The sequence below is a fragment of the Manihot esculenta genome, chromosome 7, assembly GCF_001659605.2.
Source record: "Manihot esculenta cultivar AM560-2 chromosome 7, M.esculenta_v8, whole genome shotgun sequence".
In the NCBI taxonomy this organism is placed as follows: Eukaryota; Viridiplantae; Streptophyta; class Magnoliopsida; order Malpighiales; family Euphorbiaceae; genus Manihot; species Manihot esculenta.
Window position 1 is genome coordinate 5,002,243 of NC_035167.2, and position 70,986 is coordinate 5,073,228.

The 70,986-nt window shown below is 32.4% G+C and overlaps 6 protein-coding genes and 1 non-coding gene across 14 annotated transcripts in view; 4 read left to right on the forward strand and 3 right to left on the reverse strand.

The window, feature by feature from the left end:
- Positions 1–16,209: 16,209 nt before the first annotated feature.
- On the forward strand, positions 16,210–19,260 carry LOC110618552 (coiled-coil-helix-coiled-coil-helix domain-containing protein 10, mitochondrial). The gene is made up of 5 exons (XM_021761694.2): positions 16,210–16,365; positions 17,999–18,073; positions 18,228–18,311; positions 18,443–18,618; positions 18,942–19,260. Exons 1-5 carry the CDS (start codon positions 16,350–16,352, stop codon positions 19,038–19,040), a joined length of 450 nt encoding a protein of 149 aa, XP_021617386.1. The 5' UTR covers positions 16,210–16,349; the 3' UTR covers positions 19,041–19,260.
- Positions 19,261–19,960: 700 nt separating this feature from the next.
- Positions 19,961–23,587, reverse strand: LOC110618732 (gamma-glutamyl peptidase 5). Its single transcript, XM_021761967.2, has 4 exons — positions 23,145–23,587; positions 21,056–21,208; positions 20,440–20,607; positions 19,961–20,364 (listed from the first exon to the last, which is right to left on the reverse strand). Exons 1-4 carry the CDS (start codon positions 23,454–23,456, stop codon positions 20,257–20,259), a joined length of 741 nt encoding a protein of 246 aa, XP_021617659.1. The 5' UTR covers positions 23,457–23,587; the 3' UTR covers positions 19,961–20,256.
- Positions 23,588–34,135: 10,548 nt separating this feature from the next.
- LOC122724279 lies at positions 34,136–34,242 on the forward strand. Its single transcript, XR_006351543.1, has one exon. It is a non-coding gene; the product is annotated as a small nucleolar RNA R71 (small nucleolar RNA).
- A 10,555-nt stretch (positions 34,243–44,797) lies between these two features.
- On the forward strand, positions 44,798–55,476 carry LOC110619219 (zinc finger protein 346). Of its 6 annotated transcripts, none has more exons than XM_021762515.2 (9): positions 44,798–44,870; positions 44,974–45,104; positions 45,364–45,390; positions 45,541–45,663; positions 46,213–46,453; positions 46,606–46,692; positions 53,694–53,780; positions 53,860–53,946; positions 54,059–55,476. In XM_021762515.2, exons 2-9 carry the CDS (start codon positions 45,046–45,048, stop codon positions 55,205–55,207), a joined length of 1,860 nt encoding a protein of 619 aa, XP_021618207.1. In that variant the 5' UTR covers positions 44,798–44,870; positions 44,974–45,045; the 3' UTR covers positions 55,208–55,476. The 6 variants fall into 6 exon arrangements, with proteins under 6 accessions (XP_021618207.1, XP_043814363.1, XP_043814366.1 ...); XM_043958428.1 differs by having other exon boundaries at positions 44,823–44,897; XM_043958431.1 differs by lacking the exons at positions 44,798–44,870; positions 53,694–53,780; positions 53,860–53,946 and adding exons at positions 46,772–46,858; positions 46,971–47,130 and having other exon boundaries at positions 44,904–45,104; positions 54,606–55,476.
- Positions 55,477–56,436: 960 nt separating this feature from the next.
- Positions 56,437–64,212, reverse strand: LOC110619537 (methylmalonate-semialdehyde dehydrogenase [acylating], mitochondrial). Of its 3 annotated transcripts, XM_021763049.2 has the most exons (20): positions 64,049–64,210; positions 63,862–63,959; positions 63,045–63,116; positions 62,808–62,969; positions 62,629–62,707; positions 62,370–62,524; positions 61,990–62,053; positions 61,198–61,277; positions 60,835–60,900; positions 59,556–59,606; positions 59,301–59,452; positions 58,907–58,997; positions 58,716–58,796; positions 58,290–58,367; positions 58,141–58,176; positions 57,992–58,035; positions 57,823–57,901; positions 56,889–56,979; positions 56,643–56,761; positions 56,437–56,558 (listed from the first exon to the last, which is right to left on the reverse strand). In XM_021763049.2, the coding sequence occupies exons 1-19, from the start codon at positions 64,071–64,073 to the stop codon at positions 56,649–56,651; spliced, it is 1,617 nt and encodes a 538-aa protein (XP_021618741.1). In that variant the 5' UTR covers positions 64,074–64,210; the 3' UTR covers positions 56,437–56,558; positions 56,643–56,648. The 3 variants fall into 3 exon arrangements, with proteins under 3 accessions (XP_021618741.1, XP_043814425.1, XP_021618740.1); XM_043958490.1 differs by lacking the exon at positions 56,437–56,558 and having other exon boundaries at positions 56,576–56,761; positions 59,301–59,459; positions 59,563–59,606; positions 64,049–64,212; XM_021763048.2 differs by lacking the exon at positions 56,437–56,558 and having other exon boundaries at positions 56,576–56,761.
- Positions 64,213–64,766: 554 nt separating this feature from the next.
- On the reverse strand, positions 64,767–67,475 carry LOC110618899 (protein FLOURY 1-like). The gene is made up of 2 exons (XM_021762174.2): positions 66,201–67,475; positions 64,767–65,739 (listed from the first exon to the last, which is right to left on the reverse strand). The coding sequence occupies exons 1-2, from the start codon at positions 67,061–67,063 to the stop codon at positions 65,643–65,645; spliced, it is 960 nt and encodes a 319-aa protein (XP_021617866.2). The 5' UTR covers positions 67,064–67,475; the 3' UTR covers positions 64,767–65,642.
- A 2,558-nt stretch (positions 67,476–70,033) lies between these two features.
- Positions 70,034–70,986, forward strand: part of LOC110619652 (NDR1/HIN1-like protein 13) — a 966-nt gene continuing 13 nt past the window's right edge. The window contains exon 1 of the mRNA XM_021763178.2: positions 70,034–70,986. This exon is cut by the window's right edge and continues 13 nt beyond it. Coding sequence (XP_021618870.1) covers positions 70,126–70,743 — 618 coding nt within the window. The 5' untranslated portion in view covers positions 70,034–70,125 and the 3' untranslated portion in view covers positions 70,744–70,986.

The window sequence follows — 70,986 nt, forward strand, 5'->3', positions numbered from 1 at the left end:
TCAGTGATGAAGATTTCACAGTGTTCTGTGATGCGTCCCGAGTAGGATTAGGTTATGTGTTGATGCAGAATGACAGAGTGATAGCTTATGCTTCTAGACAGCTGAAGAAGCACGAGCGGAATTACCCGACACACGATCTTGAGATGGCAGCTGTTATCTTTGCACTTAAGATGTGGAGGCATTACCTCTATGGGGTAAAATGTGAGATCTATACGGATCATAAGAGCCTGCAGCACATCTTAAGTCAGAGAGAGTTAAACTTGAGGCAGAGACGGTGGGTAGAATTGCTCAGTGATTACGATTGTAAGATCCAGTATCATCCGGGCAAGGCTAATGTTGTAGCTGATGCCTTAAGCCGAAAGTCACTTGGCAGTTTATCCCACATTGCAGTAGAGAGAACACCGGTGGTGAAGGATTTCTACAAGCTCGTGGAAGAAGGGTTACAGTTGCAGTTATCTGGTACAAGTGCTTTGCTCGCACAAATGAGAGTGACACCAGTGTTTCTAGAGCAAGTGGCTCTGAAACAGCACGAAGACCCCGAGTTAGTGAAGATTGCCAGGACTGTTCAGTCGGGCAACAGTGCAGAGTTCAGATTTGATAATGAGGGGATTCTTCGACATGGTAAGAGGTTATGTGTACCAGATGATAGCAGTTTGAAGGCAGACATTATGAGAGAAGCTCATAATACGCGGTATAGCATTCACCCGGGAGCCACCAAGATGTATCAAGATCTGAGAAGGGTGTATTGGTGGCCAGCAATGAAGAGAGAAGTGGCACAGTTCGTGTCAGCCTGTGAGACATGTCAAAGGGTGAAGCTAGAGCACCAGAAGCCGGCTGGAATGCTTAACCCACTGCCGATCCCAGAATGGAAATGGGAGAACATAGCGATAGATTTTGTAGTGGGGTTACCTGCGACGTCTAACAGACTAGACTCCATATGGGTGATTGTGGATAGACTCACTAAATCTGCTCACTTCATTCCAGTCAGGAGTAACTACTCTGTGGACAAGTTGGCGCAGGTGTATGTAGATGAGATAGTAAGGTTGCATGGAGTTCCAGTGTCGATCGTATCAGATCGAGGACCTCAGTTCACCTCCAGGTTTTGGCGGAGTCTGCAAGTGGAAATGGGCACAAGGTTGGATTTCAGCACTGGTTTCCATCCACAGACAGACGGTCAGTCAGAGAGAACCATCCAGACCATTGAAGATATGCTGAGAATGTGTGTGTTAGACTTTGGCGGTTCTTGGAGGCAGCATCTACCTCTGGTGGAGTTTGCCTACAACAACAGCCATCATGCTAACATAGGGATGGCCCCTTATGAAGCTCTGTATGGGAGGAAGTGCCGAACACCGGTTTGCTGGGAAGAGGTAGGAGAGAAAACTCTTGCAGGGCCAGAGTTAGTTGAGATAACCAGCAAGTTAGTGCCTATCATCAGAGAGAGGATCAGAACAGCTGTAAGCAGACAGAAAAGCTATGCAGACATCCGTAGGAAGCAGATAGAGTTCCAGGAGGGGGATATGGTATTGCTCAAGGTGTCTCCGATGAAGGGAGTAGTTCGGTTTGGAAAGAAAGGTAAACTGGCCCCACGGTACATTGGTCCCTTTGAGATCTTGCAGAAGATCGGGCCTGTGTCGTATAAGCTAGATTTACCAGCTTCTATGGAACGAATTCACCCGGTATTCCATGTTTCTATGTTGCGAAGGTTTGTGTCAGATCCAGAGAAGGTTCTTAGTGAACCTGAGGTGGAAATCTTAAGTGATCTCACCTATGTAGAGCAACCAGTGCGGATCCTTGACACCCAGATCAGAAAGCTGAGAAACAAGGAGATACCAATGGTGAAAGTTCTATGGAACCACCACAACCTAGAAGAATGCACTTGGGAGACTCGGGAGTCCATGCTCCAACAGTACCCATATCTGTTTTAAGGTTAGTTTTTCCCCTTTTCTATGTGTTTATGTTGTGTTGGGGACATTCGGGGACGAATGTTCTTAAGGGGGGGAGAATGTAATACCCGGCTCGAGTCCGGCATCGGAATTCCTGTAGTCCGGTGGAATCTCGGGTGTCGGAACCCTCGAGAAGGGTAATACATATGTTTTCCAAGGTAGTTTCACTTGTTTTCATGTTTTGAAGTGTTAAAAGACTTGAGTTTTGAAAGAAAAGCAACAAGGGAGAAATGCAAAGGTTCGGCCGCCGAAGGTCACTTTCGGCCGCCGAACATTGCATGGTTGCGGCTTCACGTTCGGCTGCCGAAGGTGGTCTGGCCAGCCACCTATAAAAGGGCCAAGGGTCGGTGGAAGGAGGTTATTTCTCCTCCACTTGCAGCCAGAGGTGAGTTTCAGCCTCTCCTACGTTGACTTTCATGTTTTCCATGATTTTCATCAAATCTTTCAAGAGTTTTAAGAGTTTTGGTGACTTATGAAGGTTTTGAGCAAAAGAACCAAGGTTTGAAGCTTGGAGCTTTGGAAGAGCTTTTCTTCATATCTCCACGTTAGGATCCTTCATCCTCAAGTTGTGTAAGAGGTAAGTGAAGATCCTGAGCTTCTTTGATGATTTTGAAAGGTTTTATGCAGTTTGTATGGGTAGTATGCATGTTTAGGTTTAGGTGAGGTTTTTGATGATTTGTGGTGGTCCAACATGTTTAAGTGTTATGTGCTATGTTTGTTTGGGGTTTTAGGGTAGTTTTAGACCCCTTGTGCATATATATGTGTCTATGCTAGTTGGGAGTAGTTGATATGCATGTTTGTAGGTTTTTGGGCAAAGTTTGCATGAAACAGAGCAGGGTTCTGTCCTTCGGGCAAAACCAGGTTCGGCCGCCGAAGGAAGGTTCGGCCGCCGAACCCCTTGTGGAGGCAGTTCGGCTGCCAAAGGTTGCCCCCGAAAGCTAGGCTTTCGGTTTAGAAAGGGACTTTCGGCCGCCGAAAGAGGGCGTTCGGCAGCCGAAAGTGTGTGAGTTTCGTCTCTGGACGAGACCTTCGGCCGCCGAAGGTGCCGCCGAACATGCATGAGTTTCGTCTCTGGAGTGGGGTTTCGGCCGCCGAACCTGCCGCCGAAAGTGCCCTGTCCAGCTTTCTTTTGCATGTTTTATGTGATGGTTTGAGGATTGTTTAGAGGGGTTTTGGGGAGTTTCTTAGAGATGTTCTTGAGTGAGTTGAGTCCCTCATTTGAGTCCACCTGTGTAGGTACGGACCAGAGGAATCAGGGAGGTCAGCAGTGAGTCCAGTGTCAGAACCTGCAGAGTCCGTTCAGAAATAACTAAAGGTGAGTGGAATTTAACTTAATGTTTTAATATGACAACTGAATATTTTATCATGCTTCATGCATCATCACTATGCAATAGGGTGAGTGCATTAGAGTACACGAATATGACGCATTGCATTTATCCTTGTACTTGGCACTGCTCCTTGTACATTGCTTATGTGAGACGGCACGGACTTCGTGAGGATTCATTAGCCCTCAGAGGAAAGACCTGGAACAGCCTTACGAGGACCAGGCACAAAGACCTGGAACAGCCCTACGGGGACCAGGCACATGGTACTCCGGTACCCCAGATGAGATGGAGGGAGTTTTGATCCGTCCGGCCGAGGTGATGTGATTATGTGTTGCATTCCATGAGAGCATGTTTTATCACCTGTTATTTGACTATTCTACTCACTGGGCTATCGTAGCTCATCCCTCTCCCCTAACTCCAGTTGTGCAGGTTCAGAGGTCAGAGAGAACTCAGCAGAGTACAGGAAGAGTACAGAGTGGTGTAATAGCTAGTGTGGACATGTAAATGTAAAGAGAAAAGGTTTATGTAGAGTGTATAGAATGGTGCTTGACTATAAGAGTTGTAATCCCTTGTTCTTTTCACATGATCAGTTTATGTATGTTTACATATATTGTTGTATGTTTATGAGCAAAACCAGGCTTAACATTATGAGTGTGATCCGCCTAGAGCCATGAGGAGCTCTAGTAGGGATGAGTAGAGAACAGAGAGAGTGCATGCACAGGTTAAGCCTTGGAATGAAGAAAACTTTTATGTTTTTACAGCAAATGTATGATCATGTATGGGATTTCACAGGTATACAGACAGGATAGCAGGCTTACTACGGGTCCCGGCGACCTTAAGTCGATCTGGATCCTAGTGCCGGTGGCAGTTCGGTTTCCGGGCTGTTACAGGGGCCCCGCCGGCTGTTTGTGCTCCAGGAGATCTTACGGGATCCTGGCCATTTTTGTATTTCCGGGATGACCTCGGGGCCTCGCCGGCTGTTTTTGCTTTATTTTCCCGGGAGTTCTTAGGGGATCCCGGTCTTGTTTGGTTACCCGGGAGTTCTTAGGGGATCCCGGAGTCTTCTTTGTAATTCAGGCTCTATGGCCTTACTGTCGCTTCGTCATCTCAGCTGATTTTGTGCCTAACTGAGGTCTTGTTCATTTTTCTGAATTTTTCTGCAAAATAAGAGCTTGCACAGAGCGTATATAACGAGAATGCTTGTTGTTAATTCAATAATATTCATCAATTAATAATATGTCGCACATGTCACTTGGTTTCATTTTTCAGATGTATGCAGGTATTAACTCATGCAATTTTAGAGATGCAGCGAACAATACTTTTGCATGTGTAAATTTTCTCCAGGATTTTTCAATCTATAGAACATAGGCAGTTATCAAGATATCTGAACTCATAGAGGTATATTTTGAACTTAGTCTTACTATTTACATGCGAAGCATGCCGTTTAATCAATTTATAAAATAATTACCAATAACCAAAGGCAATCTTGAAATTTAAATTCTATCTTACCTATTTCGAATACTAATGGTAAAAAGAATCGGTTAATTTATAAAAAAGAGTTTTTTTTTTTGACATGCATGTCGATATGTTATATTATCATGCACATGACATGGCATGAGATGAATGCATATGTAGACACATGCCTACATAGAACTACGAGAAGAGGAGATAGGAACCTGAATGGGAAAAGCATCCATGTCAGCTCTGATGGCAACAAACGAAGGCCCACCAGTGCCGAACTAAGCCCGAATACCCATTTTCTTCTGCTTTTTCTTTTCTCTTTTCATCCTTGCTGTCCTTTAATTCATTTGCAAAACTCTCTGGACCTTTCTTCTGGTTCTCCTCATTCAGATCTTTCTCATAAGCTACACCAGAATGATTATCTTTTTTAAATAAATTGTTCTTCAATCCATTTCTGCACTTTTCGTCATTGGCACAGGATGATCCCGTCCCCTTGGTTTTCTTTGAATGGGTCATGAAGTCTTCATCGTCACTCAAATTTTCCTTATAAGAGACCTGTTGCTTACGCCGATCAGATCTCCTTGGGCGCTTTCCATAGCTACTCGAATTCACTTCTGCCTTAAACTCACCATCTTCATCAACTAGCATATCTTTTTCAGCAGGTGCGATTCTTCTTGCATTGATATAAATGTATATGTATTATTGGCATACAAAAAAGCCAATAGAGAGGACACTTGTCCTGCTGTTATAGGCTCTAGCCCATTCACGCGTTCACCTTCCTCATCTCCTTTTCCTTTCTCTGTTTAGTTCCCGAGAGCATTAAACTACCTCCTAAATACTTGCTGGTGTTGTTTCTTGCAGTGGTGTTACTCACTACTCACTCTCTTACCCAATACAAGCCACCAATTAACAAGCCTCCTCCTGCAGAGAGATACGCCCCATTTGACCCAACAGACAAACACCACGGACTCCCAAAGAAGTGGCCACCCAGTTCGATTGATGGATCGATAGGAGCTGGTGATCATCAAGAGAAGGCATTCCCTGATAAAGACAAGCCATAAAAACGCAAGGGAGTGACGTCACCATACAAGCCTGGAAATCTGAGGTGAAACAGAGCCACACAGATTCGATTCTGTCAATTCCAATGAAACAATACGCCCTTGGGAGCAACAGACTCCAACCCATGAACAAATTGATCTTGGATTTGAGGAATTCCACGTTGTCGACTTGGCCGACCTGCTCAGTCAGGCCATCGTACTCCGCTAAATTCAAGTTTGAAAATTGCATGTCTTCAAGCTGGCCAACATCAACAACATCATTCCCTCCGATCTGAATCGCGAATCCGAGCTCAAGCATGCTCCGACCTCGAACACAAATCTAACTCCGAGCTCGGGTCCGACCTCGACTTATAATAATACTGTAATTGCTGGATTTCTTGAGTTCCTTTCAGTCCTGCTCTTGAGCTTGGACTCAAAGATAACTCCGATCTCGAGTCCGACCTCCACTTATCTTGAGGACAGTCTGGCCATCCGACTCAAAATGCGAGACCGACTTCTTCTTCCGACCTGTTGAGTTTGATCTGCTGGAGCCTTCCCACTCAAAAGTTGATCATCTGGTGGTGGTGTCTGCTTTAATTCTTGAAGGTTGTGGTTTCTTCCTTTGCATACGTGGTGTCAACTCCATCATGCCTTCATATCTGGTCCAGTTCGGTGTCGCGACGACCTCACTTGTTGGAGCTTGACCAGACCAGCAACTTCCTCCTCAGGTCGGTGCGTCTTTGGCAGCTCGAACTCTTTCCACTCCTGCTAATTCTACATATATATATATATTATTTTTATTTATTTATTTATTTATTATTATTATTTTTTTTTTTGATAACTTGGAATCTTACAGCCAACCTGCCCATCTAACCCTTACAATATATATACGGCCGACCTCACAATCTCAACAAATATGTATATTATGCATTCTTTCTTCTTTTTACAGAAAAAATTAAAATTTATACTTACAGGCAAGCACTTCGATCTGAAGTTTCACCTCGTCAGATCTCAAAGAAAAAGTTAGTAGTAATAATATTTAATAAATGTTAAAATAAACAACGAGGGTAGGAAAATGAAGATTAAGAGACTGTCAAGATATTCTTACACCAGCTGGGTCTTTCTTTTCAGCTGGGTTACTGTAAATCTCCAGCTTTCTTTTTCGTGTAAGCTTTCTTTTTTGTATTGTCTCCCTGTCGCCCCGATGCTTTCCATCTGTCCTGAAATGCGACTCCAACCTCGACCACGAATCTAGTTTCGAACATGGATCCGACCTCAACGAGCAATCTATCGCTGTGGTCGTCGGATTTGCTAAGTTCCTTTCTGTCTTGCTAAACACGGCTTCGACCTCCTTTTTTCTCACGGACTCCTCTTCTCTTTCTCTCACCTTCTTCTTCTCTTTTTTATTTATTTATTTATTTATTTTTTATATATACAGCGGACCTCAGAATTTCAACAATACATATATTCCTCACCCTTTTTTTTTTTCTTTTACAGAAAATATTCACCAGACTTCAAAGAAAAAATCAGCCGTAATAAAATCTTATGTGGATCTCAATGGGTGGATCTGAAAACTTTTGAGATAGTAAAATCTCTTTCGTGGAGGGCACATTCCCGGCGAAGCTCGGCGAGGGGTTAAAAGGAATGGGTGGTTGGTTGTTTGGAGTTGTAGGACTGGAAAATAAGAACCGCTGCCCCTCTTGGAGCTCAGATTATTTGGAATGACGTTAAGGTTATTTTCTTGGTGGTTTGCCATTGTGGATCTCAGTGGGTTTTGAAAGTGAAAACTCCGGTGATGAAAAGATCACCTTCGTTCCCCACAGACGGCGCCATTTGATAAATATTTTCCTCTTCCTGGTCCATGATAGATCTGGTTTTCTTCTGGGTCCCTTCTTGCTGGGCTCCCTGATGGATCTCTCCATGTTCTTCCTGGTGAAGGGACCTGTAAAATAAGAAAGAATGGTCAGGGGCCTACCGGGTGTGCCCCGGCAGAGGCCCTCTGACGCTCAAGTCAGATTTTATGGCTCAGAGTAGTATATTTAGGCAAGGGTTACAGTAAGAATAAAAATGGTGTCCAGGAAGGAGAAGGAAGAAGAAGAGAGTCCCCTCTGCGTGGCCTCTATCGTGATATATATATCTGTCTCTCTGCCACAATGCTAGCTGTCTTCTGTCGCCTAGCTCCGTATGTACGGATGTGTCAGGCGCCTGCTCCATGCGTAACGGCCATTAATTCTCCTCTGATACGTATGATTCTCCTCTGATACGCATGCGGAAGGACCTACCAGCGGGGCATCTTGGTCATTTTCCCCTTTTCGGGCTGGGTTGAATGGTAGGGCTGAAGTTGAGCCTGGTGGGGGCCTGATTACTGGGCCGAGAGGTTTGGGCCGGTTTGATTGAGGAGTCTAGGCGGAGTCCGGCCCTGTGACTGAGCGGGCTGGACCTGGCTCTCGAGGGGAATATTGAAGCCTTCGGATCATGGGCTGTTTTCATGGGCCTGGCCTTTATACCGGGGTGAAGAAATCCAGCGATCATCAATCTTCAATTTGAAACGTCTTTGTTTTTAAAGCATCAAAGGTATATCATTTTAATTTTTTGTTTTATTTGAAAATTTGGTATTTCAGTTCTTATAAGTTTTAACATGTTTCATTATAATAATTTGTTAAAATTTTTGTTATTTCATATCATAAAATTTTTGATAAAATTATTAAGAAGGCCACCGTGTGATTAAGGGTGAGCAGTATTCGGTTCAAATCGAAAAAATCGACCGAACCGAATCGATTTGAAAATTTAGTTCAGTTTTTTATACATTTCAGTTCGGTTCGATTTTTAATTTCAGAAATTTCGGTTATTTCGGTTCGATTCAGTTTTGATTAGAAAAAAACCAAAAAAATCGAACCGAACCAATTAGTGATAATAATATGTTTTTTCAATAATATAGAGAAATTAAATCATATTAAAATTAAAATATTTTAATTAAATTTTAAAATATTAAAAATAAAGTATAAAAATAAAAAAATTATTAAAAATCGAAACCGATCTAACCGAACTAAATCGAACTGAATCAGACCTATTCGGTTCGATTCGGTTTCTGATCAAAATCGGTTTGATTCGATTTTTATAAACACTAAAATTTCGGTTTTCGATTTATTCGATTCGGTTTTGAACCGAACCGACCGAATGCTCATCCCTACTTGTGATACAAGAGGATATTTGGATGGTTATTAGTACTAATATATAATATATTTGTATTATAACTAGTTATACTGGAAATCAAAATGCAAATTGTTTTTTTTTATTTTATTAAAATAAATATTCTTAATAACTGATATAAATATTATAAAATTATAAAACTAAATAAACCTGAAGTGCAGCAAAATATTATCTTCAAGTGAAAGAATTATAATTGAAATTCATGTAAATAACTAATAAAATATCAACATAAGCAGTTAAATAAATTTGTAAGGACTAATTTAAAATTTTTGCTGCAAAAAATAAATTAAAAAAAAAAGAGCATTCCCTTTATGAGAGAAGGTAGAATAACCAAGATAGAATAACCAAGATAGAATATCCAACTAATATTTATAGCTAAGAGTCTAGCTGCAAAAAATGAATATTAAAAAAAAAAATTACAATTTAGTCACTGGATATTGTCATTATTAATAAGTCAGTCTCTGTATTTTTAGAAATATATTGAAACGTCTTTATATTTCTTTTTGTCAACGAAATAGTCCTTTTTTTGTCAACGAAATAGTCCTTCAGTCTATTTTTGCCGTTAAAAATATAGTAAAAGACTAAATTACTCCCCTTATTTCTCTTCTCCTCCTTCTTCTTCTCCTTCCTTTTCTTCTTCATCAATTCTTTCTTCTTCTTCTGCTTCTGCTTCTTTTTCTTCTGCTTCTGCTTCTTCTGCTTTCTTCTTCTTCTTCTTCTTTTTTCTTCTTCTTTTTTCTTCTCCTTCGTCATCATCATCTTCTTATTTTTTTGAGGAGGAGGAGGAGTAGGAGTAGGAGGAGTATGAGGAGGAGGGACTGTTTCGTTGACGGAAATAAATGATAATAACATTTTAATAGATATGAGAAAAGATATAGATTATTTCGTTGATAAAAAGAAACGATAAGAACGTTTTAATATATTTCTACAAATATAGAGAGACGATTTCATTGACGAAAAGAAATGATGAGGAGTGACTATTTTGTTGACGGAAAGAAACGATAAGAACGTATGAGAAAAGATAGAAACTATTTCATTAATGAAAATAAATTATAAAAATATTTTAATAAATATGAAAAAAAAATAAAAACGTTTTAATAGATTTTTAAAAATGTAGGACTGACTTGTTAATAATAGCAATATCTAATAACTAGATAAGGAGTTTTATTTGAGGGTAAAAATGTATTTTAAAAATTGTCCTCCCTCTTAAGGTTGAGCAGTATTCGGTTCAAATCGAAAAAACCGACCGAATCGAATTAATTTTAAAATTTGGTTCGGTTTTTTATTCAATTCAGTTCGGTTCGGTTTTTAATTTTAAAAATTTCGATTATTTCAGTTCAATTTGGTATTAATCAGAAAAAAAAAATCAAAAAACTGAATCGAACCGATTAGTGATAATAATATATTATTTTCAATAATATAGAGAAATTAAATTATATTAAGATTAAAATATTTTAATTAAATTTTAAAATATTAAAAATAAAGTGTAAAAAATAAAAAATTATTAAAAATCAAAACTGATCAAATCGAACTGAATCGAACCGAATCAGACCGGTTCGATTTGATTCGGTTTCTGACCAAAATCAATTCGGTTCGATTTTCAGTTTATTCAGTTTGATTTGATTTTAAACCGAACTGATCGAATGTTCATCCCTACTTCCCCTCCTTCTTTATCTAATTTTAACAGAAAAAATAAAGGAAGAATTATTTCGTTAATAAAAATAAAATATAATAACGTTTTAATCAATTTTTAAAAATATAAAAATTAATTTATTAATAATGATAATATTTAAAAATTAAATTGTAAATATTATGAAAAAAAAAAGCATGTCAGAGAGAAAAAGTAAAATAAATAAGATAGAATATCCGTTTGCAACTAATAGTTATAGCTCGAAATCTAGCTGAAAACGCCATTTGTGCTGGCGTTTTAAAAATCTCATACTTATTGCATTTTCAGAAACAGTAGGTTCCATCAATCAATGAGGTAACATGTACTGGTAAAAATGCCAAATGGTGTTTAAGACATGTGATTATAAATATAATATTTTAATTGAGTTATCAGAAACTATTTAGTATATTTTTAAAAATATAAAATTAAATATTAAATTATAATTCCCCTTTTTCAAAACTATACAAATGCTATCTTTTAGAGGATGGTGACAAAGAGTTAAATTAATTTAGTTATTTTATTTGTGGTAGTCCTTTATTTGTGGGAGACTGATGAACAATAATTCAATTTCCTTCGTCCTTCATTTGAATATAAAAATTTCACAAAATTCAATCTTTAAATTTAAATTTTCTTTAGTTCCAACTAAAAGTTAAAAATAATTCAATTTCCTTAGTCCTTCATTTAGAACAAAAATTTCACAAAATTCAATTTTTAAACTTAATTTAAAAAAAATAATTTATAAAAAAATTAAAAATATTACTCTAGGGTTGAAACCCATGCACATTGATATACAGAAGATCTTAAGTCTTCCTCTTGACCTCTCGGACAAACCAACAATCAATATTTATAAATAGGTTTAATTTAAAAAAACGTAAATAAAATTATCATTTCATTAAGATTATATATTTGTGCTTATAATATTAATAATTTAGATAAATTTAATATTTTAATTTTTACTTTTATTTATATTCATTTAATTATATGTTAATTTTAATATATGGTTTACTACTGAAATTTTTTTTTATTTTAAATATTCTAATTTTATGTACCATTTTTATTATTAAGTGATAATTTTTTTATTTATCTCACTTAATTATTAATCTAATTATATGATTGAAATTATATGAAAATAATTTTTTAATGGGTTAGAATATTTTTTTTAACTAAGTAAGACAAATAAAAAAAACTATCACTTAATAATAAAAATTATATATATAAATAAATTATATAATGAGTGAATAACCTAAAAAAAATTTAAATAAAAACTTAAACTCGAAATCTTAAAAATGAAAAATTAATTTTTTGGATTAAAAAATAATATAGAAAATGAGAGATTAAATAATAAAATTTTCTTTAATAAATGAATTAAAGAATTTAAAATTATAAAATATAATAATGATTTAATCAAATAATTTTAAAATAAGGATGAGTCAGTAAATTTTTTAAATATATAGAGATCTAATGATAATTTTTTATATTTTAAACAAAATTACCTATAAACCCTTAAAAAAATTCAAAAATTTAAGGAGTCGTGGCCATAGCCCATGAATAGCTCCGTCCCTGAATTTATCGTTCATTTTCAATTTGTATATCTTTGTTCTAAAGTATTAAAGGGACGTAATGTTATTTATTTCATTTATCAAATTTTCATTTCAATTCTTAAAATTTTTTAATATATTTATTTGATATATGTATATAAATTTTTTTTTTTTTTTTTGAAATGGGGGATGGGGAATTCGAACCTGAGATCTATCAGGTTTAACCGGATGCACTTACCATCAGGCTAAGCCTGGGAGTGCAATGTATATAAAATTTGAAACTACAATTTGTCATTAATCTTTAATTTGAAACGTCTTTGTTTTTAAAGCATCGAAGATATATTATTTTAATTTTTTGTTTTATTTAAAAAATTAATATTTCAGTAATTTTATCATGTTTCATGATAATAATTTGTTAAAATTTTTGTTATTTCATATCATACAATGATTTGGTAATAATTTAAAAAAAGTATTAAATTATTAAGAAAAATTATGAAAATTTTTTTAGTAAAATTACTAAGAAGGCCTCCACCTTGTGATACAAGAGGACATTTGGATGGTTATTAGTACTAATATGTAATCTATTTGTATTATAACCAGCTCTATTGGAAATCGAAATGCAAATTATTATTTTTTATTTTCTTAAAATAAATATTTTTAATAATGCTATAAATATTATAAAATTATAGAACTAAATAAACCTGAAATGTAGCAAGATATTATTTTCAAGTAAAAGAATGCATACTTTACTCTCTGTGTTCATCAACTTTTATATTATAAGAAAGTGGAGTTGGTCATCAAATCTTTTGGAAATCCGATTAACACTAATTAATAGATAAGAGATCCCACGATTATAGGTGTAATGGGATCTATTGGATTGTATTATCCAACAATAACTTCTTGTAGAGTCTCGTTCTATAGTTGAAAGCAAGTCTTTGATGAAGAGCTGAGACTTGTTGCATCTGGATTTTATTTTTCCTCGGTAAGACCAAATATCATCTTATTAAACCCTTACTACATAACCTTATCTTCAAGTGTCAGCTCATGACTTATTGTGGGTGATTATTGTGTTATACCAGAGATTTCTCTGTTGGTTTTTAATTATTTATATTCGAAGGTGATAGTTGTTTTCACGATTTCAGACACGTAGCATATCTAGATTGACCTCCTATTTACATTGCGCTCCTGAACATAAAGAATAAATGCTTAGTTGTTCGAGTTGTATTAAAAGTTATTTTTTTTAACCGGTGATAAGTGGGACCAATTAAAGAAGTGAAGTGCAGATGAACACTAAGGACAATTTGGATTCATTTTTAAAAAAAAAAAATCGAAGAAATTGTTTTCCATGAAGTAATTTATGTTTTATTATTTGATTGTAATATTAAAATATTAATAAATTTATATTTAGATAATATAGTGACATTAATAAGATTTTTAAAATTTAAAAATAACATTATTTTTTAAAAGATGAAATGATTTTAAAAAATTTTAAGAAAAATATTTTCAAAAAAATATTTTTTTTCTTTTAACCATAAAATAATTTCAATTAACTAGAATATGTTTATTTCACACAAAATAATTTTAAGGATAATATTTTTTTATTTCTTTTAGTATTTGTGAACATTAAAAAAATATAATTTCTCTCATCAATTTCATAATAGTTCTACAACACTGCATAAGATGAAAGTGATTTTCCACATTAATGGAGGAATATTTACTCGAACTCAAAATCTTTCCCTGAAGCCGTACCAATAAGAGAATTCAGATCTTAAAAACGAGTATATTGAATATAGTTTCTGATGATATGAGATCCAGAGAAATAGGGTTTTACAGAGATTTTTGGAATAATAAAAAAATTTAGAGCCTAGGGGAAAATCATTCTCCCTTTATTTCTTTTTCTTCTACGTTAGTGACGTGTAACGGCCTGGTTATTATTGGACCACCTGTCTCTGCCATATTGATACGATTGTACGAGGATATCCAGTACCTGTCTCATGCGTAATGGTCCCTGATTCCTTTCGTACGTGTGTAAGTGGGTCCACAAGACTGAAGGTGGAGCCTTCTTCCCGATTTTGGGCTGGACCGGGAGATAGGAATAATACTGAGCCCAAAGAGGATCAGCCTGAGAAGTAGTGAGGGCTGGGCCGGCCTGAGAGGCAATGGGAACTGGGTCGGCCTGGTTGAGAAATCCATATAGGTCCTGTATCAAGGTTCGAACGGGCTGGACCTATTTATATTGGGATTGTGTGGGCCTCCGAACAATGGGCCGTGATCGAGGGATTTACCCCTGACCGGGGTGGAAAAATCCAGCGATAATCAGTTTCTATATAATTAATAAAACATGTAATACTGTTTTTTCATATAATTAATTTTAAACTTAGACTCGAAATTTCTCAATCTTAAAAACGATTTCAATCTCTGAAATTGTTATAAGCTGAACTTTTCAGGGACACCTCTAAATTCTCTCGCTGCCACGAAAATGGAAGAAACCCAACAATTTGACTTTGTGGTTTGATTGCAAATTAATCGGGAGATAGAATTGAAAAAGCTAAAATAATTTAATTATGGATAATGTTAATAAAAATTTCAAATTTTTTAATTTTTTTCAACAAAAATATTATATAATAATAATATTTTCACACTTGTATTTTTCCTTCATAATTTTATTAAAAATTAATAAAAAAAATTTTAAATTAATAAAAAAATTAATTAAAGTAATATTTAAATTTAAAAAATAAACAGAGAAAAAAAATTCATGATTAAACCTCCTAAAATTTACAGTCTATCTTATAATATTCTATATAATTTATATTTTTTTTAAATTAAAAATTAAAAATTAGAGATGGAAAAAGTAAAATTTAAAATCTCTTAAATTTATTCCGATACACTTTTACCATGTTAAACCTGTGAGTATATATAATTTATATAATTATATACAATATACTAAAATTTTATATTAGTAATTATATAAAATCAAAATAATTTTTTACGTTTATTTTTATTTATATAATTTTAATTAAAACTTAAATTTAAAATCTCATATTTTTTGAGATATTGTCTAATCAATACAACTGACTACTTAAATCTCATTTATTAAAATAAATAAATAAAGTCAGTAGTAGAATATAAAATTTATTTTTCTTTTTTAAGGTGAATAAGTAAAATTAACTTAAATTACAGTTAAAAATTGTACCGTATAATCAGAAACTCAGCACATCATTAGCAATAATTTAAAAACAAAATTCGAATTTCAAAATTTAAAATTATAAAGAAAAAAAAATAAATTGTAGCTTTTTATCTGAACTCTATATTTTGTTATTTTTTAATTTTCTACGCTACCTTTATAAATATAAAAAAATTACAATTTAATTTTGTATTATAAAAAATTATATTAAAATATCTTTAAAATTAAAAATAAAAATTATGATTAATCCTTTATTAATTTTAATTTTTAAAATTTTTAATTATTTTATCATTTAATATATATAATATAAATTAATAGTTAATTTCTTTATTTTTACAAAGATATTACTAATTAACTTTTTTATATTAAAAATATTTCATATTTTTATATAATATTTAATAATTAAAATTAATAAAAATTTTAAAATTTTAAAAATATTTTAATATATATATTTTAAAAAATAAAAAATTAATTAATAAATTTTTATATATTATATAGACTAAATAGTAATTTACCTGTACATCTAACTTGAATCCGTCTTTTCAGCCCAAGACGTAGGGATAAGCCCAATATTGCTACAACTAATACGATTCTTCGAGAATATCCATTTTTATTATCCTTATTTCTATTTTATTTATAAAAAAATAAAGAAAATGCATGAAAAGGTCTAATATTAAAAAATACTACTATTTTTTTAATATCTAGGGAGAAATGATCTTCTGCCAAAAAGTCTAGCAGTTTATAATGTCTCATAAGCTTTGAATCCCAGCCAGCCATACATTTATCTTAAACTTGCCAAATCTCCACCAATAAACCATTGCCACGTCTTTTGTTACACTATTCTTGACCTTACCAAATAACAAGGCTAATTTCTTTATATCTGCGTTTCAGGGTTTCCTGGAGTCCTCCAGAACGCGCAAATTCATTCTCTACAAAGTGTTTCTCTCTCTCTCTCGTTAGCCGCCTTCACGAATCGCCGACCATGCCTCGTTCCGGAGGTATGATTTGCCCTAATATCTGCAATTATATTTGGCGTGTTGTTTAACAGGTCTGTAGATTTAGGGTTTTGCTTTTCCATTTCCTTCTTTCGATTTATGTTAAGAAAGCTCAGGAAATGAACCCAAGATATTTAGGGGTTTGGATATTAGAGGAAGCAAGGAGTTGTGCAGAGCTATTTTTTGTACCTTTATACATGATTTCAACGTTTTTTTAAATGAAATTTCTTTTATGTTAAAAAGAATTGAATTTCTGATTTGTTCTGCTTTTTGTTTATGTGGTTTTGATATTCGTGTTCGCTTGACATGATTGGTTGATTGTTTCAACACATTTTCCTGGTTTTTTCATCTGGTTGATTTGTGGGTTCTGTTTAGTACTTAAATATTTTGCTTTACTTTTACAGATTGAGCCCATAAAGAAAATGGGCAGTGAAAGGGAAGAGGTTTTTTTTTTTTTTTTTTTTTTTTTTTTTTTAAATAATAATATTTAGATATGTTGCTTTTGTATTTATCGTCATATTTGGATTTTCATTTTGGATACTGGATAAGATGTTGGCTTTTCTGTAAACCTGTATTCTTCTAATACAGGGCATGTCTTATGGGATTAGCTTGGGCTTGGTTGCTTGTCAGATTCATTTTAGATTTAATGTTTAACAAACTGAATATTCTTTTCGATATGTTCTTAGTTATGTTATGATGGAGGTTTTGAATTGTTTGAGTTGATACAAATTCTAATGAGTTGCTCTTGTAAGTGAATCAGAGCTTGGCACTATGGTATGCAGGTTTCTCTGAAATTAATGTTTTTGGATATCTGAGACAACCTATCTTAGGATAGGAATAAATTGAAAGAATCAATAGTGAACCAAGTAAATTAATATGAACCACGGAGTCTTCACCCTATTCATTTAATTCTTTATAAATGGTTTATCATGTATTTAAAGTTTAAGATCTTATTCTTTTTTGCCATGAAAGGTGTACATAAAACTTTTTCTAAACTATTTCTTCCACTCTCCTTTCTTTTTTTTTTTTCCCTCCCTCTTCTTTTCTTCTGTTCCCCTTTTTAGTTAATTTACTTGACTAATTATAATTGTAAAGTTATGACAATTTATATTAATATTAATATAACCTGTCATCTTTGTTTATTATTTAATTATTTGACCAAATTTAAATGAGAATTTCAGTGTGTATAATGCTAACTATTGTCTAAAATTCTAGAGTTAGTAATTTATAGCACAAAACTATATAACATAGAAAATAATTGTTAGTCTGTTATAAAAAATATTTCTAATTATATGAATGATAATTATATTTTGTCAAACCATGTCCTTATAAAATATCTTTATTTATTTTTAGAACATATATTATTTTTAATTAGTTCTAGACTTTTTATTGAATCTTATGATTCGATTCTGGATTCCATTCTTGATTTGACAACTATGGTATTTACTTTGTGTATTAGAAGCTTAACAATTCAGCTTACCTTGCTTTGAATTGTTGTTTCATAATGTAGCATTGATGGGTTTAATGTATGTTTCAACCAACTTCCTGCTCTATGTACTTTTTTTCTGTTCTATGTTTGTTTGATGAATTTTCTCTTAGCAAGTTGTTGATAGTTATGCCTCTTCTCCTGTTGCAGGAAGACCTGCTCCTCGTCGTGCTGCTCGCCCTGCTGCTCGCCCTGCACCAGCACGCAGTCCACCACCTCAGCCAGGTACTATTTCTTTAAATTATCTCTCAGGTTTCAGCAAGTCTTTTTAAGGATTTTGGAACATGTACCATTTTTATTGTATTTTCATCTGATTTTCCTTGAACTCGGGATAATTTTTTTAGCAGCACCTGTTTGATGCTGTTTTCATGTAATGCAGTTAACCATGCTCCTCCTCCAGCTCCTGCCCAAAGTGGCGGTGGTGGATCATTGCTTGGAGGCATTGGTTCAACCATAGCTCAAGGTATGTCATGAATAGAGAGTGCATGTCCGGGATGTAAATTCCTAAATGTTTGTTGCCTTGCGGTATTGGTTTATTTTATTTGGGTAAAGGAAGAACTCTGAATCTTTTATCTGTTTTCTGTATTTCCACAGGTATGGCTTTTGGAACTGGAAGTGCTGTGGCACACAGAGCTGTTGATGCTGTGATGGGTCCTCGTACAATTCAACATGAAACTGTTGTCACTGAGGCGGCTGCTGCTGTCCCAGCACCCACAGCTAGCAGTATGGGGGGTGATGCATGCAGTATCCACTCTAAAGCATTCCAAGATGTATGTGAACTTCTCTCATCCGATTTCTTAAAATTGCAGTACATGGATAATTGTTTTCTAGGTACCTAGAGCTTTTATTGTGGGCATTTAGTGTTTTGATTTCGTCGATGAACTAGTATTTGGAGGTCGAGTGAATTCATTGTGAAAAAGTTACACCCTTTAATGTTTCTAGGTTCACAATGGTCATTTGAATTGGGTCCTAAAGAAGCATTTGCGTTAAACTTGAAGTGGTTCTTGAATTTTTCTGGCGGTCTGTTTTGATCTTAACTATTGATATGCTGATTCTTCAAATGACAATTTATTTTGACAATGTTTTCTTGCAGTGTGTGAACAACTTTGGAAGCGACATTAGCAAGTGTCAGTTCTACATGGATATGCTGGCCGAGTGCAGGAAGAACTCAGGCTCTGCATTGAGTGTCTAAATTCTATATTGGTGCTCTGGTCATTGAGTTTTATTTTGAAGCAATTGATATTGTTGATGATGATGGGGACTGTTAACCATCTATTGTCATGGATTTTAAGTCAATAATTTGTTGTGGGAAACTAGATAGACCTTGAAGGTGTTAAGCACCAATTATCCGAACTTAATTATCTGCATCTTCAAGTCAGGTTAGAAAACAGAAGTATTTTTCTTTTCTTTAACAAGCTTTTTTTTTTTTTTTTAAAAATAAAACTGATCATAACATTAAATCGAATCATGACATAATACATCCAATAGGGCAAGAACAAGTTAATGCTTATTATTTAGTTGCTAAGATTTAGAAAATTATCCATTTCATTCTTTTATTTTTTTTAAAACCGTTTATTTTCTTTTCTTTTTAAACTGGAAGGAAAATAATATAAAGTGGCGAGATGTTACTTTAAGATTTGTAAAATTATAAAATCTTTTATTTTAATATTTTTTATGCGTCTCTATTGAGTAAAGAAGTGATTATAATTCATAAACCAAGTATTTTTGATAATTTTAATTATTTTCTTTTCATATTACTTTGAAGATATTATTTTTTCAGGAGAGAGCACTCTTTGATGAGATAATTAAGGAATTAAGAGTTTTTTTTTTTTTTTTTCAAATTTAGTTTTATTTTAATTGAAGTGAGATTTGGCCGATCAACATAGTTTTTGAGAATTGATTGTAAAGGGATTATATAATATTTTTAAAATACACATTCCTTTTGTTTTTATAAATAAAAAAAAATATTATTCTATATTCAAAAGGCTCCACATATTTGCTATCATTAGCAATATTTCATAATTAAACGGATACAACCTACCAGGTTGAGTTGTTTTTCAAATTTGTGCACAATATATAATATCAACCATCAAATTTAAATTAAAAAAAATATAAATCAACCATCAAATTTAAATTTAATGACTGAGAATTTCTTCACATAAAAATATAACTTGGTAATTTTTTTTTTAGAAGAAGTTAATCCTCAATTAATCCCCACTTGCCAAAATGCCAAATCACCATTTTTCACATTAACTAAAAAGAAAACGCCAACAGTTAATTTAATCCCAACTTAATAACTAAATCCCCCTTAATCCAAACTGTGATTTGGCCTAAACATGCTCACCATTTCTCATTATTTACATTCCAGTCCCCCAACTTTCTCTTTATTCTTTTTCTTGGAAATTTTCTTATAATGGTAATCTTCCCTTGAGGAAATTGGTGCACAGCTTCCTCCATGCCTCCCTGTCTGGCTCTTGTACATCTAAATTTGCCTTGATCTCATCAGCAAATGATTCCTACATGGGTAAATTACAATTTCAGTTCACGGGTCAAGATTAATTGAAGTGAAAATGATAGGGTGTGCTGCATACCACAATAAGATTACGTTGAAGGAGTCGATCAACCAAATGAGAGAGGATGTCTTTGTTGTACTCGGGATGACCCTGGATTCCCATGATGTGATCTTCATACATGAACATCTCAATCCCAGTCTTATCAGACCATGCAATCACCTCTGCTTCTGGTGGGAGTTCTCGGACCTACCATATCACAATGAGTTGCGACACACTGGAACCTCAAGAGGTTCAAACTTAAAAATAAAAGAAATTTACTATTCAGTTCAATGAGAAATTCTCTATTTTGAAAATATTACTCATATTTTAAAAATATTAATTAATTTTTTCATTAATTTTAGCTGTTAATATAAAAAAATTTAAAATGCTTCAAATATAGAAAAGCTAATTAATATAATTTTTACGAATATGAAAGATCAACTAATTTTTAAAATTATAGAAATTAAACAGTAAAATATTTAACGATTAAAATTAATTAAAAGACTAATAAATAAATTTTTTAAAATATTAATAATATTTTAATATATTTTTTAAAATCGAGAGTAATCGCGTTTCTCAAGATTTAAACAGTAATTTTTTCTAAAAATAAAGATGTAATCAAGTGTTGCCAAGTTCATAATTGTATCACACAAACCTCGTCCCTGTGGCATTCGATCACAGATAGCGAGGCAGGCACTTTCACTGATGAGAAGAGTTTTGTTGATGATGGGAAATGAATGGCTGTGACTCCTATATCCCATCCAGAGATGGCACGGCCAGTTCTCCCTCCCAGTGAACGCGCCAGTATCTGATCAAAACCATAGATTTATGTTAATAGCAACTTTGTAAAGAAGCTTTTTATCCAAAATTTTGCCCTTGGATCATATGAAAAAGTTGGACAATAGTTTTGAATGCACAATAACTTTTGTATTTATAAAAAAAAATTAAAAATAAAAAACTTACTATACAAAAATTCATTAATTAATTTCTCTATATTTAAAAATATATTAAAATTTTAAATGTCTAATAATTCTATCCATTAATTTTAACTATTAGCTAAAAAAAAAATATCTTTAATATAAATTTATGAATTATTAGACTTTTTACGATCATAAAACATTAATTAGTAAATTTTTTTAAATTATACAAACTAAATAATAAAATATTAAAAAAAATAATTAATATATTTTTTAAAACATAAAAAATATTTATATATTTATTAAAAGCAATAAAGCAACTAATAATTTTTTTATAATAAATTAAATAATAATTTTAAAAATAACATGAAATTTTGAATTATTTTTTTACGATATATAGGTAACTTATAAAAAAAAAATGTCTTAAAGCAAATCAAGAAAATACTATCAAATTATCATACCATTAGAGTTACATTTAAGGTTATAAAATTTTAAATTTTGATTTTAATTAAAATAGAAAGAAACTAAGAAAAAACAAGTAAATTATAAGGTGAATGGCAATATCTTAGAGAGAATAGAATTTTATATCTCTCAAATTTATTCAGATATATTTATCACCACACTAAATGTATGAGTATTATATTTATAATATTTTAAAACGAAATATAAATATTTTGATATGATTATAATCATGCCTTAATTACTTAGTGCAGATCATAAAAAATTAGAATCATAATTATTTTAAAATCAGATCAAAACAGTTAATTGTTTTAAATTAGATTGATTTTAATTCAATTTAAAAATTAAATTGAATCGAATCTGACACCGTTTAGGATCATGTATAATACATGCATGTATGAGAAGTTGAAATGTATATCATAGATGCCACCTGTTAAGGGGGGCAATAAAGAAGAGTATGATTTGGACTTTGCTCTAGAAAACAAAATACCCAAAGCATAGTAAAAACAAAAATGCACAATGCCCATAACATTCATATATATATATATATTTTCCTCATGATAATAAAAAATATTATCAAATAAAGAGTACCCACGTGTCCGAACAAGTAAGTATCCAATTTACACTTTGACAAATCTTATCTTGCCACTCAAGCACAATGTTGCATCTATGTGGCTACAAACACAAGGCTTATTTGTCCATATTTAGGTTTAGGAATCTAACAACATCGGTTCTAAACATTGTTGTAATAACACTATGGTTTTTTTTTTATTTTATTGATCAAAAGAGAAATATAGGATAATAAATTAATAAATAAATAAATTTAAAAGATTAAAAAAAATACTAATAAAAATATTTAAAGAAAATTACATAAAGAGCTGTTATTGTTTAAAGTGTTGAAAGGTTGCCTTTAGTAAATGAGAAAAACTATTATCTTCAAAGGACACTTGGTTAAGTTTAGTGGTTTTTAAATTGTTTTATATAAAAATTTAATTAAAGTCAAACAAATTAAAAAAGAAAGTAAATTTAGAAAAGACCATTATGCCCTTTTGTCAAATGGAAATTGATTGGATGTCATTTCCAACTCAGCAGCACTTTTTTTCCCTTCAAGTTAAAAGAATAAGAATCTAATCTATGCAGAGTAATCTCACAGGTTTTAACAGATGGTGTCTAAAATATTGAAGAGGGAACATTTTCCATCCAAGCCAAACAACACTTTAGCAAACAAGATTTGACCAAACAGAGGCACATTCATATAATCAAATTTAAAAAAAAAAAAAACACCCATCAAACTGTGAACTATAAAAATCCCAAATTGACACTAAAATAAACAATAATTTTTTTTTTAAAAAAAAAGAGAGAAAATACCTGGTGTCCAAAGCAAATTCCCAGGATTTTCTTCTTCATGGAAACCAACTTATTCAACAGATTCAATAACTTTCTGATCCAAACATCATTTCCATGAGCATCACTGCAGCTTCCAGTGATGACAAATCCATCAAATGATTTAATCTCATCATCATCATCAGGAAACTCTCCACAAGCTACTTTGTAAACATCCCATGTTTCTCCTTCCTCCCCCAGCATTCTCACAAACACCCCAAAATACCCTCCATACTTCTTCTTCACATACTCAGAATCTTCTGCACAGTGAAGGACAGCAAATTTCTTTCCACCCATCTCCACAGTTTCCTTTCTTGAAACCCAAACGACTTCTCCTAGCTAAAATGCCTCTTTCCCTCTCTAAAATGCTTTCACTTTTAAAGAGAATAATAGAGGAAGGAAAGGGAGTTTCCTCCTGGCTCTATTTGTTTTTGCTGTGTTTCTTGCAGAGAGATGCGTAGGCCTATATAATGAGGTTGTGCTCCAAAGTTGGCCATGGTTGGAACGGAAATTTACAATTATGTCCTACTTTTTGTTTGCATTCCAAACATACCCTTTTAGAGCAACTGTGCTTAGTTGTTTTTTTAGCTGGCTGGAAATCAGGCTGGATTTGAGGCAGCATTGAAGAGCAAATTAATTCCGTAAAAATACTCCCCCACAGTAGATATAGGTTTGTATTTGATTGGTTCGGTTTAAAATTAAATCAAACTGAATAAATTAAAAATTAAAATTTTAACATTTATAAAAATTAAATTAAATCAATTTTAATTAAAAATCAAATTAAATTAAATCAATCTAATTCAGTTTAATTAGATTTAATTTGATCGATTTAAATTTTTAATATTTTTTTATTTTTTATATTTTATTTTTAGTATTTAAAAATTTAATTAGAATATTTTAATCATCTAATCTCTCTATATTATTGACAATAATATACTATTATCATTAATCAGTTCGATTTTTTTTAATCAAAATCAAACCAAATTAAAATAATTAAAATTTTTGAAATTAAAAATCAAACCGACTTGAAATGAATAAGAACTGAATTGAATTTTTAAATTAAATTGGTTCGGTCAATTTTTTCGATTTGAATTAAATACTGCTTCCCTAACAACGAATAAAAAATATTAAATTTTTGTTTTTTAATTTAAATTTATTCATGAATTATTGTCTAATAAACTACGTAAAAGTGTAATACACATTTTAAAACTATAACAAATAATAATTTTATTTATCTTTTTAATAATAATTTATGAGTAAATTTTTACTGAAAATTAAAATTTTATAAGTAAATTTTACCCTTCAACCAAATTAATTATGTATCTTGTTAAAATCATAGTTAAAGAAAATTTCTATTTGTATTATTAATTAAAATTTTTGAAGTTATTATTAATTATATATATTAATTATTAATTGAGTATATAAATAGAATTTTCATTAATTAAATCATGCCTTTATTAGTTTCTATGTTTTGATTTGATTGGAGTAATTTATTTAGTTCCTAGATAGATTTAGATTACATTTCTTAGGCTGTTTCAAAAAAATATTTTATAGAAAAACATTTTTTATATTTTTAAGTATTTAAAACATTTAAAAAATTTAATCAATAAAAATATTTTTTTAATAAAAAATAAATTATTTTAAAAAATAATTTCTTTATTTAAAAAAATAGTTAACTAAAAATGTTAAATATGATAATTAAGTTTTAAATTTAATTAGCAGTTACAAATTAACATATTTTAACATTTTCAAATTAAAAATAAATATAAACTAATAATAATAACAACAACATGCAAGACACAATGAATAAACTAGTTTATTTAAAAGGCGAACGACGAGAAAAGAAACGTGATGAAATAAACCTTATAAAGACCGGTCATTTTCACCAGAGGTCCACAGAATAAGATTTCTTTCCATTTCAATACCAGTAATCCATCTCACAAAAAATTTCACCACATATCCTTTCATATACCCAATTAATTTGATTTGATCGGTTATTTTAATTTAAATCGAATACTGTCCACCCCTACTCAAAACTATTCAACCAGCAAAGTTTCCGCCATTTTATTATATATTTTAAAAAATATATTTAACTATAAATAGCTGAATTTTACAGAAAAAATTTCAAGACACCCTCAACTTCTAAAACATCCTATTGCACACCTATACTCTTAAGAAATGAAATTAACTAACCCTCAAATGCACGGTCAGCATCTAAATGTTAGTAATATACCCTACCACCAATCTCTTGGTTGTTATTGGATACTATTCCTCATGTATATTAAGTATTTAAATACAATTTTATAAAAATAGTTATTTATTTTTAATGTTAATTTAATTGAATTTCGAGTAAAAATAAAGTCTATAAGATTATATTACTGTACAAAAGAGATTATAATGCGATTAAATTGTGAGATTTCTATTGCATTTAAGTAATATCTTCAAATATTTTTGATCGATTTTCTTATTTTATAAATAAATGTACTAAATTGACATGCCCGATAAATCCATATGAAAGATAATATGTGTTTATGGATTATTAAACTGATAGTCGTGTAAATGATTATTTGACTTAAAATCAATAAATAATCTTATATAGCGACTTTTATGTTTTGATTTATCTTACACGTTACTTTGTTCATGAGTAACAAATGGGGATGAATTGGATATATTAAAAACTGTATAAAATTTTTTATGTGATTGAGATAGAATTTATCATCTTAGATTAAATTGGAAAATGTCACATTTATTCTCTGCTAGTATTGATCATGAAATCCTTGCGCAAGATGGAATGTAATTAGTAAATGAAATTTGAAATTTCATTCAATAGACGAATAGCTAATAAATGAGAATCAATATGATTTAACATTACATATACGTTTCATGCATCAAATGTTAAATCGAAACAATACTTTGGACATTCCGAATATTTGAGTAGTCTTGATATATTATTAGATAATGTTATTAACCTTCAAATTAATTAATTAGTTAATTATATTTATTGTCAATATATTTGTAATCTCATGGGTCACATACATAAAAAATTGCAAGAGAAAATAAAATAAAAAATTAAATCAAGTAGGAGTTGATTGCATATAAATTGACATTGAGATAAAATTATAATTTGAAAAAATTACGATTTTGATCTAATTAATTAAATAGGGACTTAATTAAAATTGTTTAAGATTTATATCGCTTGTTTATTAATGTTATGGACTATAGTTGTAATTTATTTATTTAATTAGTTAAATAAATAAATAAATATTATTATAATGAAATTCTAGAGTTTTAGTATAAAAGAGCATCTTATAAGAGGCTGTGTGATAATCGACAAAAACCTTTTAAAAGTCTTCATAATTTGTAGGAAAAGACAGATAGCACTCAAAACCTCTCCCATTCTCAATCGCTTAGAATGATTCTAAAGTTTTTCGATTGTATATCATTAGAAATGGAAAACTTGGACGGTTTATGATTTACAACAATCCAACCAATGCGAATCATCTCGTGTTTTGTTGTAAGAAAAGTAAAATATATTTATTTTCTCTTTAAATACGGTTGTTTTTTTCATTTAAACATGATTTGGTGAAAAATTTTATTTTACTATTTTTTTACTGCGTTTAATTCAATTGAAATTCAATAGTAGTATCAGAGTGCCGTTTAAATGATTAAAATGTAATAGGGAATTATATTTATTATTGAATTAATTTAATTAAATTGTGTGTCCTTTGAAAATTTTGGGATTTAAAATCAAAATTGTTTTGATTTGTTGTTTTATGTTTTAATTGTTAAAATAATTTAAAAAAAGTATTTTAGGAAGATTATACTTTCATAAGTTTAACTATTTACTAACTTTGAACTAATATCTATAATAGATGAAAAAATTGTAATTTTGGATGAATTAAATATATAGAAATTTAAGAATTCAATTTTAAAAATATAAGGACTAATATATTAATTATATTAAAAAATTTTTTTTGAAGTCAAGAAAATAAATATTATTATTTTGAACTATAATGCTCAAACAGATATTCAGGCATATCAACCCAGAGTTTAAAACGATCAAAACGAATAGACTGTCTTGCTAACAGATGAGCAGCCTTATTCGCACTACGTCTAATCCAGCATAACGAAATAATTGGACAAAGAAGCAGAATATCTTTACAATCCGAAACAATAACGCCAAACTCAGAAAAGTCCTCCGAATTAGAGCGAATGGCGAAAAATAAAACCTGACTATCAATGAAAATACTTCCAGCCTGTAGGAAAGCATCACGAGCATACATTAAATATTGACGCAAGGCCAATGCCTCAGCAATAGCAGGAGAACCACGACCCTTAGTATAACCGGAAATTGCAATTGAAAAAACTCCTTCAGCATCTTCGAACACAGCACCAAATCCAAACAAATCCGAAGTTGAGAAAGTGGCACAATCCACATAAGCTAGCCAATCCGATGCACTAGAAGCCGAACCTGCATTATTAGAGAGAAGACTCGGACCTGGTGCACGTTGCTTATCAAGACCACAATCAAGATAATCTGTATAAAAAGTATTGGCAGCACTATGGATAGCCTGAGGTGTCAATACCTTATTTTTCCACACTAACTCATTCCTTGCATGCCAAACTTTCCATGCATGAACTGCCAATCTTGAAGCACGTTCCCTGCCAAAACTCACATGGATATGAAGGAATAAGTCTTGAAATGACAACCAAGAATTGGATAAGGCAACACCCACTAGTCTCCAGACCTCTTCGACCATGGGACAAGAAAAGAAAAGGTGGTCAATAGACTCATTCGCATCACAAAACAAGCACCCCAATGGAACGTCGACACCTTTCCTAGCCAAATTGTCGCAAGTAGGCAAAACACCACGAAACAATCTCCATATAAAGTCCCGAACCTTTGGAGGGACATCAAGAGCCCACACCTTCTTCCACAAGTCCGATGTACCCACCCTTCTATGCTGACCAAGCATAGAAAGCGCACAATAATATGCTGTTTTGACCGTATAAAAGCCCCTCTTCTCGAAATGCCAAATAAGCTTATCCGGTCTAGGATTAAGTGGCAAAGGAATAGCTAGAATAGATCGCACATCATCCATGGAAAAAATATTCAACACCTTCTCCAAATCCCACCGCAACTCTCCAGGCACAAACAGATCACTAACATGCATGGCATCATCAATGAACATAGGATCATTCGGCACAAAATTTGAATCACTTGGCAACCAAGGATTATTCTTAACAAAAATGCTTCTACCATCTCCCACTCTCCAACGAGTACCCCGCACCAACAGTTGTTGAGATGAGTGAATACTTTTCCAAACATAGCTATAGTTAGAACCTAACGAAGTTGACATTAAATCCCCCGATGGGAAATATTTTGCTCTGAGCACATTATATAGAAGAGAGTTTGTGTCGGATAAAATCCTCCACCCCTGCTTACCCAACAACGCAGCATTGAAGCACCGCAGATCACGGAAACCCATACCACCGTCCCCTTTCTGAACACACATACGGTCCCACGCCAGCCAATTAATACCTCTCCGATCATCCATACCACCCCTCCATCAGAATTTGTTCAACATCACCTGCAATTGATTACACGTAGCAAATGGGAGTAAAAACACATTCATACAGTATGCAGGGATAGCCTGAAGAACTGCTTTAAGAAGGACCTCACGTCCAGCCCGTGAGAGAAATCTGTTGTTCCAGCTATTAATACGTTTCCATATCCGATCTTTCAGAAAACTGAAGATTTGCTTTTTACTCCTTCCAACCAGCGAAGGCAATCCCAAATAAGTATTAGTATCCAGAGGTTGATGAACACTGAGAACCGTAGAAACTGCAATGCAAATATCATCACGAATGCAAGGACTGAACATGATAGCAGACTTGTCAAAATTAATAGACTGCCCAGATGCCTTTTCATAAACTGCTAAAAGAGATTTCACCTGTGAGGCCTCTATGACTGTGCCCTTAAAAAAGAGCAGAGAATCATTAGCAAAAAAACAAGTGAGAAATTTTGGGACAACCCTGTTTTGCTGGACAACCCTGAATAAGCCCCTGACTCTCTCTGTTCGGAATAAGCAAAGACAAGCCCTCAACAACAATAAAAAAAAGGTAAGGTGAAATCGGGTCACCTTGACGCAACCCCCTCGTTGGAATAACTGGTCCAATCTCAGAACCATTAAGAGCAATTTTGTAAATAATATCTGAAAAATACATGCGCATCCAACCTATCCAGGTAGTAGAGAACCCCAAAGCAGACAATATTGCACTTAAATAGGCCCAATCAACCCTATCATATGCCTTAGCAATATCAATTTTCAAAGCGCAAAAACCAACAGATCCCCTAGTTTGTTACTTTAAACCATGTATTGTTTCAAAAGCAACAATAAAATTATCAGTTATCAGACGATGATAAGCGGTTGTCGAAGCCGTAAAAAATAAACCTATTAAACAATCAACAATTAACTTGTAGATAGTGGCAATAGGGTCGAACCACAGGGATTTGACACTACGAATTTTTCTATTAATGACTTGGACAAATAAATAACAAGTAATTAAAAGAGGGGGGTTTGATTTGATGAATTAATATTAAATAGCAAGAGAAAGCAATAATTTAAAGATGAGTAAATCAATAAGAGAAAAGTTTTTAGTTGAAGTATGGATCTATTTCAGATTGTTTAGAATTGATCATTGATTCTTTAATACTCCTATTTATCTCAATAAATTAGTTTAGGATGTGGAAGACGCTTCTCACAATCCAAATTCCTCCTTAGTTCTAGTTTGATTAGGAAACGTTCGCTAATCAAACACTAGTTAACAAGTTGCCAAGGAACGTCCTTGGGGCCTTTGGCATCGAACAACTGTTAACTGCATTAAGACTTAGAGAAACCTAATTCTAACCTTGCCAACCGCGTGGTCAAGTTTAGATTATGCAACTTGATTAAATGTGTGTTTAAATAATCTAAGCAATTACGGACCTAAACTATTCAAACAATTGTTACTCAAGCAATTAAAAGCAATAGGCCTAAATTGATTCAAAAAGCAAAGCAACAATTATAGAAAGATCAAATTGCATAAATATTAAAAATAAATAGAAGTTTAACAATGGAGATTTAAATCTCCCAATTCATCACAAATCTGAATTTTCCAACTTCAACTAGAAAAGAAAGTGTTTAGCCACTCATGGTGGACAAAAATACACAAAAGAAAAGAAGAAGAAAAGAAGGAGACAAGCTGCTGTGTTTTCTGCAGAATTGCTGAAGATGAGATGATGATTTGCTGGTTTGGATGCTGCCCTTATATAGCTGGAGAATCCCAATTCCAATTTGATTAGGGTTTTGAAATCTCAATTTGATTTGGTCTTCTTTGTAGTCTTTGATTCCTCTTTGGATTTTGTATTTGATTGAGAATGGAACTCTCTAAGTGAAGGGCGTGGCTCTTGGGATTGATCTTGTGGTGTTTGAAGTGGACTTGGACTTCTTTTCTTTGAATTTGGATTTTCTGCTCTTTTCCCGCCTCTGCTGTCAACTTCTGCTGTCAAGGTGATTTGGGCAGTTTCTGCGAGTGATTTGGGCAAATCACTTGCCCAATTTGCCCCAATCGCTTTATGGGATTCAGTCCAGTTTCTGTCTCTGTCTCTGCGAGTGATTTGGCCAGTTTCTGCGAGTGATTTGGCCAAATCACTCAGACCCAATCACTTTTCCAGCTTTTTCTTCACTTTTTCTCCAACTTTCCAATTTCTTCCTTTTCTGCAAAAACATGACAAAAACACAAATTAAGCTAGAAAAATGTGTAAATAAACAGTAATAAATATAATAAAAATGTGGCTAAATTATGCTTGATCAAATACCCCCACACCTAGCTTTTTGCTTATCCTCAAGCAACAAATAACTTAGTCAATCAAGCTCCTTTTTCTTTTGAGCCTAAGTACCACTTAATCAGCCCCCCTAGACTCCTAAGCTGAAGTATCACAGTATAGAATACATGCACCAAGGTCATCCTCTCCTTTCCTTGTTTCCTTTCACCTACCATGGTCAAGAGAAAGGTTTTTGACTCAATCATGCTTATTCTTTTATGTTAGGTTTAATGCAACCCCTAGGAGTGACTTGCCACCTTTTCTTCTCTCTTTCTCCCTTTTTTTATTTTATTTTATTTTATTTTTATTTTTATTTTCAGTAGCACCTATTCTTATCCTTGCCTGAAAAAGTCACTAACCTTTTTACGCGATTGTGTACATGGGTGATACACCCCCGGTTACTCAGTTAGTCACTTGTTCAAGTGGCTACTAGCTCTGTTCATAGTCTAGACTATCGAAACTTATTTTTGCTTGAAAAAGTCACTAGCCTTTTTACGCGATTGTGTACATGGGTGATACACCCCCGGTTACTCAGTCAGTCACTTCTCCAAGTGGCTATTAGGCTCAGTTCATAGTCTTAGACCATTGGAACAGGTTTATGATTTGTGCTTTGTGCTGGTTTTTCATGATAGTTTGGGCAAATCAGCTCATAGGGAGTTACACTAACTTTGTGTTTGCATGTATTTGTATTTTTATTTCCCTTGACCTTGGCAATTTTAAGGATTCAATTCAAGAAAAGAACTTCCAAAGTGAAGGTAGCACACTATAATTGATTCAATTTAGGCTTAAAGGGGTGGAAAATCAATGGGGTCATGAGATAGGAAGCTCTTTTAATCTTGTTATCTGTGCTGAATAGAGCAAAAGCTAAGTCAAAATTCTATGTGTGTGTGTGCAAAAAGTGAAAAATGTGTGAAAAAAATTTGGTGTGTGTTTATGGGGCAAAAAGAAACAAAAAGAAAGCAAAGGATAATGTAAATAATGCAAAAATAACCTAACAGTACCCCACACCTCCTGCAAACATTGTCCCCAATGTGTAAACATATATATAAAAAATTTAAGAAGGAAAGGGAAAGGGACTTCCTGGCCTGGGGGTGATTTGGCTAGTGATTTGGGCAAATCACTTGGCCAAATCACTGTCTGTGATGGTCTGTGGGCAGGAAGTGGTCCACCAGCAGTTGCAACAGGTGCTGTATATGGTGCATTATGTCCTCAATTCTGTTAAGGCGAGCCTCTATTGTCTGGTTTGGGGCTTCTTCTTCTGGGGCCTGATTTGCTTCCTGCTGGGGTGCCACTGGAGGTGGTTCCTCTGCTGGTTTATTTGCTGCCACTTCTGTTGGTTCTTCTGATGATGTGCTGATTTGGCGATTTGGCCTGGTGATTTGGTCAAATCATCTGGGCATATCGCCTCTTTGGTGCAGCTGCCTTGTTGATCTTGATCTTCCTGAGATGAACCCTGTCGATTTGGCCTATCGATTTGGGCATATCACCTGCCCCAATCACTTGTAACTATGCTACAGTCAGATGATCTGCCCCAGTGATTTGGGCAAATCACCCCGGTGATTTGGGCAAATCACCACATCTGGGCTGCCTCCCAGTAGCGCCCTTGTTTAAAGTCGCGGGCTGGACTTTTCTGACTTGAAAGGCTCAAGTAATGGGGGGAGGGAAAAGGATCCCAACAGAATTAAGTAAGAAGTGCAGCACACCTTTCATTTTGGTTATAACCCATCCTATTTCTTTCATGTACTCATGAAATAACATGATTAATTTCTCCTCTTTCAAGTGAGGTGTGCCTCTAGCCCCTATGTTTGAAATTTTGAGGTGATTGGGCAGCACTTTGAACTCCAATTCATATTTCTCCATAAAAGGTGGCTGCAATCTGGTACTGAACTTGGGCAAATCGAATTCTGCTTGCACTGATGATTTGGACAAATCAAAATCTGTCTGCATTGTTGATTTGATTTCTGCCTGTTCAAGTGATTTGGGCAAATCAGATTCTATCTGTACAAGTGATTTGGGCAAATCACCTCTGGACCAGTCTGTGCAGCATGCTGTCTCTTCCGTTTCTTTCAAATTTTTCCTGTTTTCCTCATCTTCCTGGCTGGTGTCCCTTGGTATTTGTTTGATAACATCAAGTAGGGGAATGTTGATTTCCACCTTGCGAAATGTTTCAAGTATTTCTTTCTCCTCTTTTTCTTTTTGGGACCTTGCAAATCTCTTTGGAAAGGGAGGAGGTACCTTGAATTTGTCTGCTGGTTGCTGTTTCTGCCCTTGACTGGGTTCTGCCTGATCTAGTGATTTGGGCAAATCGTTTGGTGATTTGGGCAAATCACTTTCTGTCAAGTCTGTCTGCTCACTGATTTGGGCAGATTGTCTGGGTGATTTGGGCAAATCACTGCCCTGATCACTTTCTGGCAGATTTTCTTCCATGGCCTGTTTCTTCAATTTCTCAACTTTGCTATCTTGCAGCTCTTTTCCACTCCTCAATGTGATGGCACTAACATTTTGTCTTGGATTTATCTCAGTTTGGGAGGGTAGCTTCCCTTGAGACTCCAATTTGCTCATTGAAGAGGCCATTTGACTCACTTGTCTCTCAAGACTTTGCACAGTATTTGCTAAATTCTGCACAATCTCTTCAAGAGGTGCATTGGGATTCTGAGGTGCAGTTTGAGCTTGGTTCCTTTGCTGGTAGCTTGGATATTGATTGGCCCTTGCATAACTTCTTTGCCCATTAAATCCTCCTACTTGTTGGTCCTCTTCTTGAAGGGAGGGACATAGGTCAGTAGGGTGGCTCAAGTTTGCACATATTCCACATGGTTTGGGCTGCTGAATCTGCTGGATTTGTTGGGCTTGACCCACAACAAGGCTGCGGACAGCATTGGTGAGATCAGAAATTTGGGATGCTAAAGTGGATGTACTCACCTCATTCACCCTTCTTGGTGGCTGTTCTTGGTCTCCAAATTGCTGTGAGGCTGCTGCCATGGTGGAAATTAAATCCCTTATGGCTTGAGGTGACTTGTCTTCAATTGATCCTCCACATGCTGCGTCTATGAACTTTCTTTCCGAAGGTAGCAAACCTCCATAGAAGTATTCAATGAGTGACTTATCAGAGATGTCATGTTGAGGGCAGCTTGTGCACAATCGATTGAATCTTTCCCAATATTCATATAGCTCTTCATAATCCTTTTGCTTGATGCAACTAATCTCTCTTCTGATGCCAATAGCTTTTGAGGTTGGGAAGTATTTTCTCAAGAAGACTCTCACCATCCCATCCCATGAAGTGATGGATCCAGGTGGTAAATAGAACAACCATTCTTTGGCAAAATCATTAAGAGAAAAGGGAAAAGCTCTTAATTTAACATGCTCTTCGGAAATACCTTGAGGCCGCATTGTTGAGCACACAATGTGAAATTCTTTGAGGTGCTTGTGTGGATCCTCATTTTTAAGACCTTTGAATTTTGGAAGAAGATGAATTAATCCGGTTTTGAGCTCAAAAGGGGTTGCCAAAGGTGGGTAAGTGATGCACCATAGTGCTTGATCATCCAAGGGTGTTGCTAATTCACGAAGAGTTCTTTCTTGTGCCATTGGAGCTCTTGCCTCAACATTTTTAGCTTCAAATTCAGCAAGGACAGCAGCTGGTTCAAGAGTAGTTGCTGCTGCATTTTCTGCCTCTTCAGGTGTTGTTGTGGCTGTCTTTATAGCAGCTCGTTCAGCTACTATTTTAAGGGCTGGTTCTGGGATTTTGTTGGCAAAAATTTCTAGTTTTTGGGCTGGTTTTGGTGCAATTTTAGGGGCTGGTTCTGAGTGCAACAGCTTGTGCAGCAATAGATTCAAAAAGTGCAGCATGTACAACAGTTTCAACAATTGGTTCAGCAACTTTATTCAGCAGGTGCAGCAGCGGGTTCCTCAATAACTTGTGCAGCAGATTGAATGGTGGACACCAGTTTTGTTTCCGATGCAGATGCAGATAGTTTTAAGGCTTGGTTCCTCAAGTTTGCTTGCTTTCTCAAGCTCTTGGCAATACGTTCAATTTCTGGATCGTAAAGAAGAGCTTCTTTACGATCAGCCCTGGTCATAAAAGGAAAATACGTTAGTTAGATCAAATCCCCGGCGACGGCGCCAATTTTTGATAAGCGGTTGTCGAAGCCGTCAAAAATAAACCTATTAAACAATCAACAATTAACTTGTAGATAGTGGCAATAGGGTCGAACCACAGGGATTTGACACTACGAATTTTCCTATTAATGACTTGGACAAATAAATAACAAGTAATTAAAAGAGGGGGTTTGATTTGATGAATTAATATTAAATAGCAAGAGAAAGCAATAATTTAAAGATGAGTAAATGAATAAGAGAAAAGTTTCTAGTTGAAGTATGGATCTATTTCAGATTGTTTAGAATTGATCATTGATTCTTTAATACTCCTATTTATCTCAATAAATTAGTTTAGGATGTGGAAGACGCTTCTCACAATCCAAATTCCTCCTTAGTTCTAGTTTGATTAGGAAACGTTCGCTAATCAAACACTAGTTAACAAGTTGCCAAGGAACGTCCTTGGGGCCTTTGGCATCGAACAACTGTTAACTGCATTAAGACTTAGAGAAACCTAATTCTAACCTTGCCAACCGCGTGGTCAAGTTTAGATTATGCAACTTGATTAAATGTGTGTTTAAATAATCTAAGCAATTACGGACTTAAACTATTCAAACAATTGTTACTCAAGCAATTAAAAGCAATAGGCCTAAATTGATTCAAAAAGCAAAGCAACAATTATAGAAAGATCAAATTGCATAAATATTGAAAATAAATAGAAGTTTAACAATGGAGATTTAAATCTCCCAATTCATCACAAATCTGAATTTTCCAACTTCAACTAGAAAAGAAAGTGTTTAGCCACTCATGGTGGACAAAAATACACAAAAGAAAAGAAGAAGAAAAGAAGGAGACAAGCTGCTGTGTTTTCTGCAGAATTGCTGAAGATGAGATGATGATTTGCTGGTTTGGATGCTGCCCTTATATAGCTGGAGAATCCCAATTCCAATTTGATTAGGGTTTTGAAATCTCAATTTGATTTGGTCTTCTTTGTAGTCTTTGATTCCTCTTTGGATTTTGTATTTGATTGAGAATGGAACTCTCTAAGTGAAGGGCGTGGCTCTTGGGATTGATCTTGTGGTGTTTGAAGTGGACTTGGACTTCTTTTCTTTGAATTTGGATTTTCTGCTCTTTTCCCGCCTCTGCTGTCAACTTCTGCTGTCAAGGTGATTTGGGCAGTTTCTGCGAGTGATTTGGGCAAATCACTTGCCCAATTTGCCCCAATCGCTTTATGGGATTCAGTCCAGTTTCTGTCTCTGTCTCTGCGAGTGATTTGGCCAGTTTCTGCTAGTGATTTGGCCAAATCACTCAGACCCAATCACTTTTCCAGCTTTTTCTTCACTTTTTCTCCAACTTTCCAATTTCTTCCTTTTCTGCAAAAACATGACAAAAACACAAATTAAGCTAGAAAAATGTGTAAATAAACAGTAATAAATATAATAAAAATGTGGCTAAATTATGCTTGATCAGACGACCGGGGACAAATGCCGACTGATTAGGGGAAATGATCTTATCTAATACTCTCTTAAAACGGTTAGCCAAAACTTTAGATAAAGTTTTATACACCATATTGCACAGAGCGATAGGCCTAAAATCCTTCACCAACATCGGATTATCACATTTAGGGATCAACACAAGCAAAGTATTTGAAATATTAGCTGGAAGTGTACCTCTAGCCAACCATTCGCGACAAGCTTTACAAATATCCGGACCAAGAATCTTCCAATGCCTCTGAAAAAATGCTGGGTTAAGGCCGTCTAATCCCGACGCTTTATCTGGATTCATTTGGAAAAGAGCGTGCCTGAATTCTTCATCAACAAAAGTTGCAGTTAACATAGCATTATCATGAAAATCAACTTTCGGCTGAACCAAGCTAATCACCTCACCGAAATCGACAACTGCACCAGAGAATAATTCCTGAAAATATGATTGAAAAGTATTCGCAATTGCATGCTGATAAGAAGAAATAGAGCCATCCGAAGTTGTAATTTCCACAATACGATCTTGCCTTCTTCGCGCCTTAATATTATTGTGGAAATATTTAGTGTTTTTGTCTCCATGGCGAAACCAAAAAAGCTTTGCTTTACGCAATATAAAATATTTTACTCACATTGACAAATATTTAAGTGGTCATCAGAGTATTTTAAGTATTTAAAAAATTTATCTCTTTAACGTGTTGACTTACGAAATTATAAATACAAAAACCTCTCATTCATTTGCACAAATTAATTATAAAAAAATTTAAATATTTAATTTTAAAAATATAAAAATTAACCAATTAATTATACTAAAATTTAAAAAATAAAATAAAAGATATCCTATTTAAAATTATAAATCCCAAATTAATGTATAAGGAATTGAATCAAGAAGCAAATCAAGTAAAAAGATATCAAATAGCATTATCTTAACTAGCAAGCAATTCAATTGTATAACTCTGCTAAAACCCAAAAGTAAGAACAAAATAATATAAACACGAAATTTCTTCCACCGTCTTTTCCATCATCGCTTTTAAATTTCTTTTCATATCTTATTTATAATTTTTTAAATTAATTTTCTAATTATACCATCTTAAACACATTAAATTTTATTAAATATTAAAAAAATATTTTAAATTTTTTTTAAAAATAAAATAAAATAAATAAGATTATAATAATTAATTTATATATTATTAAAATCTTAAAAAAATATATTATTTTAATCTCAGTAATTAACTTTAGAGGTGGATAATAATTCAAGGTGACAAAGCAATTGGTTTGCTTTTGGGCTATTTTCATTTATAATCCTGCCTCCTATAGATCTAGTGCTATTTTACGTGTGGTGCACTCAGCTCATTTGAGAAAGAAAGGGATTGCTAATACTTGGAGTATTCATATATTTCCAGAGAGTTTGCTATGAGTCAGCCACTATTTTCTCCTGAATAATAGTAATAAATTATTACTTTTGCAATACAAAATAAAATTACACACAAAAAAGCCATATCAATCCTTATCATCTTCATATTCTTCTTATTATTCAGCATTAAATGCATAATTGGTTTGATTTTAAATTAGTAGTCAGCAGGATTCAGTTTAAATCGAAAAAACCGACCGAACCGAATTAATTTAAAAATTTAGTTATGTTGTTTATTCAGTTGAGTTCGATTCGGTTTCGATTTTTAATTTTAAAATTTTTTATTATTTCAATTCGGTTCGATTTTGATCAGAAAAAAATCGAAAAAATTAAATCGAACCGATTTAATGATAATAATATATTATTTTCAATAATATAGAGAGATTAAATCATATTAAATTTAAAATATTCTAATTGAATTTTAAAATACTAAAAATAAAATGTAAAAAATAAAAAATTTATTAAAAATTCAAACCGAACAAATTGAATTGAATCAAAATGAATCAGACCGATTTGATTTGATTTGATTTTTAATCAAAATCAATTCGATTCGATTTTTATAAATATTAAAATTTCAATTTTCGATTTATTTGATTTGATTCAATTTTAAATCGAACTGACCAAATAGCCACCTCTATTTTAAACTATACTAAATTTAAAATTAAAATGAATTTATAAATAATATCAAATTAATACTAAGATATTAATTAAATTAAATAAAATTAAAAATAAATTAAATCAATTCGATTAATAGGTTATTTAGTTTTTTAAATAAAATAAAATTTTAAAAAAACATATATCACTATGAGTAATATAATAGATAAGAATAAAAGCTACCTTTTATTAATTAAAATTAATTATATTAAAATATTATTTTAAATTCATTTACTTTAATATATATCATAATCATGTAAAAGAATACACAGCATTTTTAAAATCATTTAAAAAAAAAAAAAAACTTATGCTCTGTGTGGCAGAATTTCTTTCAGAATAACGTGTCACGTGCTTTGCAGTCGGTTACACCTCCTTTTGATGAAGAATCACGTGATAACTCGCATTTCGTGAACCAAATTATTAAGGGTGAATTTACATTGAACACTACTATTAATAAGTTAACTTTCTATTCATAAATTGATTGAAATTTTTGAAATTTTTTATTTTATTAAATATTTTAGTTATTTTATTTATTTAATTATTAATCATGTTAATTGATATTCTGAGATAAAAAAATAAAATTTACGGTAGTAATAAGATTTACGGTAGTAATAAGGTTTACGGTAGTCGTAGTCGTGTAAGTTTAACTAGAGAGAAAAATATTCTTCCACTTTTATTCGTTTTCATTTATCTATTAGTGACGCCTAACGACCTGTCTATATGACGTGGGTTCGTATATATGAAAATATCAAAGCCTCTCTCTCCATATCATATGGTCATTTAATTCTCCCGACGCATAGGTGGACAGGACTTGCTGGACCTATACTCGCGGGACCCGGTCTATCCCTGTGCTTGGATCAAGACTGGAGATATTGGCCTGATCATTCAAGGAAGATTTCATGGGCTTAGGACTAGCATTGTCTTCTTAAAATCGGCCTTATCTTGGGTTGGCAAAGCCCGACAGTCATCATTAATTAAATATAAATAATCAAATGCATATGAGAATATGAGAATCAAATGCCTAAAATTGATATTGAATTAACATTAATTTATTAATTTTATTTATAGTAATTCTATTTATAGTAATAAATATAATTAAAAATTTTAATTACATATAAATAATCTAAATCTTAATATCACATCTAAATCTTATAATATCTTTAGATATTACATTATCTTTTAAAATCATTCGATTTATTTAGCTTAACCATCATGATTTTAAAATTATAGACTAACCAAATTATTTTAACACAGAACCTTAAGAGTTTTAAATTTTAAATATCGTGAATTGTACCTCCATCAATTCTCATGCGAATGTGAATTTGAATATAATTGTGAATATATTTATAAATAAAGAATTTTTTTTGTATATCATTGGATGTGAACGGAGAAAATATCTTCTTTTAGTATTACTTGTGAGTAGAAAAATATTCTCTTGGCATTGCTTTTAAATGATTCTTTTATTATAGTGTTGAATGTGAATAGAGATTTATTTTTTCCCGACATAGAATGTGAAGGAGACTTCTCTTCTATTGGCATGGCTGACTTGGATTTGTTACAGTATTGATATGGATTTAGTGTTTTTGAATTTGGCTTTATTTTTTGTTCATATGAGTTTTGTTTTTTTGCATCATTTTTTATTTTTCTTTCTTATATTGAATCTCTCAATCATATAAATTCTTTTCCTTGATAAAATTACTATGATACTTGATATTCTGAAATCCCGAAAATAGGGTTTACAGTACGTGCCCATCCTTAAGGATTTTTTCTTTCTTATTCTTTTCTTTTGGCTTGATGTCTTGCGGTCTCTTTGTGGCACCCGTTTCTGTCAGACAGGCTCGTACGTACAGTATTGTCAGTCACCTTATCTATGTCAGGCGGCCATTCAATTTTCCTCAGTGCGCATGCGAATAGGGCTGCGAAGAAACGGGGCTTGCTCATTTCTCCCCTTGTCCCATCACCAGGCCGGCTTCCTTCTTTTCGGGCTTGGGCTCGTGGACAACCCAGCCTGTCATGCATGTTGAAGCTCAGTCCGAAACTGCGGAGTAGATCTGCTTAGGGGCATTCCGAACTTAGGACCTTCATGGGTTCGTGAATTCTGACTTAGCTCAAGCGGTTATACTGTGTGATTACTCGCATTTTTAAAATCATTTTTAAAATCATTTAAAATCATTTTTAAAAAAATCATTTAAAAAAAAAAAACTTATGCTCTGTGTGGCAGAATTTCTTTCAGAATAACATGTCACGTGCTTTGCAGTCGGTTACACCACCTTTTGATGAAGTATCACGTGATTACTCGCATTTCATGAACGAAATTATTAAGGGTGAATTTACATTGAACACTACTATTAATATGTTAATTTTCTATTCATAAATTAATTAAATTTTTTGAATTTTTTTATTTTATTAAATATTTTAGTTATTTTATTTATTTAGTTTTTAATCATATTAATTGATATTTTAAAATTAAAAAAATAATGTTTATGGTAGTAATAAAATTTACAATAGTCTGTGTAAGTTTAGCGAAAGAGAAAAATATTCCTTCCCTTTTATTCCTTTTCATTTATCTGCTAGTGACGCCTAACGGCCTCTCTACTACAGTGCCATCTGTCTATGTCACGCGGGTCCGTACATATGAAATTGTCTGAGCCTCCCTCTCCATACCAGATGGTCATTTAATTCCCTCGACGCATAGGTGGGCAGGACTGCGACTTTTACTTGCTGGATCTATACTCGCGGACGACCCGGTCTGTCCCTGTGCCTGAATCAAGACTGGAGATGCTAGTCCGATCATTCAAGGAAGACTTCATAGGCTTAGGATTGGCACTGTCTTCTTAGATCTGGCCTTATCTTGGGGTGGCAAAGCCCGATGATCATCATTAATTAAATATAAATAATCAAATGCATGTGAGAATATGAGAATCAAATGCATAAAATTGATATTGAATTAACATTAATTTATTAATTTTATTTATAATAATTTTATTTATAGTAATAAATATAATTAAAAAATTTAATTACATATAAATAATCTAAATCTTAATATCACATCTAAATCTTATTATATATTTAAATATTACATTTTCTTCTAAAATCATTCGATTTATTTAGCTTAACAATCATGATTTTAAATTTATAGACTAAGAACCTTAAGAATTTTAAAATTTAAGTATCGTGAATTGTACTTTCATCGAACCTTAAGAATTTTAAAATTTAAGTATCGTGAATTGTACTTTCATCGATTCTCATGCCAATATAAATTTGAATATGATTATGAATATATTTATGAATAAAGAATTTTTTTTCGTATCTCATTGAATGTGAGCGGAGAAAATATATTCTTTTAGTATTACTTGTGAGTAGAGAAATATTCTCTTGGCATTACTTTTAAATGATTCTTTTATTCTGATGTTAAATGTGAATGGAGATTTATTTTTTCCCGACATAAAATATGAAGGAGACTTCTCTTCTATTGGCATTGCTGACTTGGATTTGTTACGGTATTGGTATGGATTTACTGTTTTTGGTTTTGACTTTATTTTTTGTTCATATGACTTTTTTTTTTCATCGTTTTTTCTTTTTCTTTCTTATATTGAATTTCTCAATCACATAAGTTCATTCCCTTATAAAATTGCTATGATACCTGATATTCTAAGATTCCGAAAATAGGGTTTATAGTACGTGTTCATCTTTAAGGAAATTTTCTTTCTTATTCTTTTCTTCTGACTTGTTAGTAACGCCTTGCGGCCTTTCTGTGGCACCCATCTCTGTCAAGCTGTACGTATAGTATTATAGTCACCTTACATATGTCAGGCGACTGTTTAATTTTCCCAGTACGCATGCGAATAGGGTTGCGAAGGAACGAGGCCTACTCATTTCTCCCCTTTTCCATCACCGGGCCGGCTTCCTTCTTTCCGGACTTGGGCTCGTGGACGACCCGACCTATCATGCATGTTGAAACCCAGTCCGAAATTGCAAGGTAAGCCTGCCTAGGAGCGTTCAGAATTTAGGGTCTAATCTACGTTCGTGGGTTCGTGAGTCCTGACTCAGCCAAGCGGATGTGAGGCTCAACAGTTATCAATATCCATTAGATTTTTAGAGGAAAAGAAAAATAAGAGAATCAAACGCATAAAATTGACATTAATTTTATTCATGATACTGTTATTTATAGTAGCTGAATCGGTTTCACTTTGCTGAAACATGCCAAAATTAACACAGAAATGGGTAAGGCCAGTGTTCACCGAATGCTGATAACATGATAAATTCAAGGAGGCTGACGTGAGAGTTGATGGGGGTGATAAGAGCTTGGAGCTCGTCTTGGCACGAGGGAAAAGAACGAGAAGAAAGGCCTAAGCCCTCTAAGCCTCTTTTGCAGGCCACTGCTCCAAATTCAAATCCTAAAAAATTATCACTTGCCCAAAGATGACCACTTTCAGCTAAGCCAATCTTTAAATTTCCTTTCATAATTTGTTTTTAATTCTTTCTTTTTACGGGAAACTGATAGAAATTAGTACGGGAAAACAGAACTTGTCCCCAAGTTTAACGTTTTCCACGCTGATTCTGCCAAACATAATTTATTTAAAAAAATTCTTTATTGTTCACTTAATCCCTTAATAAAACTAAGATGTAAAATTCCTATTATTATATTTTTAAAGCCTATTTTTTCTTAATTTTATAATTTTCTGGTAATTTAACCCTAATTATCTATCACTAGTATTAATTTTTAAAATTAAATTTATTTTAAATTCAATTATATAATATCTAAATTTATTTGCGGAGTAAAATCAAGTACTTTAATTTGTAATTAGTCAATGAAATTAGGTATAGTGAACCCTTTTTCCCAAACCGAAACGTCCTTTGGGGCCACGAGAGTCAACTATATGCGAGTTTGCGAAAGAGATTTTGACTTTTCAAGGGGAAACCATATGTAAACAAACGGACATTCTAGGATTTCGCTCTCCAAAAAAATCTATTTACATCAAATTTATAAGTATTTATAATATAAAATTATAATAAAGTATATTTAAAAAATAGATAATTATAAAAAATTCTCTAAATTTTACTAAATATATTTTAATTTCTTTTAATAAATATACACAAATTAATTTTTTAATTTGATTTGATATTTAATATAAATTCAGATGACACATTTTTAGAAGTTGATAACTATTTTTTAATTTTTTTCAATGATAAATATAAAATTTTATGTAGTTATAGATTAAAAGTATTGTAATAACATTATTTTTAATAAATTAAAGATTATGATTTTTCTCTTTTTAAAAAATTAATTATATTTATTTTAATTAAACTAAAAATTAATAATTAATTTAATAAATTCATTCCGACTAAATTCATTAGAAAATGTATAAATTATAATTAAACTTAACTATTCTCAATTAATTAAACTCAATTTTGAATTTTATTAATAAATATAATTAATTTTTCAAACAATAAAAATTGTGATTTTTAATTTAATAAATATAATATTATCATAATACTTATTATCACCTATAACTATATAAAAAATTAAAAAACTACACTTGTTATTGTAAAAAAATAAAAAAAAAGGTTATTAACTCTTAAAAATATTTTATTTAAAATTATAAATAAACCGAATCAATATTAACGAGCCTGACAGACTGTTATTGCCTTTAAAAAGCTGGCAGCGAAAGATAACTCCACATAGCTAATTAGCTGATTGAAATTAGCTATTTGAGACATTCGTAGTACTATCACAATGCTTTGTTTTAATTAAATAGTCGGATTTTTTTTATAAATTGTTATTTTATTAAATTTAATAATAAATATAAATAAATTTAAGTTATTAATTCATAATACATTAATTAATTTTAAAATATATATATTAAAATGCAAATAGTTGATTTCATTATCCCTAAATTTATTATCTTGTGTTTGTATATATGAATTTACATATATCTCTTATTTAAAATCAATGATTTTATAATAATTTAATTTAATTTAATTAATTAATTAACTTTTTATTAATTTTCTTATTTAAAATTAAAAATTTTAATTCTTCTAAATCTTCAAAAAATTCATATTAAAAGAAATAAAAAAACAAACAATATTGTATAAAAATTCATTTCAATTTGTTGTTATAAAATGGATTGTTCCAAACCAAACTTATAAATGTTAAGAAAGTCGCCTAACCAATTTAATTGAGGGAGGAAAGTCGGCATTTGGAAAATCAAGTACGTCCTTGTGAAACTGCTTTGCAGGTTCCCACCATGCTTGCTTATGCTTTTTCACTTAAACTGCAAAATTTTTATTCCTTTGCTTGGCCGTGTTGTTTAGGTGTTTGAGCAGCTTTTTAATGGAGATTTAAGCCAATGAATCTCTTCTTCAAGGGATTCATATCCTTCCAAGATGGGAATAATGGGTAGTTTCTTCAAGTTTTCAGGGCACTGCTTTGATGTTCTTGCATGGTAAGCAGATTATCAATCTCCCAATAATTTGGAATCTTGTCTTGAAATCATTACTTCTTCTTGTATTCTGTTTCTGTTTGGATCTTTTTCTTTCTTCGCAGTGAAGGAATCCTCATTTTCCCCTTTATGAGCATTAACGATTAAGCACTTGACTTTACTGATTTTATCTTCCAATTTTTTTCCCCATTTTGCAAAATTTCCCCTAATTTTGATTTTAGGTTTTGCTTTCCATTTTCTCTGATTGGTTCTGTTCTTGCAGGCCCCTCTTTGCTCTGGTCTATCCCTTGTAAGTCTTGGAAACTTTACTGAATGCTACACTTAGTTCAATTATGCATTATTCTTTTAATATAATCTGTTTTATATCTCTTCAGAAATTTCAACTATAATGCAGAAACTGATTATTTTGTAACTGATTGTTAATTGTTGTACTGAATAGGTATGCTTCCATTCAAGCAATTGAGACTAATTCCATCTCCGATACCCAGAAGCTGATTTCTTATTGGGTCTGCTTTTCATTGATTTTGCTGTTTGAAAATGCTTTTTCTGAGTTACTTGAATGGTAATATTCTATTCTTCATTTTTCAGTTTCAATGATCAGCTTGAATGGTCTGCTTTTCAGTTTCAATGATCAGTTTTTGGGTTACTTGAATGGTCTGCTTTTCAGTTTCTGATTTCAATTTTTATGCACAATATCCATCAATAGTTCTAACTATATACGAATGATAATCAAATTTTCACCCTTATGGCTTGTAGAGGACCTACCTATATCTGCCATGTGTGAACTTGCTCTTGAACTTACATGTACGGACAAGCATGAAATTTTTTAGTCTAATTATGCTTTTTAATTTATACGCCTTACAGAAACTTTTCCCATCTTATGCAATCATGAAAAAGCTTCTGCATTAAGGATATTTATTGGTGTAAGCTTAATAGGATATGGTAATGAGTTTGTTTGGTTATTAACAGAAGCTGATCATTAGTGGGTCTGCTTTCCGTTGATTTTGCTCCTTGAACATGTGTTTCTGAACCTATTTCTATGGTAATTCTGCATCTCAATCTGTTGGAACTCAGTAAGAGTTATTATTTAATTTGTTTTGGCTGTTTCCAGCTTACCATGGTGGACTTACATTAAGGTTCTTATTGTTGGCTGCTTGGTTACTCCTCACTTTGAGGGTTCTCTTTATGTCTATAAACACATTGTTCATCCATGTCTCTCTATCGACCTACACGTGCTCCTCAACGAATTGGTCAACCTGATGGTGGTCCTCAAGCAGGAGAAAGTTCTAGCAGAGGCGAAGAATGCAAAGGCTACTGCAGGTGAAGCTTTGCAGAATCTTACTGCTCTCAAGGTATGCACTCAGCATCCTGTTCCATTTTTGCAGAATAGGCTTGTGAATCAGAATGCTAATGCAGCAGACCATTGATACATACTAGAAATATGAGATGATGATCATTATCGGCTTCCTTCTTCCTCCCCTCACCCTTTGTTACATGCATGCAGCCAGAGTTTGAAGAGTCTAAAGGTGTGCAGAAAGACATTAGTTCAGTGGAAATGACAGAGAATCAAAAGTTGGCATTAACTAAACAGGTAAGGCTACCTACCTTGTATAAAATGATGATTTTTCTCGGTTTCCTTCGTCCTTCCCTCACCCTTTGCTAGCATGCAGCCAGAGTTTGAAGTCTCTAAAGTTGTGCAGAAAGACATTAGTTCAATGGAAATAACAAAGAGTCAAGAATCAGCATTAACTAAACAGGTAACGCAAGCTACATTTGTGCATCTGCCTGTAAATTTGAGTCTATGATTTCCCTTGCTTTTTTCATCGCATTTACTTGCATGTTCACTAATTTTTGTTTCTAATACTACAGTTGCAGTTTGGACAACTGGAACCTGACTTCAGTCAGTCAGGAAACAGAACAACTGCTCCACTGGATTTCACTGGAACGACACCTACATGGTTTGCAGCTAGTGGTCTTCCTGATGTATTACCATCTAACAACATCCAAAAGGAGTGGACTTGTGCTGTATGTCAGGTAACAACCACAAGCGAAGCAGACCTTATTTCCCATCTTCATGGAAGGCGACACGAGTCTGCTTGTGAGAAGCTGAAAGCCTACAACCAAACATCGAAAAGCAAGGTTTCCTCAGCTTCAGCTATGGAAAATGCAAATGCTGCAGAAAGTAGAGGCAACTCACCTGATACTAAGCAAACCCACAAGCCATGGACTTGTGCTACATGTCATGTAACAACCACAAATAAAGCAGATCTTGTTTCCCATTTTCAAGGATTGCGACATAAGGACGCTTTGGAGAAACTGAAAGCGAAATTTCAGACATCTGAAGACAAAACTCATTCTGCTTTAGCAGCAATAGCTGGTAGAGATGTTCCTAACATTCCATGGACTTGTGCTGTATGTCAGCTAAAAATCACAAATTTGGCAAGCCTTGTTTCGCATCTCGAAGGAAGGCGACATGAGGATGCTTGCAAGAGCTATCAAGCCAAGATCAATAGTATAAAATCATTGCGGTGTACCATATGTAATATAAGCTGCAGCAGTGAAGGAAACATGAAATCTCACCTTATGGGGAGCAAGCACTTGACCAATACTGGAGCTCAACAGCAGACTTGATTCATGACACTGCTGCATGGAGAAATTTTACAGTACAACTGTGTTGTATGATATAAATTTTCCGGTGCATGTAGACTATATATTTGTGTGTAGGAAGAACTAGCTATGGATTTGTGGGCTCTTATATAAGACTCGATCAACTACCCAGAATTTGACTCTGAATCGTAATCTGTATCCTACTACTTCATTTCTGGTTGTATTTATAAAAGTTCAGGGCAACCTACCTGATCTTTGAACTCGTTCAACATCTAAATTCGTTTTGAATCGGATAGAAGTTTATTATTTTTAAATTATCTAAAATCTTTTTAAAATCAATTTTTATTACTCAAAAAATATCCGAATCCATTTAATTTTTCAAAATTTATTTTAACAATTCATATAAAATATAATTTAAAAGGTTAATTTATATTTTAAAATTTTAATAATTAAATAAAATATTAAATTATATTTATATCATGTATAGTGTAAAAAAGTTTTAAATATTAATAAAAAATATATTTAATCATTTATTTATATATATATAATTTGATAAAATATATTCAAGTCTGATAAAATCGAATGGGCCAAACCTGTCAGTGCAGAGGATGTGTGGGCTTTCGGATGATAAGCCTTTATCGCAGGCTTGGCCTTTGACCGGGATGGAAAAACCCAGCGGTCATCAACAGTAATCGTGTAAGTTTAGTCAGAGAGAAAAATATTTCTCCATTTTTATTTCTTTCCATTTATCTGCTAGTGACACCTAACGGCCTGTCTATTACAGTGCCGCCTGTTTATGTCACGCGGGTCCATACATACGAAAATGTCAGTGCCTCCTTCACTATACCAGGCGATTATTTAATTCCCCCCGACGCACAGGTGGGCAGGACTGCGACTTTTACTTGCTGAATCTATACTCGCGGGTGACCCCTGTATCTGAATCAAGGTTGGAGATGCTGGCCCGATCGTTTAAGGAGGATTTCATGGACTTAGAGCTGGCACTGTCTTCTTGAATCCGGTCTGATCATTTAAGGAAGATTTCATGGACTTAGAGCTGGCACTTCTTCTTGAATCCGGCCTAATGTTGGAGTGGCAAAATCCGACGGTCATCATTAATTAAATATAAATAATTAAATGCATATGAGAATATGAGAATCAAATGCATAAAATTGATATTGAATTAACATTAATTTATAGTAATTCTATTTATAGTAATAAATATAATTAAAAATTTTAATTACATGAAAATAATCTAAATTTTAATATCACATCTAAATCTTATTATACATTTAAATATTACATTAGCTTAACAATCATGATTTATTTAGCTTAACAATCATGATTTTAAATTTATAGACTACGCAAATTATTCTAATAAAAGACCTTAAGAGTTTTAAATTTTAAATATTGTGAATTTTACCTCTATCAATTCTCATGCGAATGTGAATATAAATGTGAATATATTTATGAATAAAGAATTTTTTTCGTATATCATTGAATGTGAGCGGAGAAAATATCTTCTTTTAGTATTACTTGTGAGTAGAGAAATATTCTCTTGGCATTACTTTTAAATGATTCTTTTATTCTGGTATCGAAGATTTATTTTTTCCCGAGAATGTGAAGGAGACTTCTCTTTTATTGGCATTGCCGACTTGGATTTGTTACGGTATTGATATGAATTTAGTGTTTTTGGTTTTGGCTTGATTTTTTGTTCATATGACTTTTTTTTTTCATCGTTTTTTCTTTTTCTATCTTATATTGAATCTCTCAATCACACAAGTTCCTTCTCTTGATAAAATTGCTATGATACCCATTATTGATTTTTGGAGGAAAAGAAAAATAAGAGAATCAAATGCATAAAATTGACATTAATTTTATTCATGATACTGTTATTTATAGTAGCAGAATCAGTTTCACTTTGCTGAAACAGGTCGAAATTAACAAAGAAATGGGTAAGGCCAGTGTTCACCGAATGCTGATAACATGATAAATTCAAGGAGGCTGACGTGAGAGTTGATGGGGGTGATAAGAGCTTGGAGCTCGTCTTGGCACGAGGGAAAAGAACGAGAAGAAAGGCCTAAGCCCTCTAAGCCTCTTTTGCAGGCCACTGCTCCAAATTCAAATCCTAAAAAATTATCACTTGCCCAAAGATGACCACTTTCAGCTAAGCCAATCTTTAAATTTCCTTTCATAATTTGTTTTTAATTCTTTCTTTTTACGGGAAACTGATAGAAATTAGTACGGGAAAACAGAACTTGTCCCCAAGTTTAACGTTTTCCACGCTGATTCTGCCAAACATAATTTATTTAAAAAAATTCTTTATTGTTCACTTAATCCCTTAATAAAACTAAGATGTAAAATTCCTATTATTATATTTTTAAAGCCTATTTTTTTTAATTTTATAATTTTCTGGTAATTTAACCCTAATTATCTATCATTAGTATTAATTTTTAAAATTAAATTTATTTTAAATTCAATTATATAATATCTAAATTCATTTGCGGAGTAAAATCAAGTACTTTAATTTGTAATTAGTCAATAAAATTAGGTATAGTGAACGCTTTTTCCCAAACCGAAACGTCCTTTGGGGCCACGAGAGTCAACTATATGCGAGTTTGTGAAAGAGATTTTGACTTTTCAAGGGGAAACCATATGTAAACAAACGGACATTCTAGGATTTCGCTCTCCAAAAAAATCTATTTACATCAAATTTATAAGTATTTATAATATAAAATTATAATAAAATATATTTAAAAAAACTCTTTACTTAGCTTAAAAGAAAATTATCCTTCATTTTCGTAGATTTTCCTAATAATAATTAGGTAAATAAATGATAAACTAATAATAATTAGGTAAATAAATGATAAATAAATAAAAGAGAGGTTTTATTTTGATGAATTAAATCTAAAAAGTAAAAGAAAATAATAATTTAAATAAGTGAGAATATCAATGGAAAAGAAATTCTAGCTGACGTGGTTTGTTCAGAATTGATCATTTAAGACTCCTATTTTATTTTAATAAATTAGTTTTAGTTGTGGAAAACGCTTCTTACAATCAAATTCCTCCTTATAATTTAAAATAAATAATTATAAATAATTAAATTTTATTAATTTTAATAAATATATTTTAAAATTTTTTAATAAATATATTTTAAATTAATATTTTAATTTGATTTGATATTTAATATATATTCAATTTATTTATATTTTCAAATCACATATTTTTAAAAGTTGATAACTTATTTTTTGAGATTTTTTTAATAATTATAAATACAAAGTTTTATATAGTTATATGTTAAAAATTGTTGTCATAACATTATTTCTAGTGAAGTAAGAATCCTGATTTTTCTCTATTTGAAAAATTAAACTAGTCTGAAAAATAATAATTAATTTAATAAATTTAAACTGATTAAATTTATTAGAGAATATATAAATTATAATCATAAATAAAATTAAATTTAACTATTTTCAATTAATTTAACTTAATTTTTAACTAATTTTTCATAAGGAAAATCGTGATTCTTGATTTAATAAATATAATATTATCATAATACTTATCGTCACTTATAATTATTATACTTATTATTGTAAAAAAAATCAAAAAATAAATTATTGGCTTTTAAAAATATTTCATTCAAAATTATAAATAAATGGAATCAACATTAGAAATTAAATAAAAAAAATTCATTTATGATGTATTTATTAAAATAAAAAATTTAGAATATAATTATTAAAATTGATAATATTTGAAAATTTTTTTGCAATTATTTATTTTAAGTTATCAAAATTTTAATTTTTAATACTGAAATGGTTACGTGATATTTTTATTAAATTTAATGGTTAAATTTAATAATAAATGTAAATAAATTTAAGTTATTAATTGATAATATAGTAATTAATTTTAAAATATATATGTTAAAATGCAAATATTATCCCTAAATTTATTATCTTGTGTTTGTATATATGAATTTACATATATCTCTTATTTAAAATCAATAATTTCATAATAATTTAATTTAATTAATTAATTAACTTTTTATTAATTTTATTATTTAAAATTAAAAATTTTAATTCTTCTAAATCTTCAAAAAATTCATATTAAAAGAAATAAAAAAACAAACAATATTGTATAAAAATTCATTTCAATTTGTTGTTATAAAATAGATTGTTCCAAACCAAACTTATAAATGTTAAGAAAGTCGCCTAACCAAAATTTAATTGAGGGAGGAAAGTCGGCATTTGGAAAATCAAGTACGTCCTTGTGTGAAACTGCTTTGCAGGTTCCCACCATACTTGCTTTTGCTTTTTCACTTAAACTGCAAAATTTTTATTCGTTTGCTTGGCCGTGTTGTTTAGGTGTTTGAGCAGCTTTTTAATGGAGATTTAAGCCAATGAATCTCTTCTTCAAGGGATTCATATCCTTCCAAGATGGGAATAATGGGTAGTTTCTTCAAGTTTTCAGGGCACTGCTTTGATGTTCTTGCATGGTAAGCAGATTATCAATCTCCCAAGAATTTGGAATCTTGTCTTGAAATCATTACTTCCTCTTGTATTTTGTTTCTGTTTGGATCTTTTTCTTTCTTCTCAGTGAAGGAATCTTCAGTTTCCCCTTTATGAGCATTAACAATTAAGCACTTGACTTTACTGATTTTATCTTCCAATTTTTTTCCCCATTTTGCAAAATTTCCCCTAATTTTGATTTTAGGTTTTGCTTACCATTTTCTCTGATTGGTTCTGTTCTTGCAGGCCCCTCTTTGCTCTGGTCTATCCCTTGTAAGTCTTGGAAACTTTACTGAATGCTACACTTAGTTCAATTATGCATTATTCTTTTAATATAATCTGTTTTATATCTCTTCAGAAATTTCAACTATAATGCAGAAATTGATTATTTTGTAACTGATTGTTAATTCTTGTACTGAATAGGTATGCTTCCATTCAAGCAATTGAGACTAATTCCATCTCCGATACCCAGAAGCTGATTTCTTATTGGGTCTGCTTTTCATTGATTTTGCTGTTTGAAAATGCTTTTTCTGAGTTACTTGAATGGTAATATTCTATTCTTCATTTTTCAGTTTCAATGATCAGCTTGAATGGTCTGCTTTTCAGTTTCAATGATCAGTTTCTGGGTTAATGAATGGTCTGCTTCTCAGTTTCTGATTTCAATTTTTATGCACTATATCCATAAATAGTTCTAACTGTATACGAATGATAATCAAATATTCACCCTTATGGCTTGTAGAGGACCTACCTATATCTGCCATGTGTGAACTTGCTCTTGAACTTACATGTACGGACAAGCATGAAATTTTTTAGTCTAATTCTGCTTTTTAATTTATACGCCTTACAGAAACTTTTCCCATCTTATGCAATCATGAAAAAGCTTCTGCATTAAGGATATTTATTGGTGTAAGCTTAATAGGATATGGTAATGAGTTTGTTTGGTTATTAACAGAAGCTGATCATTAGTGGGTCTGCTTTCCGTTGGTTTTGCTCCTTGAACATGTGTTTCTGAACCTATTTCTATGGTAATTCTGCATCTCAATCTGTTGGAACTCAGTAAGAGTTATTATTTAATTTCTTTTGCCTGTTGCAGCTTACCATGGTGGACTTACATTAAGGTTCTTATTGTTGGCTGCTTGGTTACTCCTCACTTTGAGGGTTCTCTTTATGTCTATAAACACATTGTTCATCCATGTCTCTCTATCGACCTACACGTGCTCCTCAACGAATTGGTCAACGTGATGGCAGTCCTCAAGCAGGAGAAAGTTCTAGCAGAGGCGAAAAATGCAAAGGATACTGCAGGTGAAGCTTTGCAGAATCTTACTGCTCTCAAGGTATGCAATCAGCATCCTGTTCCATTTTTGCAGAATAGGCTAGTGAATCAGAATGCTAATGCAGCAGACCATTGATACATACTAGAAATATGAGATGATGATCATTATCGGCTTCCTTCTTCCTCCCCTCACCCTTTGCTACATGCATGCAGCCAGAGTTTGAAGAGTCTAAAGGTGTGCAGAAAGACATTAGTTCAGTGGAAATGACAGAGAATCAAAAATTGGCATTAACTAAACAGGTAAGGCTACCTACCTTGTATAAAATGATGATTTTTATCGGTTTCCTTCGTCCTTCCCTCACCCTTTGCTAGCATGCAGCCAGAGTTTGAAGTCTCTAAAGTTGTGCAGAAAGACATTAGTTCAATGGAAATAACAAAGAGTCAAGAATCAGCATTAACTAAACAGGTAACGCAAGCTACATTTATACATCTGCCTGTAAATTTGAGTCTATGATTTCCCTTGCTTTTTTCATCGCATTTACTTGCATGTTCACTAATTTTTGTTTCTATTACTACAGTTGCAGTTTGGACAACTGGAACCTGACTTCACTCCGTCAGGAAACAGAACGACTGCTCCACTGGATTTCACAGGAACGACACCTACATGGTTTGCAGCTAGAGGTCTTCCTGATGTATTATTACCATCTAACAACGTCCAAAACGAGTGGACTTGTGCTGTATGTCAGGTTACAACCCCAAGCGAGGCAGACCTTATTTCCCATCTTCACGGAAGGCGACACGAGTCTGCTTGTGAGAAGCTGAAAGCCTACAACCAAACATCCAAAAGCAAGGTTTCCTCAGCTTCAGCTATGGAAAATGCAAATGCTGCAGAAAGTAGAGGAAACTCACCTGATACTAAGCAAACCCACAAGCCATGGACTTGTGCTACATGTCATGTAACAACGACAAATAAAGCAGATCTTGTTTCCCATTTTCAAGGATCGAGACATAAGGACGCTTTGGAGAAACTGACAGCGAAATTTCAGACATCTGAAAACAAAACTCATTCTGCTTTAGCAGCAATAGCTGGAGATGTTCCTAACATTCCATGGACTTGTGCTGTATGTCAGGTAACAACCACAAGCGAGGCAGACCTTATTTCCCATCTTCACGGAAGGCGACATGAGTCTGCTTGTGAGAAGCTGAAAGCCTACAACCAAACATCGAAAAGAAAGGTTTCCTCAGCTTCAGCTATGGAAAATGCAAATGCTGCAGAAAGTAGAGGCAACTCACCTGATACTAAGCAAACCCACAAGCCATGGACTTGTGCTACATGTCATGTAACAACCACAAATAAAGCAGATCTTGTTTCCCATTTTCAAGGATTGCGACATGAGGACGCTTTGGAGAAACTGAAAGCGAAATTTCAGACATCTGAAGACAAAACTAATTCTGCTTTAGCTGCAATAGCTGGTAGAGATGTTCCTAACATTCCATGGACTTGTGCTGTATGTCAGCTAAAAATCACAAATTTGGCAAGCCTTGTTTCGCATCTCGAAGGAAGGCGACATGAGGATGCTTGCAATAGCTATCAAGCCAAGATCAAGAGTATAAAATCATGGTGGTGTACCATCTGTAATATAAGCTGCAGCAGTGAAGGAAACATGAAATCTCACCTTATGGGGAGCAAGCACTTGACCAATGCTCGAGCTCAACAGCAGACTTGATTCATGACACTGGTGCATGGAGAAATTTTACAGTACAACTGTGTTGTATAATATAATTTTTCCGGTGCATGTAGACTATATATTTGTGTGTAGGAAGACCTAGCTATGGATTTGTGAGCTCTTATATAAGACTTTGATCAACTACCCAGAATTTGGCTCTGAATCGTAATCTGTATCCTAGAACTCCATTTCTGGTTGTATTTATAAAAATTCAGGGCACCCTACCTGATCTTTGAACTCGTTTAATATATTAACATCTAAATTCATTTTGAATCTGATAGAAATTTATTATTTTTAAATTATCTAAACTAATTTTAAAATCAATTTTTATTACTCGAAAAATATCAAAATCCATTTAATTTTTTAAAATTTATTTTAACAATTCATATAAAATATAATTTAAAAGGTTAATTTATATTTTAAAATTTTAATTAGTGTAAAAAAGTTATAAATATTAATAAAAAATATATTTAATCATTTATTTATATAAATAAATTTGGTAAATATATTTAATATATAAAAGTTGAATCCAATACCAGCATGTCACAATATTAATTTTTAAAATCTAAACTGATTGCAAATCCAATTATATATTAACGAAACTTCTCAATATAAGTAACACAAAAGAATCATAACAATTGAAAGATCTTCCATCTGACAATTAATATTTTCGATTAATTATTTTTTTCAAAATTGTAAAATATATAATTGTAATTTTAATTTGAAGAGAAATTAATTAAGAAAAAATATAACATATTAAATTCGTTAATTTTTTTTTTCCAAATGATTTATTTTTAAATAAGAAATTTACATGTTAGATAAATCAAATCAGAATTTGTACTTATTTATTTTGAACAAACAGAAAATTAGGGTTATTAGCGTTGAGAACACGTTCAATTATGTTTCATTTCTGTAATATAAACCGCTTTTGATCTCTGTTGAAATTTCAAACAGATAACTAGGAAATACTTATCAAGATAAAAAAATTTTTAAAATATAAATAAATAAATCTTACCATAAAAAAAAACTCACTTTAATATAAATCTAAGCCACCTAAAAATTTTCCATATATATATCTTTCATCTCAAATAAAAAATTCAATTTCAATTAATTTCTTTTCTTTAACTTTTAAAAAATTTATTTTAAAATACGTTAAAATCTTCAAGAATTCATGTGCAGTTTTTTCTGAAAAGTTAATGTTTTTCGATTCTCGAAGTCAACTTGTAACCGATGTGCTTCCATTCAAGCACTTGAGAACAATTCGATCTCAGATACCCAGAAAGTGGTCACTTACTGGTTTTACTTTTCTCGGATCTTCCTGTAGAATTAGCTACCAGGAAGCAAGAGAACACTGCAAACAGGATCTGATTGTGAGAGAAAGAGAGAGAGATTGATTTTTATTGAAAGCTTAAAACCAGTTAGAGATAATAATTACAAAAAACTAAATCTTCTGTGATGTTGGCATTGCCAAGGAAACTCCACTGCCAGCAGGCAAATCCTTCCATTGTTGAGTTATTGTTTTGATTTGGGTGAAAAAGTTTACTCCAGCCTTTCCTGCAATTTCAGTTAGTTTTGTTTTTCTTTGTTTAGTAAAATTTAACAATTTTGCATTGTATAGCAACCTTTAAAGGGGAAAAGGCATTGGAAAAAGAACAAAAGCAAGGTAGATAGTAAATTTTACCATAGAAATTGAGATCTCCTGTAAAAGATGCCTTGGAACCAGTAAATGAGAAAAAGGGCAATGGAACTGGTATAGGAACATTGATTCCAACCTGCATCAAAATGATTCATCACAAATAAATATTCATAATTATAATCATGATAAGCAAGAATGAACTTTCCCGGTAAGCTTGGATTTAGAGAAATTTAACAAACCATGCTAAGGAATTTCAACAGCATATCATTTCTAACTTATTAAAGAACAAAATCACTATGTTCCTGAAAGGCTAAAACTTAGTTCTATCCATCAAATATCAATACAAAATGGGTAACTATTTCGCCTAAATTACAGTAAAACCGTGACTCCAGATTAGAATTTCAAATGTCACCCATTATGCAAATGGGCTTTTGCTGACTGATTGAATTCTCCATGTTGTTACTTTGTTTATGAATCACAATGTGACAATGAACACTGCCCAAAATGCTAATAACGACTGTTGCAGGGTGTCCTAGGTTTAGCAACCTTCTCTTCTGTTATCTGAAATTGGACCTCAAATTTCAGTTACAAGGTTTGTAGAAAATGATTTTTTTTTTTTTTTGGTTGCAAATTAAAGGTAGTTTTCTTTGATAGTTTGTACTTTTTCTTAGCGTATTGCCCTTTTTCAACCATAAAATAATCGATCTACATGATTAATATGATTTTTGACAACTTTCTTTTTTTAGTTGTTTCAGATGACCATGTTATAGCCATTACAACAGTTTATTAGGAGCTTAGTCTATTGATATATTGCACATTTAGTTAAATTATCGGTTTAATATTCCTATAAATAATTTTGCTAATTTTGTAAAAGAATTTAATGGAAGCGGCGCGGATTCAATTCTATTTCATGAGACATAAATACTATATTATGTAGATTTAAGCTATTGTCTCCTTGTACTATGCTCTTTAGTTTTACCTGTCCAGCCTCTATCTCAGTCTGGAATTTCCTTGAGGCTGCACCAGACGTAGTAAATATGGCAGCTCCATTGCCATATCTGCAATAGAAGTATTCCCAACATGTTCACAGATCAGATGCACAGAAACTGGTAATTTACAGGCTAAAGAAGTCATAGTTGAGGATATACTTATTCCTGTTGACAATGTCAATCGCTTCTTCAAAGCTTTCAGCCTGAAGGTTAAAACAAAGAAGCATAAATGATACATGCTCGTAAATCACCATGATAGTCAAACCAAAGCCTAGTTTCCAGAGGAACAAAAAGGTCCTTCAACTCACCTTCATGCATAGAAGAACTGGCCCAAAGATTTCCTCCTGCAAAGGTCATGTGAAATTCAATTTTTACAAATGATTGAGGTCCATGTTACTGTCAGACTTAAAATTACAGATTGTCCGAGGTCCAGTTAACTCAAAAGCTTGGGTGATACCTTGTAACACTCCATATCAGCTGTGACCTCTGATAAGATAGTAGGAGCAATAAAATTACCCTGCTCATACCCCGGAACCTAGTTGAAACAAGCAACAAATTGGTAAGTAACCATTTCATGTTCATAAATGCAAAAAACTTTCTGCTATGTTGATGAGGAATAAAGGACTCAATCAACAACCAAAAGTACCCTCTCATTAGAGGGAAGCAAAGCACCAAGCCAACTTTTCAGCTAGTTCCAGCAATGAAAGATTATGCTTGTCCCACTGTTTTCAAAATTATAACATAATGTTTGTAGTAGTATATCCTTCATGTGAGATAGTGTGCATTATCCTCGCCCCTGTTTGATACCCCATCCTTATCCAGCAATGATATATCTGGCGCTAGTAATGAAGTGATGTGGAAATTAAAATGTAGAATAAGATACCACTATATTTCTTCCATCAAGCAGTAGTTTGGCTCCACTTTCGATACCACTTTGAATTAATCTGTGTATTCGTTCCTTGGCCTGCAAATGCCAAAGTCAAGACAACTGTTTTTTTTCATAATTTTATTATCTAAATCAGTACTAGTTTTGTAATCTACTAGGAAGGAAGATCATTGGAACAAGTACTGCACCTGTTTGCTAATCACTGGACCCAAATCTGCATCGGGCACTGTTCCAGCATTTACTTTCAGAGCTTTTGCACGTTCCACCAGTTTCTTCTCCCTGGAAACGTGGAAAAAGATTGCCATTACACTACCACATCATAAACACTACCGCATCATAATTGATTTTAATTTTTCCTTAATTGTGAATTATGTCAATAGACTTGATATAATATAATTGCAAGCAAGTATAGCTCTTCAAGTGCTCATATGCATCAATTACACTAAAAGAAAGTGAAACAATTAGTTGCAATTATTAATATATCATTACTACTCAGAACAAAGAGAGAATAAATTTAAACCACAAAATAAAAGGCACAATAATCTAAAAGTTAAAAAAGGTAGATGGGAAAAAAAATAATACCAGGATTGTGAATCTCCAACGAAAACCACTGTGCTCAATGCCATGCACCGTTGTCCAGCAGCGCCAAAACCAGCGGCAACTAGGGCATTTAAAGCAGCATCCACGTTTGCATCAGGCAAGACAATCGCATGATTCTTGGCTCCCATGTTGGACTGAACAAAATAATTGCAAAGCCAAATTTCAAAGGTCGCAAAGCAATCACACTAACCATAAGAGACTGGATAGTTACAGGCAAAGAAAAAGAAGCTAATGTACCTGAACACGTTTCCCTTTAGCTGATGCTCTTGCATATATGTGCATGCCAGCCTTTGGACACAGCAACAAAAAACATAAAATCAGAATGCAACTATGGTACAAGTAAACCCATAAAGATGACTGAAATAAAAACAAATAAATAAATAAAGCAGGCTGACCAGCTATAACTGCAAAACAGTTAAGGGGCTTATTATCCATTAAGAGGAATATAAGTACATATTTCATAGAAAGAAGAATAGTATCATAACTGCTGAGTATATCAGGCAACGCAAACTCTAACAATGCTTGAGAAAATTTTAATGGAAAGAAACTTAGGTTGTTTACATGTAGAAAACTGGGATAGTTTTCTGTATAAATTTTCTAATAAATCTTAAAAACAAGAACTTTTTCTCTTCACATGTGCCAGTTTACTTGGGAAAGCAATTTTCTGTTTCTCATTTTACACTTCTAACTTCCAAGACAATTGAGTTTTCATTTCTCATGGAAAATTTATTCACCTTTCAATAATAGAAAATAATTTTCTAATTCAAAAAATTAAAATAATTATTCATATCTCTCATAATTTAAAAAAACAATGTTATTATCAAATAAATGAATAAAATAATAAAAGAATTTTAAAGAAATAAGTTTTTTTTGAAATATATTTAAAACTTCTTTAAAATTTTTTAGTTTTTGTTATTCATTTCTTTAAAATTTTTTATTATGTGTTATTCATTTATTGTATAATAATATGATTAATTTTTATCATTGTAATACATATTTTTCTAAGCAACTATGCAATTTTAATTATGAAAAGTTACAGCATAATTTTTTTCATAGAGAAGCCATTGTTTTCTATTTGGAGAATAGGACTTTTGCTACAAAGGAAAATAACAAAAAAGAAATAAATTTGTTTTCTGACTTTTAGTAAAATTCTGGAATACTAGTTTCCAATTCTCCATTTGGAAAACTAACACATATGAATACAAAACTCGGTTTTACAGTTTTCTTAAAAACTTTTCTAGAAATTACTTAAAATTGCAAACATAAGAGATAATGAACATTGAATATTTAAATCTATTTAAAATTGGACAAATGGAGAACATGGTTTTCTAACTGCAACGAGTTCATTTCTTTATCAAAACAGCAAAAGAAATTAAATTTTGAAAATGTTCTGCTTTTTTGGAAAATATTCCACAAGCAACTAAGCAAGCATGCTCTGGTTTTCCCAAATTAAAAAATTGAGTTAATATAAAATCACATAGGAACTGGACCCTGGACCCAGCGACAAGTAACTTACAGTATTGGAACCAACAAAAGATACAGCTTTGATGTCATCATCATCGCAAATAGCATTAACAATATCCTGTTGCAAAATTGAAACATATTAAGGAACAAATTGTCTTACTGATAACATAAATTAGCACCTACCAGAAATTGTAAGTCCATGTCATATAACATAACATCTCGAGCAAATAACTATTTTGCAGGCATGTTAAACTTTTGTAACAATACAGACATGTTGAAAATTTAAACTCCTTAAAGACAGTTAAAATATTCAATATGTTCTTTTATATATCTTCTTAGAAATAGACAAAAGGGCCAATGATGCTTGAAAGAGCTAAATATCTAAAAAGGAGTTTACTGTTTAGTAGCAGCATACATTGGTACCATGAACAATGTTTAAGACACCATTAGGCAGACCAGCTTCCACTGCTAACTCTGCGAGCATTATAGAGGCCCCTAGAAAAACAACAAAAAGAAAATATTTTCCAGGTTACAAACTTAACCAAATAAAACTTTAGAAATATGGAAATGGTTTAACCAATAGAACTCCATTCATTTATCGAAATGATATCAGGTTCAGACTACAAAATTTATGTAAAATGTCTTTCCCGCTTTCAAATTTTATAAGATTGGAAAAATTCAAACGGCACCATAAATTATTTGCTTTAATATATTGAGAAATGGTATCAAACATGTAGGAATCAGATGCACAGACAAAGAAACTCTGACTAGTAGAGAGCCAAATAGATACTTCCTCTAATCGAGCCCAGAATCTTCCAAGACTTTCAATACTAATATTCCAAGTTATATTTAGTATAAAAAAAAGCGTATGTGATAGGAGGGAAATTTTAAATATTAGCATGGACTTTTCAAAGTGGACAACTATTCTATACGGGAAAAAGGATTAGCACTACACGCAATTGGACACAGATGATAATACAAAGTCCTAGATTCAAAGCGCTATTAGTAGAGGATAAGATCTCACAGCAATAGCAAATCTTCTCTCCTTAATCCCACATTTACAACATAAAATGGAGGCTACACTTTCAGTGCAACCAACCTCTAACAAATTTTCACGGTACATCTATGTTGTTTTTTTCCTATTATGTAATATGCTATAGTCCCAAGAGAGAGATAATACTTTACAAATAAACAAGTTAACATTCACCTGGATCTTTCTCTGATGGCTTTAAGAGAAAGGTATTACCACATGTAACTGCAAGAGGGAACATCTGCAATAAAATAAAACAAAAATTCTTTTGCTTTTGTTTGGGAACTGAAAAAAAAAAGGAATTACTCAGAGCCAGAAGGCCCACTAATTTTTGCATACTCGTGAAAAATTTACAAACATACTAATTAACAAGAAATTTTAATAGTTAACTGTTCTGACTACTATCAAATATAACATTCAAACTTCAGCCATGTGGTATCAAGCCATGCAAGTATCATAATATTTGGTTAAGGATCAATCAAAGAGTTAAAAGAAATATTAGAAATGGAAAAGAGAACAGAAAAGGCAAACATTAGTAAGAATGTAGAATACTTTACCCATAATGGAATCATTGCAGGAAAATTGAAAGGGCAAATCCCAGCACACACACCAAGTGGCTCTCTAATGCTATAGGTATCAATTCCATTTGACACATTAGGGACGTACTCGCCCATTTGCAGAGTTGCCATTCCACAAGCATGTTCTACAACCTCTATATGAGAGAATGAAAGAAGAGTTGGAAATCAACAATTAAGTTCAATAATACGACACAACAAAAGCTTCTCAAAAGAATAATGGGAGACAACACGAACTAACCAAGCCCACGGAACACATCACCATGTGCATCCTTCAAAGTCTTCCCCTGTTCAGCCGTAATATTCATCGCAAGCTTATCCTACAATAAGATAGAGGATTCTGTTAATCAGAAATTCAAAATTTCTATTTCTAAAGCTATGAAATCCAATACAACAAGGGACAAGAATATTCATGCTTACAATGTCTCTACGAATAAGCTCCTGAAGCTTAAACATAATGCGTTGGCGAGTCGTAACTGGTGTGTTACGCCAAGATGGAAAAGCCTGCTTTGCAGCAGACACTGCATCTCTGAACTCTTCATCTGTAGTCAAAGGAACTTGAGATACAACTTCTTGTGTTGCCTATCACCAAAACTGAAATCAATCAGGAGTTCTTGCAACAATATATTCAATATAACACAAGTTCAAAGTACTCACAGGGTTTATCACATCAATGGTTGAAGATGATTGTGAATCAACAAATGTCCCCCCAATAAAATTTGGAACCCTCTGATACAATTCATTATCAATAAAGCAAAGAAAAATAATAATAATAATAATTCAGTTTATCAATAGAATCTTAAGGCTATGGAATTAACTTTGTGTTGCACTTTCTAACTAACAAAACCACAAAAAGAAAAAGGTTTTGCAGTGAAATTTTATAATAATTACATGCCTGTATACTTCCAATTAATTGGTGTATATATTTTACAAACAAGAGGCCCAAGATATTAAACTTTGAATTCAACTTCCATGAAGAGAAAAATCACTCTTAGTAGTTATACTCGTGAATTCCTTTTCAAATTTCAACCCTATTTACTTCAAAAAATGCACTTGTCAAGAAAGATATTCAACTTCAGAAGGTGTGAATTTCAAATGGGGGAAGTTAAAATTAGACATAAATTATGTTTCCTTGAGTTCTTCTGATCCGAGTGAAGAACTCAATTAAACAGCAATAAGAATGGATCACCAGATATTCTCCAAGAAAAAAAAATCCTTACGCTTAATCTGAATCTCCCAAACATAAGAAATGGATTTATCTGAAGGAAGTTAATCCAGGAAAGAACAACCCGAGTACAACAGGATATTTTGTAAAAAAAGCTCAGTGGAGAGTTCCAAACTGAAAAAATAAATAAATAAATAATTTCCTCTTCTGCTTGCATTTTCTCATTAACCAAGCAGTGCTCTTGAGCTGAAACATCCCATATTCTCATCCCTCCAATGAACCCAAGATATATACTTATGGAAATATTACCAGAGGTTTTCTCTGGCTGGAAGAAGGCTGAGCAGCAGTAGAAAAATGAGAGCTCCTCAGAGCATGGATCTGAGGACAAAAGGCCCTCAGATTTCTCACTGAAAACAGATTAATTCACACAAAATCAGAGTTGTATATCAGTTTCTAACTCAAAATCTCAATTACTGATTTTGAAAATTTTCAATACCTCGTTGAATTGAAAATAACATCATTTTTGCTTTTTTTCCTTCTCCTTCTCTCTTTCTTCCTCTGATTTGTTCATACACTTCCTACGCAGAGAGTCAGCGAGATAGAGAGATCAAGAGAAGTGTGGCTTTTGAAGAGTGCCTTGTTAGAATCTGACCGTTGGTACGGCTGAGAAATCATCTGACGGTGCATATTCAAAGTTGACGTTAATTTGAGGATTAAACATTTTTCCTTATATTAATTATTGTTTATTCATACAAGACAAAGTTTTGAAATTATAAAATAGCAATGTTTATTTACCATCAATTTACTTTTTCACAATTTAATACTCCATTAGTATAATTTTTATTTATTTTTTTAAATTATTTTAAAATTATTATTTTTTAAATTTTAAATTATGATAAAATTAGAAGTATAAATCTCATAAATTAAATAATATAATTTTAAAAATAGAAGAATTAACAAGCAAGTAATAACAATATCTAAAAATTAAATTTTAATTCTCTATAATTTATTAACAAAGTGGATTATCCTCAACTGCTAGTAGATAATATTTAAAGGAGAAAAAAATTGTATTTTTTTAATTAATTTATTAATTTTAAAAATTTTTATTAATATATTTTTTCAAAATATATTTTTTAAAATCAAAAAATTAATTAATAAATTTTTTGATAGTACAAATACTAAATACTAAATTTTCCTTTTCAATAACATGTTTTAATATATGATTTGACCAGTAGATAATTATCCCATTTGGTTCGATTTAATTTATACGATATAATTTCTTAAGTGATTCGGTTTGATATGGATGAAAAACAAAACATCAAACCTTTCAGGTTTGGTCAGTAGTCACCAAACTTCTATAAATCCAAAAAATTCATTGAACTGTGCTATTCCTTTATGGTGCCTCCTTGGCTCCTTGTCCTCTTCCTACCAATAACACCTTCAATCCTAATAGCAATTATCTCACCACAGAGAATCATCCACGGAATCACATGTGATTAGGAAGGCTGTAGCTGACGTTATAACCTCTCATAACTTGGAACACAAGCAGATTAGCGTCAGGTTGTTACCCAAATTTGCCTTTGAAACCAAAGATGGAATGCATCTCAATTCTCAACTCAGCACTAAAATCAAGCACTTCTCCACTTGCTGAGTGTTTGAAAATTTTTCAAGCGAGGTTTTAACAAATAACAGCCTGATACGAATTCTACTTCCAGTGATGCACACAATCAAGAAGCAAGCTTTTCTACAGGTACAAACAAAATGGCAGACTGAACCACAATTTCATAAAGTTGAAAACTTGAAATCCTAATAAGAAAGTTGCCTCATGTTAACTCCAAGTTCCACAGGGATAAAAGATCGTGACACGTGGTGTGTAGTGAAGTAATGTGGATTCTGAGTGATCGCTTGGGAGTAAATGATCTAAACTTGATGTGCAGTAATGGAGGATTTGTGAAAGTTGAAGACAAAGTGGATGTTTTGGTTTCTAAGAAGCTGATCTCATACATATATCCCCATCATACATACACAGGCATACGGTCATTTTGTCAGGTCTGGTCATGTCACTGCCTAGTCCAAGCTCAGGGTTCGGCTCATTTATTACGGCTTATGGCTTGAGAACCATAATCTTCTGATGCACACACAAAGTAAGGCATGGTGATGCATGGATCCTTGATGAGTTGAAAGTTCCTAGAATTGCACATAGAAAGGCGCAATACTGATAAGAAAGAGAAGTGAATTCACAATATTCACCATGTATTGTCTAATGCTAAGTTCCAAGACTTTACCATGCATTTCTAATGGACTACTTGTAACTGCAAAAATCAATATCATGCACAATTTGCTGCAGAATTGGCTTGAAACCCTTTGGTGGGAGAAGGTAAACTAATAGAATGAGAAACTGTAACTATCTCCTCCATATCTACTAGTAGAGACGAAAACTAAGCAAAAAAACTACAAAACTGAAGAAACCCACTAAATCTTTCTCTTAGTGCTTCAATGATAAAATGCATTTACATACATGGATACAAAAGAAGCTAAATTATATACATAACCCAGAAAAATAACACTCTCAATTCTAAGAATGGTTTGATAAACTTCAATCAACTAGATTCATGTGTTATTAAACTTTACACAATTCAAGAACTTACAAAAGTGAGAAGTCCTCTTCAACCGAGTTTGTTTGAATATCTTCAAAACCATCTTCTGTAGCTGAATCAAAATCAGAACTCAAATTGGCAGAAGATGCTTGAAATTGATCCACTTCATCACTCTCCATATGCTGCTTCAGCTTTTCTTCTAGTACAGTCATTTCAGACTCATATTTCATTAAAATCCATTGCAATGATTGAATCATTTCTTGATCATATTCTTGCTTTTGCTCTGCCAATCTACGTTCCTGATTGGCTTCAATCTCTATGGAACTCTTCTCACTTTGGAGCCGCAAAATCATTGCCATTGCTTCGTCAGCTGCTGATGCAGTAGCCATTCTCTCTTTCTCAAGTTCTGCATAAGCCATGTCTGCTCTATGCCTCTCAATTTTGACCATTCTCCTAAGTGCAATAACATCAAATACCTCATCTTCAACACAAAATTTACTTTCATCATTATCATCACATTCTCTTTCAGAATCGTCATCATCATCAACAGCAACACCATTTGGTTTTGAAAGCTCTTTGCTTACCAAAAAATCATCCTCATTTCCTGATTTTGAATTCTTCAACAATTTCAATGAACTAAAACTGAAAGACATCATCTTTGAATCACATACTTTATCAAAACCCCTTCTAAAACAAAACCCACAATTTTTATCCACTGATTTCCCTATAATCTCACACAAAAACTGAATCAAACCCTTGCCCTGCCAGGTAAATTGCAACAACTTCAAACCCAGACCAAACATCAAGAACAACACAAAAACATTGAAAGCCGGTAGAAAACAGCCAAGAACCAAAAACCCACCTATCAATTCACTACTTCGAGTTAAAACCTTCAAGCATGAAGCAAAATCCATCAGAAACAACCACAAAACCACCTGCAAAATTCTCAGGCGCAAATAGAAGGCAGAGCAAACAACAACAAACAAACAAACAAAATAACCAGCAATTGCATGTGGGTATCTTGCAAAGCTGTTCTCTTTTTTTGGCCTTCTCTTGATCCTCTCAAAAACTACCAAGATGCGGCCATGAAAAGGTGGGATATTGAATCATAAACAGGGACAAAAATGGAAGGAGTGAGTTAATGCATTTCTTTGAGTATGATTCCCGAAAAAGGAATTGCATGCAGAAGTAGAAGTTTGCTACAGGTCACATTCTATATAAGGGCAACGAGGAGAATGGGTGCATGTGACGGAGAGGGAGAGATGATATGACATGAGATGAGTGCCTTTGGCAGTACGGGGGGATATATCGGGAACCGAAAATAAGGTGAAAAAACCGAGGGAGATGAGTCGGTTAATCGGAAAGAGGAAAATTCAAGAGATACGGTAGCCGTACCGTATCTTTCTACTAGTATTTGTTTTGTTTACAACTTAGGTTCAATAAATCGGTTGATTAAATTCTCCATATTTAGAAACAATGCAATGCATTTCTGTCATCCAAAAAAAAAAAAAAAATCTTAAAGGAGAGCTGGTAAGTGATAAATAATTATAATTTTTTAGCTGATACATTATTATATTTTATAATTTTAAATAATTTATTAATTTGAAATTTTAATTTAAAAATTTATAATTAATAAATTTAATAATATAATTTAAATAAAATAAAAATAAAACACTTATCAATAAATAAAAAAATTTCTAATAATATAGTTGATCTAAAATATATTTTTTATATTTAATTAATTATTTATATAAATAAATAGGATAACAATTTCTTGATATATAAATTTTGAATTTAATCCAAATCACTGAAGGATACTAATATTTAAATTCAAAATCATAAATCTAATAATATATAATATTTTAATAGAATTTAATCAAATCAAATACCTAAAAATTATTCAAACTCTTTGTCATTCTAATATTATCTTTATATCTGACTCATTCATTTTCACTTTTTATTAAATAAAAAATAAAAAATTATCATATATTTTTAAATTATGTCAATTTTAAATTATATATTTTTAATTGTAAAAGTCGATGATTTAATTTTTTTTAATATTCTAATTTTATTAAACTAAAGGCTTTCTTTAAAAAATTTTAATATTCTAATTTTAAATTATATATCTCTAATTTTTATTAAAATTATCATATATTTATTTTTTTAAAATCTAAATAAACACCTTCAAAATATAAATATATATCTTTAAAAAAAAAATAAAACTCACTTCAATATTTTTTAAATTTTCAATATACTGAATTCATCTAAAAATTTTCAAATTCATAATGAGCCGAGTTGATCTAAAAATTTTTTTGGAAAGTTCTATCCTTAAAGTTGAGAATCATTAACTGTATAATAAAAAATATTTTCCTTCCCTCCAGCTTCCCAGTATGCAAACATGCTTTATCTTTCTCTACTACCTCCAATTAGGTAAACTCAATTTTCCCTATCACTCCAAATCCATTTCCTGAATTCCTACTTAACCACTAAATCTCTAAATAAGAATAGATCAATTCCATAAAATGCTCAATTTCTTATGGAATCTCTCATATTTATGCTTGGAAAACTTTTATTCTAATTCTAAGAATCTCATTCTTTTAAATGTTTAGGGCTCAGAGCTATCCAAGATTTCCTTTATAGTTATATATAATTTTTATTATTTAAGTTGAGACTGGATTCTGGATAAGAACACATACTCAAAGTTCAATAAAATCCACTAAGCTACTAAGTAAACCGACTCAACAATGCGCCATCCAGTCCGTGACTAAAGCGGCCGGACTGACTCCAAACTTAGATCCATCAGAGAGCCTGAAATTTTTTGATGTGACAGAAAGTAGGAGAATAGGCTCGGCTACTCCACAGTTTTAGTAACATGCACGCCAGAAGAAAATTAAATGGCCGTCGGATGAGAAATGGGTAAACAGAACAAGTGGCATTGTAACGGTTATGCCTCACTAGAGGACAAAAGAACAAGAAATAAATGGAAATATGACTCTTTAGACTAAAACTTATAAGCACTCTTTTTTTAAAATTTCAGAACATCAAATTCCAACTTAAAAATAAAATTTCATCCTATTATTTTTAAAATTTTTATTATAAATATATGTAATTTTTCTATTATCCTCACTTAAAAGTAAAATTTTATTCCCATTAAATTCTCAATTATTATAGCCTAATATCAATATTTATTTTTTATTAGGCCCATAAATCAAAAAAGTCATCTACCCCTCTAAAATTTAATTCCGGTGAAGCTCATATCTTAGACATGTATATCAATGCTTGAGACATCTCTAACAATTAGTATTTGATTTAAATTGAAAAAAATTAATTAAAAATTTAATTTTAATTTTTAAAAATTTTAATAATTTCAATTTAATTTAATTTTGATCACTAAAAAATCAATAAAATGGAACTGAATCAATTAATAAGTCATAATATATTATTTTTTTATAATTGAAGGAAATTCAACCATAACCAAAATTAAAATACTTTAATTAAATTTTATAATACTAAAAATAAAATGTTAAGATTTGGTCTTTTTAATACTAGTCTAACTTGAGCCGGCTGAGTCAAGGTGTTTAGGCCCAATTATCATCAAAACTCAAAATTTGTAAATTATGTTTTTAGAGTCTGCAAGTTGAGTGCATACTTAATTTTAAGCACAAGAAAAGGCAAGAATTATTAAATATCAACGCAAGTTTGGTATATTTCCCTTTTGAGAAATGATAAAGCACAATCCCAATATGGATTCCTTAATAGAAGAGGCAGAAGCTTATACACCAGCAAAATTTTAAAAAAGTTTAAAAAATTTTTTTAAAAAAAAGTAAAAAGAAACCCAACCCATAAACACATGCTTTTAAACAAGGTAAAGAAGATACCTAACCTTACCCATCAATAAGACTCAACCACATCCAAAATCCTCTTACCCATTAATTCACCCAATGTTCTCTCTACACTTCCTAGATTTTCCTCAACTATGTCACCTCCGTCGTATCCCCGCCACAAGAAACTCAACACCCCCGAAGGAACCCACCCTCTATGGTGGTGCGCCGCCATTGTCTGTTCTGTCCTCGCAGTAGCAGTAATCATCGCTGGCATCGTCGTGTTCGTCGGTTACTTAGTTTACCACCCAAGAATTCCCATCATCAGTGTTGTTAACGCTCACCTGAACCTCTTCCAATACGACTTAACCGGTGTTCTCGTAACGCAAGTGAACATTGTCGTTCGGACGGAAAACGACAACAGGAGAGCTCATGCGAGTCTTTCAGATATGGAGCTGACGCTGATTTTTGATGGGTTGGAGATTGCAAAGCTGATGGCGGGTGATTACGAGGTGAGGAAGAATAGTACGGTGGATTTTAACTTTGTGGCTACGTCGGACCCGATACCGTTGAATCCTGAGCAGATGAAAGATGTGGATGTGTTCTTGAATGAAGATGAAGTTAGATTTGATCTGAAAGGGAATGTGAGAGCTCGGTGGAGAGTTGGGCTTCTTGGGTCGATTAAGTTTCAGTGCCATTTGGATTGCCGGCTAAGGTTTCATAGATCCAGTGGAGATTACATACCAGGTCGATGCACCTCCAAGGCTAAATGATGAAGAAAAAATCTTAATTTCCTTTTTATTTTTCTTTTGGATTTGCGCAGGCTGTGTATTAATGGTTAGCTTGGAGGTAAGTACTTTCTTGTGCACAAAATTAATTTCTCCCTCCAAAGATTAAATGTCAGGAGGCAGGACTTCTTATTTTAAAAAATCAGATATACAGAGGATAGTGAATAACTTATTTGATTTGGTTCAAAAATCGATTAAATCGATCGGATTCGATTTAGTGGATTGAAT

What these genes read in the sequence shown, in the direction of transcription:
- LOC110618552 (XM_021761694.2), top strand. An exon ending in TGGTTCAACCATAGCTCAAG is followed by an intron (nt 18,312 to 18,442) that starts GTATGTCATGAA and finishes GTATTTCCACAG; the next exon opens with GTATGGCTTTTGGAACTGGA. An exon ending in ACTCTAAAGCATTCCAAGAT is followed by an intron (nt 18,619 to 18,941) that starts GTATGTGAACTT and finishes GTTTTCTTGCAG; the next exon opens with TGTGTGAACAACTTTGGAAG.
- LOC110618732 (XM_021761967.2), bottom strand. Translation starts at nt 23,456, where the DNA reads ATGGGTGGAAAGAAATTTGCTGTCCTTCACTGTGCAGAAGATTCTGAG. An exon ending in GAATTTGCTTTGGACACCAG is followed by an intron (nt 21,209 to 23,144) that starts GTATTTTCTCTC and finishes GGTTTTGATCAG; the next exon opens with ATACTGGCGCGTTCACTGGG. An exon ending in TTCAACGTAATCTTATTGTG is followed by an intron (nt 20,365 to 20,439) that starts GTATGCAGCACA and finishes TTACCCATGTAG; the next exon opens with GAATCATTTGCTGATGAGAT.
- LOC110619219 (XM_021762515.2), top strand. Translation starts at nt 45,046, where the DNA reads ATGGGAATAATGGGTAGTTTCTTCAAGTTTTCAGGGCACTGCTTTGAT. An exon ending in TTTTCTGAGTTACTTGAATG is followed by an intron (nt 45,664 to 46,212) that starts GTAATATTCTAT and finishes GGCTGTTTCCAG; the next exon opens with CTTACCATGGTGGACTTACA. An exon ending in AGTTGGCATTAACTAAACAG is followed by an intron (nt 46,693 to 53,693) that starts GTAAGGCTACCT and finishes ACATGCATGCAG; the next exon opens with CCAGAGTTTGAAGAGTCTAA.
- LOC110619537 (XM_021763049.2), bottom strand. Translation starts at nt 64,073, where the DNA reads ATGATGTTATTTTCAATTCAACGAG. An exon ending in CTTTTGTTGGTTCCAATACT is followed by an intron (nt 59,607 to 60,834) that starts GTAAGTTACTTG and finishes CTGTGTCCAAAG; the next exon opens with GCTGGCATGCACATATATGC. An exon ending in AGGAGATCTCAATTTCTATG is followed by an intron (nt 56,762 to 56,888) that starts GTAAAATTTACT and finishes CTGAAATTGCAG; the next exon opens with GAAAGGCTGGAGTAAACTTT.
- LOC110618899 (XM_021762174.2), bottom strand. Translation starts at nt 67,063, where the DNA reads ATGGATTTTGCTTCATGCTTGAAGGTTTTAACTCGAAGTAGTGAATTG. An exon ending in GAAGAGGACTTCTCACTTTT is followed by an intron (nt 65,740 to 66,200) that starts GTAAGTTCTTGA and finishes GTGCAATTCTAG; the next exon opens with GAACTTTCAACTCATCAAGG.